This window comes from Silene latifolia, chromosome 11 (assembly GCF_048544455.1).
Source record: "Silene latifolia isolate original U9 population chromosome 11, ASM4854445v1, whole genome shotgun sequence".
In the NCBI taxonomy this organism is placed as follows: domain Eukaryota; kingdom Viridiplantae; phylum Streptophyta; class Magnoliopsida; order Caryophyllales; family Caryophyllaceae; genus Silene; species Silene latifolia.
This window is the reverse complement of record NC_133536.1, coordinates 165,678,660-165,750,748: the sequence shown is the minus strand read 5'-3', so window position 1 is coordinate 165,750,748 and position 72,089 is coordinate 165,678,660. Positions and strand designations below refer to the sequence as shown.

Genomic DNA, 72,089 nt, shown 5'->3' with positions numbered 1-72,089 from the left:
CGGGCTACACGACAGCGATGGAGCACTATGAGCGGCTGTCGGCGGAGGAGCGGGCCATGATCGAGCGTGGAGCGTTCGGTCCTTTGGTGCAGGTCTGGAGAGATATCGCGAAGAGGAAGCTGCGGGCTAACCTTAGCCTGGTCCGCGCTTTCTTGGATAGATTCTGGGATACGACTTCCACGTTTCACATGCCTTTCGGTGAGGTGGGAGTCACTCTGGAGAACTACGGCATGATTTCTGGTCTGCCGTGTGGGACCGAGGAGGTGGAGTGGCCAGAGACTGCCATGAGGGTAGACTCGGCCGAGGCGAGGAGATTGATCGGCTGGAACTTGTCGCCGAAGGCTGTTACAGTGCCGGGTTTGATACCCAGCTCCTACGTTCGAGACTACTTTGCGGGAAACATCCCGGCGCTGGTGACGATTGACGGGAGGGAGATGGCTCCTCCTCCCTGTACAGCTGAGCAGAGGGCTCGTTTGTGGCTCTGGTGGTTTCTGTCTTCGATTTACCTCGGAGACAAGGGCGAGAGGCTGTCGACAAAGCTTCTTCCCTTCCTTTCTGACCTGAGTTCCCTAGGTCGTTGGGACTGGGTCACTGCTGGTTTTGCGGTCCTCATCCGCTTCATGAGGGCCATGGTTCGCCCGGAGTTGATGGAGAAGGGGACTTCTCCTGGCGCTGTCGGGCCTGGACTACTGCTGGAGGTATGAACCTTCCTTTAGACCAAAGTAAATTCCTTTCTTTATCAAATCATGAAAGATCGTTATTGATTATTGAAGAGTCTATTGATCCAAAATACTCAAGAGGGGGGGTGAATTGAGGATTTAAAACTTTTTAAAGCTTTTTCGATTGTGCGTGTGTAATTGATTATTTAAAGTTTATTGATTAAACTTTAACTAATCAACTAACGATGATAAGCGAAATAAACGAAAGAATGAAACAAGAAGAGACACACGGATTTTTGAAGTGGTTCAGTTTCACAAATTGAAACCTACGTCCACTATTCTCGATTAATAAATTTAGTACCTTTCTACGGATTACAAATTTACTAACCCAACTCGTACAACTAACTCTAGTTGTAACTCAATGAGTACCGTTAAATACTCGAGTGACTAACTTACGCTAATAAGAAAGCACTAATGATTCTACTAAAAGTTCACGTTAATGAACGAGTAAGAAATCAAATAAGCACTATTATCTTATAATGATAACAATAAGAACGAATGCACAAGTTTATAATTCACACGACCTTTTTCGAAAATAAACAAAACGGTTTTTCTTGCTTTAAAACACTGTTTTTGTTTTTTCGAAAATATATGAAAGTTATGCTCAAAGGTCTTAACTTTTATGATGTAAAGTATGTAGTATTTATAGTAAAAGAGGAGCAAGGGTTTCGGTTTGCTAAAAACCCTAGATGGCCGAAATATAAGATATGGAAATAGAATCATATCTTATTATTTTTATCCATAAAATCTTAGGAAAAGATATAAGTTGTTAATAGATTATCTTATCAAATATTCACTTAATATTCTTTCCTTAATATCCTAGATATGCCGAATGAATAAGGAAAAATCATAACAACTTTCCTTATTTTATTTAAGCAATCTCTTAGAAAGATATTGGATAAATATAAGATAATCTAATCAAATATATTTTCCTTAAACCCTAGATGCCGTGTGGTGTCTTTAGACTTGCCTTAATAAATAATATTTTCCTATCTTAACAACTCACCAATATCTTGGAGATTAGGAAAGATAATATAAGGAGATAAAGAAATCTCTAACAAATATTATCCTAATACCTTAACCCTTATCCAAGCAAAGACTTATTGTGCAAGAAGGAAACTACTATTCACGTTTTACTATTCACAGCACTATTCACGGCACTGTTCACGCGGCACTATTCACACAGCACTATTCATCCCTAATATTTTTATAAGATTGAAGGGAATAAATCAAATAATAAAGAGATAATAATTCTCTTACCAAATATTATTTTAAAGATTTACTCAATCTTTTCCTTCTATCTTTACAAAAATAATATCTTATAAGTTAGGAAAGAATAAATCAAAATAATATAAAAGAGATATTAAATCTCTAATCAAATATTATAAAGATTTACACAAAACCCTAACTTGTACAAAGAGTCATCGTGTAAGAGAAAGAAACGACTCATAAGCCCATTCCTCTTTCACGAAACCTTAGGTAAGATAAATTAGGTTTAGGGTATTATAGAGTATGTAGAAACTAGAAACCCTAATTAGCAAGATGTCTCAACTCATAAGTTGATTCAATCATAATTACTAATTATAAGCTCATAGTAGAACCATACTCAATATTAAAATAAGCTTCCTTGTAAAATAAATACTTTTACTAAAACATTTAAAAAGGTTTTCCAAAAACAATTTAAAAACTATTTTGTCGTGTGTTTTATAAACTTCACATCTCAATGTTATAGTAGAAGAGCTATAACATTGAGCTCTTTAACAAGTAATGTTATGGCTGTGAAGCTATAACTTTACCAATTTAAGAAGCGCATTCTTATGTTACCATTACGAGACAATCACCTACGCTATTCTAATCTTCGTTAGGAGATCTTCGAGTGTAGGCTACTTCATTATCCAAGCTTGGTCAATCTTTAATTGAGCTTCATCTTCTCATGAATGCTTGAACAATTCTTCCATTATCTTTAATATCTTGATCCTTGATTGAGGGCATGTTCATGATATGTTCTTGTATACTTCCGTCACAATTCTTTAATACTTGCGATTAGTAAGTCCAATCTAAAAGACTAAACAAACAATTACGCGCAACGAGTATATAAAGTATAAAGCACTCTTGACATCATCAAAACATAAACATATATTCTATATGGTTCAACAAATTCCCCCTTTTTGATGATGGCAAGTCTCCTAAAATTGTGACTAAGTATGTAGTTCCCCCTCAATATAATACCGTTATCTTTATAGATAAAGATCAACGCAAGATCAAGACAATTTTTCAAAAACCGAAACTTAAGGACTTTAAGAGACAATTGGTCTTGACAAGGAGCAAGCTTAGGCAAATACTAAATCATGGTTATTTCTTCCCCCTCTTGACATCATCGAAAAGACGAGAACAGACATAAAACGACTAGAATGATATCAACCGAGGCAAGAAATATATATTAATCAAAGCACATATTATAGTATAAGAACGATTTCAACATAAGCAAGCTCTAAATATAGAGTGTGTAATACAAACCGAGATGAATAGAGATTTTGTAGGAGAGAAGAGAATTAGTCACTCACCTAACTACGACCTACAAAAGCATGCATGCAATCTAACATGATAGATATCTCTAGTAACCGTACATATACACTCCAACCAATCGAGGTCCAAAACACATGCCGATGACTTACATATGAATGTGAGGTGAGGTAATTGGGTAAAAAAGGGGCAAAATAATTTGGATATGTGGAGGTAAAAGCCAAGCTAGCACCGATCACAACCAAAAGTAACCATATTCCACTTTCCAACCCAACATAAAGGATGATACACCATGCCAAGTATGGCACACACTCACTCACATCAACAAGTACTTCTCCTCAAGTAATATGGAAATAAATAAGAATAGGAGTAATAAGAGATTTCTTCTTTTCCATCTTTTATAATAACATTTTTCTCCGTCCTTTTTTTTTCGTATATTTTTTCATTTCATATATATATTTTTTTTTCTTCCTTCCTTCCAATATGCATCACAACACCAACCAAATTGACCACAACAAGACTTCCAAATATATCAACAAGACTAGCTTGATAAGGGTAGGCTATATGGAATGTAGTTGAATAAATAGGTCAAAACAAGGCAAATTTGGCTAATGTGAGGTTAGTAGGTAAAACGTAAAGGAAGGGTCGCCTCTCCACATGTGTCACCACCACAAACCCGAGTGTATACAGGTAATAAGAGACAAATTTCATGCTTATGCAATTTGATGTTACATGCCATGTAAGGAGTACTACTCACATCCTAAATGAAACCAATCATGAATGTCATTGGTTTATGAATCTCTAAACCTTAGAATGTATATGTGATGAACAAGAGTTATGGTTTGTATACAACACAAAATATAACAGACTAGCAAATGGAATATTCTCATAAGATAATAAAATACTATATAAGAATGTACTTGCAACGGAAAATACGAACACAATCATATAATCTCATCTTAACTAGCCAGTCATATGGTTAGGAAATAATTATGATAATTTAGGTGCCACTGATTAAACCAATTTCCAACCGTAATGTCTCAAAACGTCCTCTAGCTAACGATTTTGTCAAAATGTCTGCCCATTGTTTTTCAGTACTACAAAACTCAAGTTTTATATTCCCCTTCTCAACATGGTCTCGTATAAAATGGTGTCTTATTTCAATATGTTTGGTACGTGAATGTTGTGCGGGATTTTTAGAAATTATTATCGCACTAGTATTATCACATAAAATAGGAATACATCCTACATCAACACCATAATCACGTAATTGTTGCTTAAGCCATAAAAGTTGAGTACATACCAGTCCTGCAGCAATATATTCGGCTTCAGCAGTTGAGAGAGCAACCGAATTTTGTTTCTTCGAACCCCATGTGATGATACACGGTCCGACAAATGTGGCAACGCCCGACGTGCTTTTCCTGTCTAGAGAACATCCTGCGTAGTCGGCATCAGAATAACCGACTAGATTAAAATTGCACTCCATTGGATACCATAGGTATAAGTTGGCCGTTCCAATTAAATAACGTAAAATTCGTTTTACGGCCGTCATATGCGATTCTTTGGGAGATGATTGATATCTCGCACAAACGCATACGCTAAACATAATATCGGGTCTACTTGCGGTCAAATATAATAGTGACCCAATCATCCCACGGTAAGTAGTTTCATCAACTGATTTACCGTTTTCATCCAATGTCAATTTCTTGTTCTCGACCATTGGAGTAGGCATAGCATGTGAATTTTCCATTCCAAATTTCCGAATCAACTCTTTAATGTATTTTTGTTGATGGATCTTAATGCCTTCATCTGTTTGTTGTATTTGCAGACCTAGGAAGAATTTCAATTCTCCCATCATACTCATCTCGAACTCGGAAGTCATCAATTCAGAAAAGTATTTGCATAGGCTTCGGTTGGTTGATCCAAAGATGATATCATCGACATATATTTGAACAACCAAAGGTCAGAATCCTCAGTTTTTAGAAATAGGGTTTTGTCGACGGATCCTCTACTGAATCCACTATCAAGTAGAAACTTGGATAATCTGTCGTACCAAGCCCTATGTGCTTGCTTCAATCCGTATAGGGCTTTATCTAATTTGAACACGTGATCCTCAAATTTGATATTCTTAAAACCAGGAGGTTGTTCAACGAAGACTTCTTCTTGTAGATAACCGTTCAAGAATGCCGTCTTGACATCCATCTGGAAGAGCTTCATTCCTTTGTGTGCGGCGAATGCTATCAGAAGTCTAATAGCTTCAAGACGAGCAACAGGTGCGAAAGTCTCGTCATAATCTATTCCTTCTTGTTGATTATATCCTTGGACCACCAATCTAGCCTTATTTCTGACAATGACTCCGACATCATCTAATTTATTCCTAAAGACCCACCGAGTTCCAATGACTGTTCGATTTTTTGGTCTAGGAACTAGATGCCAAACCTTGTTTCTTTCGAACTGTTGTAACTCTTCTTGCATAGCTACAATCCAATCCGATTCAGCAAGAGCTTCATTGATGTTCTTTGGTTCGATCATAGATAGGAAAGAGTAGAAAGAGCAGAAATTGTTCAAGGAACGTCTTGTCTGAACACCCTTCTTAATATTCCCAAGAATATTGTCCATGGGGTGTGAGTTCTTGTATTTCCACTTCGTCGAAGTACTTGGTTCATCCTCGTTATTTGAGCTTGACCCGACTTCACTTGGTTCGGAATTTGAGGAAGTTCCCCCTGAATCCAATTCGGGTGTTGTGTTTGAGTCGATTATAACCTCGGACTCTACACCTTGATTTGGATTCAATGTTACAGTAACATCATCTATAACATTGGTTTGGGAGTTCTTATTTTGAGTGGATGTTATAGTATCATCAACTATAACTTTGTCCTTCTCCTTTTTGTCTTTGGAGGAACGATCAAGTTCATCGTTTATTCCCTCAATATCATTATCCTCTAATTCCAAATCCGGGGGATCGTCTCTAGAGAGACGAAAGTCGGGCTCATCCAAATCTTCTTCCTCATCCTGTAATGGCTTATCGAACACGTTATCCTCATCAAAAATAATGTGTACACTTTCTTCAATACAAAGAGTCCTTTTATTGAAGACCTTATAAACCTTGCTATGATCTGAGTATCCTATGAAAATCGCCTCATCACTCCTAGGGTCAAATTTACTTAAACGGTTTTTACCGTTATTATGTACAAAACATTTACTCCCGAAGCAACGAAGATGGGAGATATTAGGCTTTCGACCTCTAAGGAGTTCGTAGGGGGTTTTCTTAAGGATAGGTCGGATCATAGCACGATTGTGGATGTAGCAAGAAGTGCTAATGGCTTCAGCCCAAAAGTTACGAGGTAAACCACTACACAAGAGCATTGTACGTGCCATATCTTCTAAGGTTCTATTCATACGTTCAACGACACCGTTTTGTTGAGGAGTTCTTGGTGCAGAAAAGTTATGTCCTACACCATTAACTCGACAATATTCTATAAAGGTTTGATTGTCAAATTCGGTGCCATGATCCGTACGAATAGATACTAGATTAGTCTTATATTTATTTTGAACACGTTTTATAAGACAATCAAATTCATCAAAAGTTTCATCTTTTGAATGAAGAAAGATAGGCCATACATACCTTGAGTAGTCGTCTACAAGAACAAAGACGTACCTGGATCCTCCTCTACTTCTTACCTTCATAGGTCCACAAATATCCATATGTACCAGTTCCAAGGCTTCATTTGTGCTCACTACTCGTTTAGGTTTGAACGATGATCTTACTTGTTTACACCTAGCACACGTGTCACACATCTTTTCTTGGTCGAACTTGATCTTAGGCAGTCCTTCAACCAAGTCCCACTTCTTGAGTTTATTCAAGGTTAGTGAGCTAATGTGACCGAACCGTTTATGCCATAGACAAGGATCATCAAGTGTAACTTTCATACATGAAAACGAGTTAGTAGGCACAGCATTTAAATCTACCATATAAACGTTCCTTTTACGGTGGCCTTCAAGAATAACGTTATTTGGTTCCTTCAATAATAATGCGACAACTATCGTATGAAAGACTACTTTGTTACCTTTGTCGCATAGTTGAGATATCTTGAGCAAGTTATGCTTTAGACCATCCACAAGATAAACATCACTGATTGCGTGATCCTTAGAAATTCCAATTTTGCCAACGCCAACCACTTTTCCCTTTTTGTTATCCCCGAACGTCACTTTTCCTCCATTGAAGGGCTTGAGTGAAAGAAATAGATTTTTGTTTCCTGTCATGTGTCTTGAACATCCACTGTCAAGATACCATTGGTTGTTTTCTTTCACTACTTCCTGCATAAAGGATTAGATACAGTTTTTAGGTACCCAAGCTAAGTTGGGTCCCTTATTATTAGTTACTCTAAATACCAAATCCTTTCGAACCCAAACACGTCTAATGACCGTTTTTCTAACTTTAGGTTTGTTTGGCTTGGGAGGAGTTCTAGGGTTAGGGTTTTCTCTAGGTCTCGGAATTTCTCTAGGTCTCGGAATTTCTCTAGGTCTCGGAACTTCTCTAGGTCTCGGAACTTCTCTAGGTCTCTCTTGACTATTTGCCTTGTGAATAGGTTTTTGGATTGAGATTTACAAGGGCTTTGTGAGGTGCTAGGTTTCTTAGAATAGTCAAAGGCCATGTCATAGAACCAACGAAATTTGTTGTTCCTTTCTTCGTTAGGTTCATTAATGGGGGTTTCCTCATCCTCGACAACCTGTGTTAACAGATTTTAGCATGTTCGGCATTTTTCGTAAATCGTGAGCCTTTTTGACACAATTGATTTGGATATGACCCGTATGACCACAGTAATTGCAAATCAAGTATTCCGGAAGATCAAGATACTTCCTCTTTCTAAAGTCAAAATCAAGGTGTTGATTTGCATTTAGAGTGATCTCTACGGCTATAGCACTCATGTCCCAACCCCATCTTCATATTATTGTCAGATTGTTCGGTTAGGAAGTTCAGGACTTTCATGCTACCTTCCCATTTGTCATGTACCTTTCTAGCGTGTAGAAGAAGGTCTTTTAGGGTTTTAATTTCCTCTTGACATTTCGTGTGATCTACATCATTGTCCTTTTTAAAGTTGTCACGAAAGTCTTGGAATCGTTTGTTAAGAATGAACACAACATCGGTGTGGTGTTTCTTAACATTGATCATATCGGTCTTAGATTCTTTTAATTGCTTTGAAAGGGAATCTATCTCTTCCTTTTGATCCAAGATCACTTCTTCATTAGAATTGACCTTAGCTTCCAAAAGTTCTCTGACTTTTCTAAGTTCTAAAGTTATAGCTTCATTAGCTGTAACTTTGGCTTGAAGGTGCTTAATATTAAGCTTTAGGTCGGAAGTTATAGCTTCATTAGCTATAACTTTGGACTCTAATTCCTTCTTTTCAGCCATAGTAGAATCTAATGTTGTAGCATTTTTTCGCTATAATTTTAGACTTCAACTTCTTAGCTTTAGTCTTGAGAATATGATTCTCTTCCGCAATTTCGAGAATCTGTTCCTTTAGATCCTTTAACTCCAAATCCTGTTCGTGACACTTATCAAGAGATTGTTCAAAGAATTGAATTAAAGAACTTTTAGACAATTTCCTAACGCGTTTCTTAAGCTCAAGATAACTTACCTCTTCATCGTCATCCTCGTCTGATTCTCCAAGAAATCAATAGTTTGAATGAGAATTTGTGCTTTCATCGTCATCTTTGTCGGAGATTAGGTCAAGATCGACACTTCTTTGAGACAAAGATTTGCTACTTCGTCGTCTTCAGATTCCTCGTCATCTTCTGAGTCAAGGTCTCCCCAACACGAAGCCATCATAACTTGCTTGAATTCTCTCTTTGTCTTCTCACGTTTCGTCTTGTCCTTTATTTTCTCCCATGTTGGACAATCTTTGATCATATGACCAGATTCTCCGCACTTAAAGCAACCTCTATTTGCGAAGGACGACTTTGAGTCATTAACCTTCTTGTTGAATGACTTGTTGTTGTTCTTGTAGGATGATTTTGTTTGTTTATTTCGAAATATTTTATTTTTGAAACGCCGTGCAAACAAAACGGTTTCATCCTCTAATTTAGAGTCAACCTCTTCACTATTTAAGGCCATACTCTTATTACGACTTGGTTCAGCGTCATCTTTGTTAAGAGTAATTTCATGGGCCATGAGAGCACCGATGAGTTCTTGATAAGATAGGTTTTCAAGATCTCGTGATTCCTCCATTGCAGTGACTTTAGCACGCCACTTTTTAGTAAGGCTCCTAAGAACCTTTCTAGCAATGTCCTCAGTACAGAATTTCCTACCTAGGTTTTTTAACTCATTTATGATACTTGAAAACCTTGCGGACATACTATCTAGAGACTCATTAGGCTCCATGATGAATAGCTCATATTTTTGCATAAGCAAGTCAATTCGGTGCTTCCTAACAATGGAAGTACCTTCATAAGCTAATTCGAGCCCGTCCCATATCTCCTTGGCCGTGGAACATGAAGAGAACCGATCAAACTCAGTGGAAGTCATTCCGTTTTGCAGAAGACTTATTGCTTTGGAGTTTTTCTCGGCTTTCTTGTAGTCGGCCTCGACATAGTCCTCTTCTTTCTTTTCATAGGTAGTGCCTTCCTCGGATGCCACAAGAATTTTATGCGGTCCGTTTTGAATAATCCTCCAGCACTCCCAATCGTGTCCTTTCACATAGTGAGTCATCATGTTTTTCCACAATCCGTAATTCTTCCCATCAAAGACGGGACACTTGAGATATTTGGAATCCATTTATCACGTGATAGGCAGCGGAAAATAAAACGATAAGATAAATGAAAAACAAGATAGATCAGCCTCTTTGCGGTTAGGCAATCAAGAGCACGAGGCTCTGATACCAATTGAAGAGTCTATTGATCCAAAATACTCAAGAGGGGGGGTGAATTGAGGATTTAAAACTTTTTAAAGCTTTTTCGATTGTGCGTGTGTAATTGATTATTTAAAGTTTATTGATTAAACTTTAACTAATCAACTAACGATGATAAGCGAAATAAACGAAAGAATGAAACAAGAAGAGACACACGGATTTTTGAAGTGGTTCAGTTTCACAAATTGAAACCTACGTCCACTATTCTCGATTAATAAATTTAGTACCTTTCTACGGATTACAAATTTACTAACCCAACTCGTACAACTAACTCTAGTTGTAACTCAATGAGTACCGTTAAATACTCGAGTGACTAACTTACGCTAATAAGAAAGCACTAATGATTCTACTAAAAGTTCACGTTAATGAACGAGTAAGAAATCAAATAAGCACTATTATCTTATAATGATAACAATAAGAACGAATGCACAAGTTTATAATTCACACGACCTTTTTCGAAAATAAACAAAACGGTTTTTCTTGCTTTAAAACACTGTTTTTGTTTTCTGAAAATATATGAAAGTTATGCTCAAAGGTCTTAACTTTTATGATGTAAAGTATGTAGTATTTATAGTAAAAGAGGAGCAAGGGTTTCGGTTTGCTAAAAACCCTAGATGGCCGAAATATAAGATATGGAAATAGAATCATATCTTATTATTTTTATCCATAAAATCTTAGGAAAAGATATAAGTTGTTAATAGATTATCTTATCAAATATTCACTTAATATTCTTTCCTTAATATCCTAGATATGCCGAATGAATAAGGAAAAATCATAACAACTTTCCTTATTTTATTTAAGCAATCTCTTAGAAAGATATAGGATAAATATAAGATAATCTAATCAAATATATTTTCCTTAAACCCTAGATGCCGTGTGGTGTCTTTAGACTTGCCTTAATAAATAATATTTTCCTATCTTAACAACTCACCAATATCTTGGAGATTAGGAAAGATAATATAAGGAGATAAAGAAATCTCTAACAAATATTATCCTAATACCTTAACCCTTATCCAAGCAAAGACTTATTGTGCAAGAAGGAAACTACTATTCACGTTTTACTATTCACAGCACTATTCACGGCACTGTTCACGCGGCACTATTCACACAGCACTATTCATCCCTAATATTTTTATAAGATTGAAGGGAATAAATCAAATAATAAAGAGATAATAATTCTCTTACCAAATATTATTTTAAAGATTTACTCAATCTTTTCCTTCTATCTTTACAAAAATAATATCTTATAAGTTAGGAAAGAATAAATCAAAATAATAAAAAAGAGATATTAAATCTCTAATCAAATATTATAAAGATTTACACAAAACCCTAACTTGTACAAAGAGTCATCGTGTAAGAGAAAGAAACGACTCATAAGCCCATTCCTCTTTCACGAAACCTTAGGTAAGATAAATTAGGTTTAGGGTATTATAGAGTATGTAGAAACTAGAAACCCTAATTAGCAAGATGTCTCAACTCATAAGTTGATTCAATCATAATTACTAATTATAAGCTCATAGTAGAACCATACTCAATATTAAAATAAGCTCCCTTGTAAAATAAATACTTTTACTAAAACATTTAAAAAGGTTTTCCAAAAACAATTTAAAAACTATTTTGTCGTGTGTTTTATAAACTTCACATCTCAATGTTATAGTAGAAGAGCTATAACATTGAGCTCTTTAACAAGTAATGTTATGGCTGTGAAGGTATAACTTTACCAATTTAAGAAGCGCATTCTTATGTTACCATTACGAGACAATCACCTACGCTATTCTAATCTTCGTTAGGAGATCTTCGAGTGTAGGCTACTTCATTATCCAAGCTTGGTCAATCTTTAATTGAGCTTCATCTTCTCATGAATGCTTGAACAATTCTTCCATTATCTTTAATATCTTGATCCTTGATTGAGGGCATGTTCATGATATGTTCTTGTATACTTCCGTCACAATTCTTTAATACTTGCGATTAGTAAGTCCAATCTAAAAGACTAAACAAACAATTACGCGCAACGAATATATAAAGTATAAAGCACTCTTGACATCATCAAAACATAAACATATATTCTATATGGTTCAACAATTATCTTGCTTTACAGGCGTGGGTGTACTCCTACTTCCCGGGCCTCGCGCCCAAGAGGACGGAGTCGCTGGAGAAGGCCTATCCCGTGGTGAGGGATTGGGTGATGTGCAGGACGAAGAGCAAGCATTCTTCTCACAGTGTCTACCGGCGGGACGTGAACGCTCTTCAGCTGGACAGCGTAAGTATCTTACTTATATTCATGTGCTTCTTATATTGTCTTTTAATTAATCATAGGAATGATCCTTGTTTGTCTTATCACAGTGGGTGCCCAGACCTTGGGCGGAGTACGCTGGAGCGCCTCCTTTCGTGGCTGAGGTTCTTCGACCCAGGAGCTCGAGTCGACTGCTGTTGAGGACGTCGATGGGTCTTGTGTGGTACTTGGGCGAGCGCCTGGCTCGTCAGTGCTCTCGGGACGTGTTGACGGTTCCCGTCGATCCTCCCAGGACGATGTTCGGGAGCCTTCGAGGCCGAGAGGGAGGCGGACTTGGCTGGTGCCAGTGGTGACGCCCTCCTTCTTCCTGGCGAGGACTACTCGGCGTTCCTTTACGGGAGGTTGGCGTACTGGCCGGTAGTGGTGAGCATCTTTTACTCTTCCTCTTGACTTGATTTTGAGAATTATGATGAAAGATCATCGATTAATGAGAACCATTTGTCTTTGCAGGAGGTTGAGGCGGCGGGCATCGAGCCCCCAGAGTACCTCGAGACCCTCGAGTACACTGACTCGACCGAGAGGACGACGATCTCCGAGCTGCGTGACTTTGACGTAGCTGTGATGGATGCTGGCCTGGACGACTGGCAGCATCTGATTCGGAGGGTAAACCCTCTAAATTTGCGTAATTTTTGTGTAGGAACACATTTGATTGAGCTTGTTCAATTGTTGAGAATTTCTTTTTGAAAATGCAGGTCGCGCCGTCTCGGTTTGTGGCGTTGTGGAGGGTGGCCAACCGGCTGCGAGCTACTGCCGTCGAGACACTTGTCGGCGCTCGAGGTCGTCAGGTATGAACCTTATGCCTATTCCATTTTTTACTTTTGATTTTCCGATTTTGCTTGAAACGATTGACATGAGCCAATTTTGTTGTTTACAGGGTGACCGCGAGCTGGAGCGAGAGTTGACCCAGTCTCGAGAGGAGACAGCTCGCTTGTTGAGGGAGCTCGAGGTTCGGGACGCCGAGATCGTCGTTCTTGCGGCAAGAGTTGCAGAGTTGGAGGGCGACCAGCAGTAGTTTTGTGTAGCTTTTGTAGACTTGCACATTTGGACATCGATTTGGACATTTTTGGACTTTGTTTGGGGCGAGAGCCCCCAGTTTGTTGTACATTTCCTTTGCTTGGTGTATATGAGATGGCTTGAGAGCCTTTGCTGCTGGGTTACATTGCTTGTATCTGCAGGTTAGCTCTGAACAGGTTTGGTAGATGACGGTTTACGCCGTCATGCTGGCGAAATTTACATAGAAAACACGCAAAACATACATTTATATATACATATGGCCTTAATTAGCGCAAAATGAGAGACTCAAACGAATGCAAAAAATGCAAAAAAATTTGCCGGAAATGATCGGACGGTAGGGAGGGTTACCCCCTAAAAAAAGAAAAAAATAGAAATCTATAAGTTAGAAATGTAGAAATGAAATTAAGAAACTGAAATTAATATATACATGTTGAAATTCGGTAAATTGCGAATTATTTTCTAAAATAAATGAATCAAATGAGAAATGTAAAACTAAAATGAATTAAAACGAAAATTATTCCCTAAAATGATGAATTAAAATGAAAATTACTTCCTAAAATGAAAATATACAAGTGTGATAAAATGGCGAAAATGTCGATGTCACCTCGAAATGCGTGCCCGCGAAATTAGGAAACCTGAAACATGGTAATCTTCTCGTATTTACCAAAATAATAACCCGTAGGAATAGGAAATTATTCGTCATGGAATTAGGAAAGATCCAACGCGGAAAATCACAGAAGTGAAGCTGAGGAAGAGGCGCAGCATGAGCTGCGTCCCTTTGAAAAGGCGCAGCAGGTGTTGCGCCTGTTCCCAAGGTGTTCTACTCTGAGTGATTTTTGGAAACAGAAATTAGTATAAATAGAAACATCGATGGAGCTTTTATTCACACAAATCTTCCGTCTCTTCTTCGTCTAATTTCATAAAATTCTCAAAATAATTTTCTCATCATGAATACTTTGGAGATCCGCTTGAAGGAATGGACCAACGAATTTTCGAATATGGAGAAACATGATATGGGCTCTTATAATTTTGGGTCTTTGTTGATTTTAAAACTCATCAAGGTTGTTAAACCGTTCCTAGATGCTTGTCTTGACTATTGGGACCCGAATTACCATGTTTTTGCGTTCCCTGGAGGTGATATTTGCCCATTTCCTGAAGAAATTGCCGCTATTGGTGGGTGGGATCTCGAACACTTGCCTGCCATTCCTTCTACTTCGCAAGGGTACAAGAGCAAATTTAGAGACTTGCTTGGATTGACTAGACTTGAGGTGGACCGTCTAGTGACCTCGAAGGGCGTGAGGATGCTGGACTTCGTAGATCGATTCATCAACAGGGCCGACCCCACCGTTTCTCATGTTGCTAGGCGGAGGGCATTTGGCTTTTGCTTGTTGCATGTGTATGTCTTCCAAGGGCATGTTGATGAAGACTTGAGAGGTGATCCCCGTCTTGGGCCTTGTTGAGCAAATGGAGTCGCGCAGAGCCCACTTGCTTATGCTTAGGAGAGATGCTTTTGGGCTTGGATAAAAGGAAATCCAACTGTGATCTACCGTATTTGGGAAGTCCCGTCATTCTGCAGGTAAAAGACATGTTTTTTTTTTTTTCGTTTTTTTTTTTTTTTTTTTTTTTTTTTTTTTTTTCGTTTTTTTTTTTTTTTTGTTGTCTAATACCTGCTTTTGGTAGGTTTGGCTTATGGAACGGCTCCGATTGATCGAGCCCCCAGTTCATGTGCTTTCCTATCATGCCCGCTCGATTGCGATGAGGACGAGGTTGTACATGGTGGACTTCACTCAGTGTCCGTGATTACCGGAAGAACAAGCTGAAGAGCGACGATGGTCCCTTGATTAGGTGGGTTGTACCGTGGTGGCACCTCAAATCTGTCACTGGAGTGTCTTCTTTGGATCCTACAAGGTCCGTGCGCATTCCTGGATTGGAGTTTATGGTGTGCATCTTCCCGGAAAGGCTGATGAGACAAGTTGGGCTGAAACAGATGATCCCGAAGCTTGATACCGTCCCGCGGACTGCTATGGCGCTTACTACGGAGAGCCGAAGAGAGTGGGCCATTAAATGGGCCCAAAGAAACATGTGGTTCTTGAATTTCTCCGCTAATGCCTTGTGGGTGTCGGATTCTTATCTGCGATGGAGAAAGGCTACTACTCCGGAAGAGCGCGAGAGATTGAGGAAGCGCGAGCCCGTTGACTACAAGGTACGCGAGGTAGAGAAAGAGAAAGAGAAGCATCTGACAGAGGGAGAAGAAGAAGCCGGGTTTCAAGTTGTTCATCCTTCGAAGAAACCAAAGACTACTCCTGTCGCGGAAATAGTGATTGGCAAGAATGGAAAGTCTAGGCCTTGAGAAAGACTGTTGGTGATTAGGTCTGAAGTGGCGCAAGAGCATCCGGCTCGAGGTCGTGACAAGAAATATGACAAGAATGACAAGAGCAAGGGGAAGATGGAGGAATAGCCCAAGTCTTTATTTATTATTTGATTATTATTATTATTTATTGTTGTAATAAAAAGGTGGGGTTTTTAGAATCCTAGCCTGTTCTATTTTTATTATGTAGCGTGCTATTATTATTAGAAATGGATAAAATAAAAAAGGTTAAATGGTTATGAAACCGTTGTGATTTTCTATTTATTATTCTTGTCGAATTCCAAATGCAATGCAAACGTCGTTCTATTTACATTTTAGATATAATGGGTTGAATCCTGTGAAGGATTGCCTACGTATTCACTTAAAAAAAATGAAATCAAACCCTTGCGCGTAGTTCGAGTAAATGTAAAAGAATAATTGTTCTAAGCAAGAGCTTGTAATGAACTTAGAAAATAAGCATGAGCTTTTTTGCTTACTCCGAAGGTGCAAATTTAGTTATTTGATGATACGAGGATGACAAATTTGTCAAAATGCAAGAGCGCAGTGATATTAGCTTATTTCAGCTTGGCCAGGGGCCATTTATTTAGTGCCACAGGAGCGACACTTGGGGTTACGCGAGGCGCGTTTTTGTTCCTATTCTAGGCATAGTACCGTTTTAGTTGGTCAAGGTTTGTTGGGTTCGAAAACTCATTCCCATCTAGGTCTGTGATTCTAACCGCACCCCCTGGGAGTATGGATTTGACTAGAAATGGTCCGGCCCAATTAGGTTTGAATTTTCCCCGTGGGTTAACAGGTAGAAGAGCTCTAACCGATTTGAGCACTAAGTCTCCTTCTTTGATGTTTCTTGGCCTAACCCTTTTGTTGAAAGCTCGTTTGATACGTGCTTGATATGTTTGGACATTATGTAAGGCGCGTAGCCTACGTTCATCCAGGAGGATGAGTTCTTCATATCTATCCCTCTTCCAATCGGCTTACGGGATTTGACTTTCGAGTAAAATACGCAAGGATGGTATTTCTACCTCGACTGGTTGTACAGCTTCCATACCGTAGGTCAAATAGAAAGGAGTAGCCCCAGTGGGCGTTCTAACAGATGTACGATACCCGCACAAAGCAAAGGGTATCTTGCTTGGTCAATCTCTATAGTTGTCAATCATTTTCTTGAGAATCGTGACAACATTCTTGTTTGCCGCCTCTACCGCGCCGTTAGTCTGTGGTCTATAGGGCGAAGAGTGGTGATGCTTAATCTTGTATTTGGCTAGCAATTGCTCGGTCTCAGCTTGGAAATGTGATCCGTTATCGCTAATGATCTCATGTGGGCAACCATATCGACAGATGATGTTGTTTTGTATAAACTTTGCCACATTTTTAGCTGTAAGACTAGTGTAGGAAGCCGCTTCTACCCATTTGGTGAAATAGTCAATTGCTACTAGAATGAAACAGTGACCTCCTGTTCCGTTCGGGGTTATCTTCCCGATTATGTCAATTCCCCATGCAGAAAATGGCCAGGGAGAGGTCATTGTATAGAGCAACGAAGGAGGGACGTGTTGTACATTCCCGAAGATTTGGCAATTGTGGCAATGTCTTACATATTTGATGCAATCGGATTCCATTGTGGTCCAATAATACCCCAAACGTGTGATCTTCTTCGCCATCATGGGCCCACTCATGTGAGGACCGCATTCTCCATCGTGGACTTCTTCCATCACCTTTCGTGCCTGTGAATGATCAAGGCAACGTAGGACTACACCAAGAAGTGTTCTTTTGTATAACTCTCCTTGCATGAGAACGTATTGGGAAGCTAGTAGGCGTATGGCACGTTGTCCCCTCTTGTCCATATCCGGTGGATAGGTACCATTAAGCTTAAAATTCAGGATTGCTTGGAACTAGGGTTCCTGCGCGATTTCCTCTTCATCGGTGATTTGGTGGACATAAGCCGCTCGGCTCGATCGTCGTTCGATGCACAAAGGCATTTCCACCATGTGATCTGGCATATTAATCAAAGATGCAAGTTTCGCAAGAGCGTCTGCAAATTGATTTTCTTCCCGAGGTAGGTGTAGGTAGGTTACGTGATCAAAGAATTGGGCAACTTGGTCTATTCTAGCCTGATAAGGTGCGAGGCTTTCACTTCGAATTTTCCAAGATCATGTAACTTGGTTGATGATCAGTGATGAATCCCCATGTACTCAGAGGTTTTTAATGCCTAAGCTCACTGCCGCTTGTAGTCCAATGAGATAAGCTTCGTATTCTGCAGCGTTGTTTGTCACCTCGAAGTCGAGTTTGACAGCAATTGGTGTATGCTCGCCTTCAGGAAAAATGAGCAACACTCCTATTCCAAATCCTCATAAGTTTGATGCTCCATCAAAGTAAAGGTCCCAGGAGTCTACATCAGTTTGGAGTATATCCTCGTCTGGAAATGACCAAGTATCTATTAATTGTGCGTCATTGATGGGATTTTCTGCGAAAAACTCGGCGACGGCGCGACCTTTTATAACTTTCAGTGGCACGTATTTGAGGTCGAATTCTGAGAGCATTAGGGTCCATCTTGCTAGGCGTCCGTTGAGGACGGGTTTCTCAAGAGATATTTGTTGGATCCATTTTGGAGTATATTTTGACGGAGTAGCTAAGCATGTAATGGCGTAGCTTCTTCGTTGCCCACACAAGAGCGAGGCATGTCTTTTCGAGTTGTGAGTATTTGCACTCGTACTCCAAGAACTTCTTACTAAGGTAGTAGATAGCCCTTTCTTCACTTCCTCTTTGTTTGAGCCAACATGGCACCCATGGCCGTTTGCCATTCTTGTGAGATATAAACCAAGAGGTTGATCTCGTTGTGGTGGCATGAGCACTGGTGGTTTAGCCAATATCTCTTTGATTCGGTCAAACGCCTTCTGACAATCATCATCCCACATGGTGTGGTCTGTTTTCTTGAGTTTCTTGAAGATAGGCTCACAAATCATCGTGAGTTTCGATATGAATCGACTTATATACTGCACTTTTCCCAAGAATCCTCTGACTTCTTTTTCTGTTTGAGGTTGTGGCATTTCGATCAGAGCTTTGATTTTGGAAGGATCTATTTCTATACCTCTTTGGCTAACAACGTATCCCAGGAGTTTGCCAGATGTTACCCCGAATGTGAATTTCTGAGGATTGAGCCTCATGTTGTACTTTCGTAGCCTTGCGAAGAACTTGCGAAGGTTCGCAATATGCCCCTCTCTTTCCTTGGACTTGACAATCATGTCATCTACGTATACCTCAACTTCTTTGTGCATCATGTCATGCAAGAGTGTAGTTGCGGTGCGTTGATATGTAGCTCCGGCGTTGATCAATCCAAACGGCATGACCGTATAACAATAGGTTCCCCATTGAGTGACGAAGGCGGTCTTATGCATATCTTCCATGGCCATTTTGATCTGATTATAACCCGCATACCCATCCATGAAGGATAGTAACGCATGGTCAGCAGTATTGTCCACCAATATGTCGATGTGAGGTAGAGGGAAGTCATCTTTTGGACTTGCTTTGTTTAAGTCCCTAAAATCAACACAAACACGAATTCTCCCATCCTTTTTGGGTACAAGTACTATGTTGGCTACCCAGTCAGAATACTCGGAAACTTTGATGAACCCGGCTTTGAATTGTTTGTCAACTTCTTCTTTAATCTTGAGGGCCCATTCTGTTCTCATTCGTCGAAGCTTCATTTCTGAGTTTGAAACCTGGCTTAATCGGAATTCTATGTTCAGCGATATCCCTGTCGATCCCTGGCATGTCTTTGTAGGACCAAGCGAAAACGTCTTTGAATTAATTTAGGAGGTCTATGAAGTCGGCCCTTTCGGTAGAGCTCAAGGTGGTCCCTATCCTAAGTTCTTGGGGTTCTAGTTCGGTTCCTACATTGATGGGTTCGGTGTCTTCTATTACTGGTCCCCCTTCCCCTTCCTGTAATATTTCTTTGGCTACGTAGGGAGGTATTTCGATCGAGTCTGGGTCTTGGTCATCCTCAGTATCATCGTACACAGAATTGCACTCAAGATAACACAAAGAGTAAGCAGAACCTGATTTATTCATATTAAAATTTGAGTAGAGTTGAAACAAAGAAGCCAACTGATCCATGGTCAGTGGCGGCAAAGGGACGATGGTTGGGGCATTTCCGAACTATCGTGACTACTTGAGGCTAAGCTAGGAGAAACAAAGGGAGTGGGGATGACGACAGGAGGAGACTCTCTAATGACTTCTCTAGACTCCGACTCTGACTCCGACTCTGACTCGAACTCATCATCTTCTGGTTCTCCTTTGAACATCTCTCCTTCTCCAGTGGTGAGCTTGAAGAGTCTTCCTTGATTGTTGGTCCACTTGATTGATTTTCTCCATCCTTTCTGCTGTCTTGCGTTGGTTTCTGTGATTAACGCGGTGGGGTTGAAGCGATCGTCTTGAAGTATTATGGTAATGATCTCATCCTGCGCGGCCCTAACAAATCGATCTTCTCCAAACAATAGGCTAACGGCTTGTTCGTCTAAGCAAGGTGCTTGACGGGTTTTGACGGTAGGAACCGTTTCTGGAGGGATAAAGTAGCAATCGTGAAAGATCTTGATTCCGGCTAGCTTCCTCTCGAATAATGCCAAGGCTCGGGAAATCCGTGAAAGAGTTCTAGACTTCCTTCTTGAACAAAATACCCATTTAAAGTAGGGAGATAGGGTCTCATTTGGACTCCTACATGCTTACGGTTTTGGACTTGAGCGAGCATTTCGATAACTTCTTCTTTAGTGGGTTTGTACCCTAGTCCAAGTGGTATCCTCTTCGAGTTGCTTTCCTTGTATGGTGCGAAGGTGTTTCTTCGAGTAGGGTTTAAAGGCATTCCAGGGAAGTATCCCTGGGTTTTGAGCATGTGGTTGACCACCAAGTTGGAGTAGGGATCATAGTATAAGGGTGCCAACTCACTTTCTATGACACTTACACTTTGGAAGCCCCCAAGTTCGTATACGGGATCTGCAAGGACTTGATTGTTCGACTGTTTTTCGATTATTACCTTGATGGGTGACGAAGTGATCGTCACTACTTTGCCATTTAGTGGGATTTTGATCTTTTGATAAAGGGTGGATGTTACCGCTTTGGAAGCGTGAATCCACGGCCTTCTCAGAAGTATGTTGAATGAAGCTTCAATGTCCACTATTTGGAAGTTAACCTTTCGTTCAATTGGCCCTGTGGCTATGGTTAGGTTAACAAGTTCTATCACCTTTCATCGTGTACCATCGTATGCACGCACACCTTGATTGGTAGGGGTCCAATCCGACTCTTTCATGCCTAACTTGTATGCCGTTTTGAGGGGTATGACGTTGACCGTGGAGCCATCATCTACCAAGGTCATTGGCACATTCTTCTTTAGACAAATGACAGTGATGTAAAGAGTTAAATTGTGACTGGCGCCAAAAGGTGGCAAATCTTCGTCTGAGAAAGTAATAGGATTACTTAGCTTTGGTGATTCTTGGAAGACCAAGTTGACTACATCTTCGGGTGTCGAGTTATGTGCTACATTTAATTTGGCCAAAGCTTGCATTAAAGCTTGGCGATGTGGGAATGAGCTTGCTACTAATTGCCAGACTGAAAGATCAGCCTTCGTCTTCTATAATTGCTTGAGCAAATGGTCAGTGGAGTCCTCTTTGTTATCATTTGGTGTGACAACGTTGGTTGGACCTTTTTGAGTAGTGCTTTGATATGGACGACCCGAACGAGTTAGGTGGTCCACATCTTGGTCTTCACCATTTTGGACTATTTCTTTGACTAGGGAGTTTTCAATGAGATACTCGTCCTCATCATCGTCGGCCCAAACTCCATTGATTGCAGTTAGCTCTCTCATTCTCATGATTTCATCTTCCAGTCGTATGATTTGGTCAACTAGTTTATCAACCATGGCGACTACTTCTTGCATAGTAGCATTTTGAGAAAAGATTAGTGGCACATGTTCTTTGGGTGTTGCGTTGGGATCGCGTAAAGTTGTCACCATGTTTTCTAATTCCCAAACTTGCCCATCTACACTCCTTGCCCATATGATGAAGTCGGAAATGGTAGGGGAGATAGTAGAGTAGAACCTTTCATTCTCGATTGCGTAGACTTCGTTTTCGATTGGAGAAATAAGGTGTGAGCAATCTAAGGTAGATTCATCACTTGTGATCACTAGAACTCCAAGAGGATTCTGAGTGTTGTTGGGTTTACCTCCTGGTGGTATTGGCAATCGACCATCTTCAATCATGTCTTGAAGCACGTTTTTCAACTTGTAGCACTTTTCTGTGTCATGCCCCTTGCCCTATGGTATTCACAGTACGAGTTCTCATCCCAGAATTTGGACTTTCTTTCGGGTTCGGGAGTAGGTCCAATGGGTTGGAGTTTACCTTGCTTCATTAACCTTTTTAGAGCGTTGGAGTAAGTGTCCCCAAGATTTGTGAATTTCCTTGGTGGGGTACTTTTCCTGGATGGCTCGAGAAGGTTAACTTCGTCGGTCTTGCTAGTAGAGCCGTATGAATGACTTGTTGAACCTTGATATCCTCGACCTACCGTTTTGGACAAGAGTCCTTTACGGATGTCATCTTCAATTCTTGTCCCTAGTACGGTTAAGTCCTTAAAAGTTTTAATGTTTTGGTACCTCAAATGATTGGCGTAGATGGGTTTGAGATTGTCCACAAACTTCTCCACAAGGGTAGCCTCATCCGGGCGTTCAACTAGTTGGGTGCTAGTCTTCCTCCACCTACTTAGGAAGTCGGTTAACCCTTCTTTGTCATTTTGGGTAAGAACCTCTAGAGTACGCATGTTTACTTGGATCTCGGCATTATCCGCATATTGTTTAGAGAACTCGATTGCGGCATCTTCCCAAGTAGCGACCTTCTTGTGATCTAAGGAGTAAAACCATTGCTTCGGGATGGTGTCAAGAGATGAAGGAAAGATCCTTAAGAACATCTCGGGTTTGATGCCTTTGATAGACATGTAATCCTTGAAGGCACGGATGTGGTTCAAAGGGTTCTCGTGCCCCTTGAATTTAGGGAAATCCGTCATATTGAAGTTAGTTGGCAATTTGGAATTGACGGCCTCATACTTGCGATTGTTCTCCCTATAAATGTCATCCCCCTTAAGGTACATCAATTGCTCCTCTAAGTATTAGAGTCTTTTCTCAGCTACAGTCATCCCCATGAGAGGATTTTCATCCTTGGATTCATTATCGGAGTTACCTATTACTTCACTTTCATGAGGGGGCAACCTTCCCTCTACGGCATAGATACGGCCCTCGATGAGCTCAAGGTGGCATAGACTTGGTCGTGGGTAACTTGCATTTGGGCTAGCGCGGCTAGGATTCGATCATTACCATCTTCAAGTTGGTGGAGGTTTGTTTCGCTGGATCCAGGCATCTTGAAAACTGGATAAGAGATCGGCGACGAATCAAAACACGATCGACCATTCTAACACACTTGCTAAAAGAAGAAATGTTTTTACTCGTGAAGTGGGTGTGTGCCACTTGTGTTGAGTGAGCTTTGAAGAGAGACAAGGTTTTTGAAAATGTGTGTCCTAGTCAACTATAGTGTAGTTGTAGGAGTGGACTCAAAGTGAGGTTTTGAAATGGGCTTGTGGCCCGAATTTTGACACGACAAACGGACAGAGTTTTGACTGGATTTTGCGCTAATTGAAGGCCTATTTCGAAATTTTGGTTAAGAAAAGGATTTTGATTTTTGAAAAATCGTCATGGTTTTGTTTAGAAATGGTGATCACGTAAGGTACAAACATTTATACAAGCATTATAACGGGATGCTGAGTGCATTAAGAAGGGTTTTGGTTTAAAGGGTGGGTTGCCATACCGAACCATCAAACCCGAAGTCTGTGGAGAGGCTCGTACCAAACAAGAGTAAGGCCGATTCCTAGTCCATTTCCTCAAGTAGTGAAGGCCCTTGATACAAACAAAAGTAAGCATCATGGTATGGATGACGTCAATCGCTATCTATCCTTAGGCCCAAATAAGAATTAGGACCGTTTAGACGGGACGATTAGTCGAATGGGTTGGGTTGGGCCTAGGAAGGCCGAATAAAACGGTCTACGAAGACCGAGTTATGAAAACCGACAATTGTCTTGTACAAACTATTCCCTAACCTTGTTCAAGTTTCACCCTTTCTACACGTAAGTGTATTATCCCAATGAGTCGCCAAACGTGGACAGGGGGCCCACGGGGGCGCTTGGGAGGAAAGAGAAACAAGCGTTTGCATTTTTGTATGGAGTCGCCACCAATTTTTATGGGAAATTGGAACCGTTCGAATACCTCGTGTCATGTCAAGACACAAAGTAGTTACATGAATACTAAGCAATCGTTACCCTTAGCATTCTATGTCTAGAATGACTCTCGTGGATGCCAATGAACACGGGTGTTCACAGATATCTGGAGTAAGGGGTGAGGGTACGTATTAGGAAGCTCTTTTGATCGAACACCTAATCCCGCCCGCCTCGATAGCGGCCTCTACTAATGATTAGGGAAGTTATTCGTACTTGATATATCGTCGATTATATGCATGCAATGCAACATCCAAGTTTTAATCCTAGCATGTGAAGATTAATACTAAGTCGGTGAACAATTAATTTAGCATACAATTGGGTCAAAGTAAGATTTAATGCTCAATTACATGTGAGAACATTCAAATGATACAAGAAATAATGATAAATACAACAAAAGAAAATTACGATAAAAGAATTACAATAATTACATTGGATTAGGCGATCTATGTCGAAAATACCTTTAAAACGGATAATTTGATAAAAATAATAAAAGAATGAATTACGACAAAACAGAAGGTGATAATACGAATAATAGTTAATTATACGTAAGCTAAATAACTAAGTCAAAGCAACAACGGAGTTCAGGGACAGAAATCAACCAGGAACAGGCGCAGCAGAGCTGCGTCCTTTGGAATAGGCGCAGCGGTTGCTGCGTCTGTTCCTTGGCTCACTTCTGGCTGTGAAGCCGGAATTGCAAGTTGTTAATATTCGTTGGTTAATTTAAAGATTGATTAAAATTATTTACTCGGATGAAAGTGATTTAAAAGGTTATTTAACATATGAATGGGTCATGAAAACAGTAAAACATGGGTGAGACGGAATTAAGATGGATTAATTACAGGAGTGAACGATATTAACAAACTAAACAAATTAATTGGACTAAACTAAACATGATGAATTAATGAATAACATATGATGACAAACAGATACAAATATACCAACGATGAATTCCAGAAACTCAATATGAACAAATCGAATTTCTACAACCCGGATTGAATTTAATGACGAAAACCCGCAAATATGAGATTATAAGGGATTTAAGTCGGATTTATGACGAACTATATGCTAATGAATGATGAATAATATACATATGAGATTATCATGCTATTATAACAAAGAATTAACAAACAAACGAAACAAAGACGAATAAAACAAGACGAATTACAGAGGACGAAGGAAGAAGAAAGGAAGCAGGAACTGCGGCAGCCTCACGAAGAGGCGCAGCAGGAACTGCGCTCCTTCGAAGAGGCGCAGCAGTTGCTGCGTCCTTTCTCGACGTTTGTCTACTGAAAATCCGTAAAAAAGGTTTTGAACGTGGTTTTAGAAATCGGTTTTAATGAGGTATTTTCGACATAAACCTTACAATTGTGATACAATAATTAAAATACAACAAATAAAAGAGAGATTATACACCCTCAGACTTACATGTTGACGAAACGAGAAGGACTAAGATATCGATTAGTGATGCTCGACGCGAATGCGAAGAAAGTGCCCTCGTAAGAGGAAAACGATTAGATTAATTAAGTTGATTGATGTGGAGTTGGTCAAATTGGTCGGTCATGCAAACGAGGTTGGTACTCAGAAGGATCCGAGCTTACGTGGTCGAATGTTCAAGCACGTAGACGCCAAAAAGTAAGAACAAAGTTCTAGAATGCAAAGGTAGAAGAGAAGGGCGGACACTCGCGTGAGAAATATGAGGAGCGAAGGCTTCTATTTATACTAATCACGTGGAGGAATTAGGGTTTCAGAGACTCTTTGGAAGTGAATCTCGGAAAGATATGAAAAATATACGAAAAATACGCAGAAAAGGGCCTGGGAAGAGGCGCAGAGCCCATCGCGTCTCTTGGAAGAGGCGCAAAGACACTGGCCGCCGCGTCTGTTCCCAAGTGGTTTCCTCCTGCGGAAGAAAGATTTCCGTGTTTAAGTTATGGTAGGACGGAATAATTCGGTTTTCCTTAATATCTTATGTGAATATTACGGGAAATTGTTTACCAAAATATAAAGATTGTGAAATATGGAATAGAAATATCCGGAACATTCCAGAACATTCTGACTCGGGATTTAACGGTTATCAGAAAATGAAGACGGTTTTAGGCACGGACTCCAAATGTACTCTAATTACTGTCAAAACGACCGTATCGGCACGTAGATGACAACTAAGAGGTAGATATTAATATTTGAGCAATCACTTGACGATAATCTTACGAATTGTCACAAATCGTTCCGCGTACCAAACATGCGGCCCAATCATCACCGGGTGGTTTGCGGGAGGTGCAGAAATGAGGTATCTACAACTGCGACCACATATCGGGCTAACATTGACCGATTTTATAGTCTAGTGTACGACCAAGATGCGGTTGTGAGATAAAATCTCAAAGCGAGATTTAACATTTAAGTTTAGGTATAGCACATCCTCAAACAAAACGTCAACTTTATTCATTAATAATGCTATATTAGTTACTCAGTTTTACAACTCTAAACATTAGTTGTCAACACCATATAACCAGACAGAAAATACATACAGTAAGATATAGGTAGGAATGTTGAGATGCAAAAGTATAGTACCAGGTGACCAAGAAGACAGGTTGGTATTATGAAAGCAAGGACTGCGGCCTCCAATTTTCCATAGCAGAGGCCTGTTTGGAATAGCTGACAAAAAAAAAAAGTGAGAAAGCAAATAAGGTTGAATTGGCTAAAATGTGAAGACGGAATAATAGTGAAATGAGGAGGAAATTACCTTCTTTTATAACCAGGCCAGTGAGAGAAGCAAAAATAGAGCCAGTGAACCAAATGGCGGAGGGAGTAATAGATTGTTTTCCAGGAAAATTTGGACGTCTAAGTACAAATACTGGTTTCACCGCTACTAGTTATTGATTACTTTTGTTTGCGATTGTTCAATATAAAATGATTTTATTAGTAGGCTGGGTTTGTAATTTTGCTACCATGGTTGTGTAATGCTTAAAGAATCATGTTTAATTAGGTTTAGTTAGTGATACTACCTCTGTTTCGCGTTATGCCACTCAGGCATTTCGAGACGCTTAAATTTCAATTTAATCAATCTCAAAGCTGCAAATATTTTGATTTGTAAAAAATAAAAGTGTTGCCGATTGCAAATAGAATGTTGTAAGAGTCTTAGCATGTGAATATGTGATACTCGTATGGATGGTCAAATTGGTATGATCACTTGATTTTCATATTTTCTTACATAAAAACCGTTCTGCGACATAAGGATGATCACTTGATCTGGGTTGCTGTCCAAGTGATGTAAATCTCAGCTTAAGACTTCACCTCGGTATTGGCCATAGTGGTCTAATTCCAGTCGAGTCTGTACATGTGCGACCAATATTGACGCAATATGCGGTCGCGGTGAACATAACTAAGCCATGTTTTGGTGTTGGAGCTTATATAGATTCAGATATTTATTGACCTTCGTGTTCCCATATGGCTTGAGCTTTTATATGTCCCATTAGCATTTTAAGCAATGCACAACCTCAATGTTTGTTAGTCTGAAGGTTATAATTAGTTTTTGGTATTTGCCATGATTTGATAGGTTCAAGAGCATAATCATCCGCATATTCTTCTTCTACCAAATGGGAACACATTCTGCAAACATCTTGGTGGCCTGGTCATTTGAAGCCTGGTGAAAATGGTACATACCTACCACTGTTACTAGTATAAACTCTTTATCACATTATGATCTCTTTTGATTATTTATGTGCATGAAATAGGGTTCTGTATGCATGAAATAAGATTATGTATGCATGAAATAAGGTTCTATGTGCATGACATAAGTGGTAAATGGGCACGAAATAATTAGATCATATGTGCATGAAATAAGGTTCTATGTGCATTAAATAAGGTTCCATGTGCTTGAAATAAGGTTAAACGTGCATGAAACAAGTGTTAAATGGGCATGAAATAAGATTATATATGCATGAAATAAGGTTCTATGTGCATGAAATAAGTGTTAAATGGGCATGAAATAAAATTATATGTGCATAAAATAAGGTTCTATTGCATGAACTAAGGTTCCATATGCATGAAATAAGGTTCTATGTGAATTAAAAGGTTCTTTAGTTGCATCAGTTGGTTATATTATGATACTGATTAATGTTGGTTAAGGACATTAGTTTAAATTATATGTGTCTGAAATAAGGTTCTGTGTGTATGAAATAAGGGAAATGGCTGTGAAGGAGGTTTAATGTATTTACCGACCTTTCAAGGCATTTTAGTGTATCTATTACATATCTTACTAATATGTGAGAAACATTTCAGTGTATCTATGTTTGACTTCCAAACAATAAATTTTGCCATTGGTCAGGGTTAGAGCGAGTATTACATTAATGTTGTCCTAAGAGCCGTTTGGTAATGAGTAAGTTCCTAAATAAAATAGGTTTTGCATTGTGCTGATGTCCTTCAAGAAGGCTTTTCTAAGTCGGTGTCAGAGCTTCTACTGGAGGTCAAACAAACACTGGATGAAGCCCAAACCTTGAGTATTCTATCTGGGAGCATATCATCAGTCACTGAAGAACTTCCTGGGAGTCATTCCCTCGCGCTTAATCAGTTATCTGTACGTTTTTACTCTTATTTCATTATTCTTGCCAATCTTCTTAAATATGCTGATAGAATAGGACAATAAGTCATTATTCTAACCATTTTCTTGTATTTGCATTATCTTAGTCCTGTTATTTGTAATACCCGGAAAATATATATTTTACTAAATAATTTAGAGTATTATAATAATGATATTTAGTTAAGATATTTATATTTTTACATAAGGCTAATTATTGTCATATTTATCCAATAGTAGGATTTGTGCAAGTTTACATTTCTTCATAATTAAGAAAGAAGAAGCAAAAATGGACTTGAGCACTTAGGGATTAGCCGACATATATTTGGCTATAAAAGCATGGCATTCAAGGTTGAGAATAAACACAAAAGCAAAAACAAAAATGAGAGGAACGACGAGAAACTTGCATAATACATATGTTTTCCTAAGTTCGTCTATCTCTACTAATTTGTATACTGGTATGATTTCGGGACCCTTCGGGACCCTTCGTCGTAGAAATAAGTAATAACGTACTGATTATTGTATAGTATTATCGACCGTATATTGTTATATTATTATTATACTACTCACATGTTATATTATCTGTCTTTGTATGAACATATGACTGTCATATTAATACTTCTGTCATAATGTACTATTGGCTAATTGTAGCATTCGGGATACGATTACGGGAGAGAGATGACATTATAAATTTATCCTGTGTACATGGAAGGGGGCATGGCCTCATGTGAACTACGGTTCTGATTATTACTGGTGAAAGTGCCAGGGGGTTTACACGGGTCTTAGACCTGGGATCCTGTGTACATGGAGGAGGGCTTAGCCTAGGGGAGTTTCTACTCCGTAACGTCTCTCTATTCAGTAATGGTAGACCGGTATAATTGTAAAGTGATTTATTGCATATTGAATTGATAGGTTGTGCATGTTTATTTAATAAATTATTCGACTGTGTTTATGTGACCTATTTTTAGTCCTTGTGAGACCAGAAAGAAGTAAAATATTAAAATGGAGGTAAGTAGGGCCGGTGGAGGTGACCGGAGTCATACTCAGCCTGTGGTTGGCTGATCATGTTACTTTCATTCTTTTTCAGGTACATTAGTATCGGGGAAGGTCAAGAGTGAGGATTTTCAGATGACCTAATAGGATGAATATGTTATAGAATTATTATTTTTTAACTTTAACTTTGTATTTATCTTTACTTTTGTTTAAGCCTTGTATTTTCCGGATGGGAAATACGGCGGTGACGCCCTTGTAATTCCGCTGCCATTATTATTAATAAAAAGAGCTGTTTTGAGCTGCCTGTCTGCTTTTTGGGGGCGTTACAAAATGGTATCAGAGCAACTCTGCAACCGCGTTTTGAGCCTTCAGCCATGCGTCTAGCGGGGGAGTAGATTCTTGGGTCTAGTCTAAAACTTGTATCCAATACATAGAAACCGTTTAAAAGAGAGCGGGGTAGATATAAAGTCTCTCGGATTACTTGTTTAAGTGACTTGTTTATAATTCTTTTATTGCTTTAATAATGTATAGTTTGGATGTTCTAATTGTTTTTATTGTGCGTACATTACATATTTGCATGAAGTTTCTACTTGCCAGTCTCATGATATATGCATATTTATTGGTGTGAGATACTCTAAGAAGATTTCGGGACATTTTACCTTTAAGATTTTACTCTATCCTTCCACTCATTATATCTTAATATTGTTTTGAAATTTTCGAAGTTTTAATACTCAAGCTATTTTTCGTAGAAAATTTCAAATTTGTTCCAGTTAGTCATTGGTATATTTTCAAAATTTTATGTTGTATATTTAAAAAAAATACCTTTACTAAAACTTTGAAATAAAATTTCAATTTTTGTTTTCTTTGCCTTTGTCTGGTTATTGGGATGTTATTACTTGTTATTAAAGATATCTAATAACAGGTTCAGCGCCTACTAATAGATTAATTGAGTTTGTCTTTGAATTGGATTACTCGAATTCTTGTTCGCGGCGGGAATTCTTGTGCTCCATTATATAAGACGTACGCTTTTTACTAGTTTCATAAATGTGATTGAAATACTTTTATTTAAGGAAATTCTTATAACTTTCTTTAGTTTTGAGAAAACGAAATTTTAACTTTTACATTTTCTATTTCCAAGTTTCGGGACGAAACTTATTTTAAGGAGGGTAGAATGTAATACCCGGAAAATATATATTTTACTAAATAATTTAGAGTATTATAATAATGATATTTAGTTAAGGTATTTATATTTTTACATAAGGCTAATTATTGTCATATTTATCCAATAGTAGGATTTGTGCAAGTTTACATTTCTTCATAATTAAGAAAGAAGAAGCAAAAATGGACTTGAGCACTTAGGGATTAGCCGACATATACTTGGCTATAAAAGCATGGCATTCAAGGTTGAGAATAAACACAAAAACAAAAACAAAAATGAGACGAACGACGAGAAACTTGCATAATCCATATGTTTTCCTAAGTTCGTCTATCTCTACTAATCTGTATACTGGTATGATTTCGGGACCCTTAGTCGTAGAAATAAGTAATAACGTACTGATTATTGTATAGTATTATCGACCGTATATTGTTATATTATTATTATACTGCTCACATGTTATATTATTTGTCTTTGTATGAACATATGACTGTCATATTAATACTTCTGTTATAATGTACTATTGGTCAATTGTAGCATTTGGGATACAATTACGGGAGAGAGATGACATTATAAATTTATCCTGTGTACATGGAAGGGGGCATGGCCTCATGTGAACTACGGTTCTGATTATTACTGGTGAAAGTGCCAAGGGGTTTACACGGGTCTTAGACCTGGGATCTTGTGTACATGGAGGAGGGCTTAGCCTAGGGGAGTTTCTACTCCGTAATGTCTCTCTATTCAGTAATGGTAGACCGGTATAATTGTAAAGTGATTTATTGCATGCTGAATTGATAGGTTGTGCATGTCTATTTAATAAATTATTCGACTGTGTTTATGTGACCTATTTTTAGTCCTTGTGAGACCAGAAAGAAGTAAAATATTAAAATGGAGGTAAGTAGGGCCGGTGGAGGTGACCGGGGTCATACTCAGCCTGTGGTTGGCTGATCATGTTATTTTCATTCTTTTTCAGGTACATTAGTATCGGGGAAGGTCAAGAGTGAGGATTTTCAGATGACCTAATAGGATGAATATGTTATAGAATTATTAGTTTTTAACTTTAACTTTGTATTTATCTTTACTTTTGTTTAAGCCTTGTATTTTCCGGATGGGAAATACGGCGGTGACGCCCTTGTAATTCCGCTGCCATTATTATTAATAAAAAGAGTTGTTTTGAGCTGCATGTCTGCTTTTCGGGGGCGTTACATTATTTGCTGCAATTCTGTTTAATGTGCTTCAGTTTGTGCAGAATTTCAAATTATATATGTGTGAGAATGTTGAGTTGCTGAAGTCCATCTTTGATTATCAATTGCTTGAAAAACAGAATATCTGAACTTGAGAGTGAGAAGGTGATATCATAGTATGTCTCTGATGAATATCTAAAGTGTAAACTCTCTTATTTATTGGGATATGCAGCTTCAGTTGCAGAGTAAATTTGAAGATCTTATGGAACAATTGCAAGAAAGCCTTTGCTGTAAGTTGTCACTTGTTAAGTTGATTTGTTTATCTTGTGAGCATGTTATTCTATTCTTATCAAATAATTTATTGTATTTGGCAGAGTAACTCGTATTTATTTAGCATATTTTAAAGGCTATTAGCTCAATGGTAGAGCAATGTGTAAAATTTGCACAAAGGTATGGGTTCGAGTCCCATATAGCATATTAGATGCATGAAAAAGCAACCTATGTGCATTAAACAACTATATGTATGCATGAAATTAGTGTCCAATTTCCTCATCTTTTTTCTTTAGGTCCGTGATAAGAAGTGGAAATAGGATTACCAATTACACTATTTCATTCTTAGAATAAAAGAAAGATTTGGTATTCCATAGCCAATATGGGAGTCGAACCCACATCTTGTGCATTGCACAATGCTCTTCCATTTGAGCTAATTGACTTTCAAAATAAGTAAAACGTAAACATTCATAATATAAAAACGACAATGATGTCATGACGATATTATAAACTGATTAGTGGGTCATTTAATTTACGGTTGGGTTATCCAAATCCGACTTATTGTGTATAAGACCTCTGACTCGAACTCTCAATCACTAGCTATATAGTAAGAATTCATCAGTTAGAGACAGCTAACTATTATTGGCAGAGCAGTTATGGTGTCAAATTGTGCGGTTGGATAACAATGGAAGTAACAGAATCCTAGCATATTACGCAGCTCCAGTAAATTAGGATGTCCAAAATACATAAAAAAAGAGAAGTAAAATGCATCATAAAATTCTGAAATATTTTGTCACCACCACTACCACAACATGTGTCTGAATCCAAAACACTATGTTGTTTCTAGATGACATAACAAAAAAATCAGCTAATGACATACATGACACAAAAAGTCATCAGAACTGAGCAGAAGTTCGTTGCGCTGAGCTGGGGCTGCCTGACAATTTATGTAACACATTTTATGTATCCAGTGTCCAAGAAAAGACTATCGGAAGGATGACTAACAACTTGTTATTGACATGTTAAGCAGAAGAATCCAAGCCATGCTCATTAGGCGCGATCATGTTTCTAAGAGACGGGCATATGATATTTCTAAGAGAGGGGCACTGCCTTCATTCTACAACATTTGGTTAGAAAGTAAAACTTACCCTCAGAAACCAAGTTTAAGACGGGCATATGATATTTCTAGGAGACGGACATATATGATGTTTCTAAGAGACGGGCATCAGAAGTATTTCTAAAGGCAACAAGTTTTTAAAAATACGCCAGAGCGAAGACCCATGAGGCATATACAGTAAACTCTACGTCTTGTACATCATTGCATTCAAACTTTAACTTGATACGAGAATTATACAAATTCCCCCCACAGAATTACAACCGAATACAAACACATAACGAACCAACCAACAATAGAGGATGATAGGAAGCTGAGAAATGTGAAACAAAAAACTCACAGTGTTCCAATGGCCAATAATTGCTTAAGTGGATCAACATCAAGCTAACTCAGAATTTGTATATCAAAACCATCTTGCCTAAGATTCACATGTTGATCTTCCCGCTGCACAATCAATCACGACAACATCAATAATAATAGAGCGTTGACAACAAAAGAAGGTATCATGCTACCATATTCACATCAAGTAAACTGCCCCCGACCATTTACATTTAATTACAGACCCACGGTTATAGAACAACACCGTTTTAAACTCACACCAGAGCTCAGGTTTCTTAATACTCATGTTTCTTAATATTTGCCTTGTACGTGCATAGAAAAGCATTGTATGTGCATAAAACAACCTTCTACATGCAGGAAATATTCATGTATTAAATTTAAAGGATGAACAGAATCGTACCTTGATTAAATTCACGGAACCTAGTCCCCAATTTCATAATTTCAACAAATTTAGGTAATTTCTCAATTTTCCTAATCCTAATTTCTTAGTTTCCCCAATCTAATTCACGAAACCCTAATTTCATAAGCATAATTCAACAATTTCGAAAAGTAATCCTGAATTGAAAAATTAAGCAAACCCTAATTTCACAAACATTCTAACACGATAATCAAACCCTAATTTAACTAATTTAATCGACGATTGAAAAAATTACAAAGAGATCAGAATGTAAATGGTAATTTCACAAAAATAAACAATCAATTTCGGAACTTTACCTCGAATTAACAGGATTCATTGATCGGAAAATCGTCTGAAAGTTGATTGTCGAATAGTTTGATTGTCGAAGAATTTGAAAGAATTTGTTAGTCAAATCATAAGAGGGATGTTGCATGTTTTGACAGCCGAAGAGAAGAAAAAAAGATGAGAGAGAAGCAGTTTTCTGAAAATGATGGGTGAGCGAAGGTTTGAAACAAAGTCACGTTTAATTTGGTTGATGTTATTATTATTATTATTATTATTATTATTATTATTATTATTATTATTATTATTATTATTATTATTATTATTATTATTATTATTATTATTATTATTATTACTGGTTCTAATGGTTCTAATGGTTCTCATTATACTAATGGTTCTCAGGATCTCGACCTATATATATATATATATATATATATATATATATATATATATATATATATATATATATATATATATATATATATATATATATATATATATATAAGAGTTGTTTCGAGCGATTCTAAGTTGTCAACATCATCACAAATTAATTTAGAAAAATATCATAAATAATATTTTTGATGTAAAAATAAAGTGGTAAATCTTTTAGTTACTATAATAATATATATTTCATGTTTCTAATTTTTATATAAAAACTTTTACATTTCATTTGACAAAATAATGTTGGTAAAAAAATTATGAAAATAATATAATTAGATTCGTGGTAAGAAATGCTATCAATAGAGTATAGATTTCATATAATTTGCACATCTTTAAGATGGTGTACTTCTTAGTATGTTATATGTTCTACATTGAACGTATAAATATTAGAATTCTCCCACATCGAAAGATTAACATAAGGTGACCTAATCCTATGATTATAAATAGAAGATATCTTTGGAACTCAGATATCAACCCAAAATATTTTGAGTCTCTCAAATATTGTCTTAGAGAGTAAGAGTTAATAGTTTGTATCATTATCTCCATAATATGATATAAAAAAATATGGAGAATGTTTTAATTATTATAATATATATTTTCTATATTATATTCAAAGATGTATATAATTTTTATATAAAAACTTTTACATTTCATTTGCAAAAGTATCGTTACAAAATTATGAAAATTATATAATTAAATTCGTGATAAAAAAAATGTTATCATTAGAGTATAGATTTCTTATCATTTGCACATATTTTAATTATGATAAAAAATAGAAAAAAAAACATATAAACATAGTATAGTATTAATCGGGTTGGATGTCGAACTAGGTGCGAAAAAATATGGTATACTTCTTACTTCTTAGTATGTTATTTGTCCCCACATTAATAATTTTAGGTGTTGTTAATATATATGTATAAATATTAAAATTATCCCGCATCGAAAAATTACCATAAGATGGGGTGATCCTATGATATGATTAAAAAAATTATGAAAATAATATAATTATATTCATGGTAAAAAAAATGTTATTATTGGAGTATAGATTTTATATTATTTGCAAATATTTAAGATGGTATACTTCATAGGGGTCGTTTGGTTCAAGATAAAGGAATGGAATGGAACGGAGTATGATATCATAGATGTATGAGATTCCAACTCCATTTCATCTCAAAGTTGTTTGGTTCAATCTAAATAAGTAAGAGGAAGGAATGAAGTTTATTGAAGGGGAGAAGATGGGTGTAAGTTTTCAAGGGGTTGAGATGGAGTTATAATCTATTGAGTATCTAACTCCTCCAAAATCATCCAAACAAACACTTGAATAGATTCAATCTATTACATTCCATTCCAAACTAGCCAACCAGACACCCATTAGTATGCTATATATCCCACATTGAACGTATAAATAATAGAATTGTCCCATATCGAAATATTAGTATAAGGTGGGGTGAACCTATGATTATAAATAGAAGGCATTCTTTGAACTTAGATATCAATCCAAAATCTTTTAAGTCTCTCAGATATTATCTTAGAAAGTTCTTAAGAGTTTACATCATTATCTCCATAATATGATATTAAAAATAATGTGGAGAATGTTTTAATTATTACAACACATATTCCCTATATTATACTCAAGTGATAGTTTATAGTTTTTATATAAAAAACTTTTACATTTCATTTGACCAAAAAGTATATTTAAAAAACTATGAAAATTATATAATTAGATTCGTGGTAAAAAAAATCAAATGATAGCATTTCTTACCACAAATCAAATTATATTATTTTCATAAATTTTTTAACGATATTTTTTTACAAATGAAATGTATAAGTTTTTGGCCCTATTCGGCAAACAGCATAATCAAATTAATGATAGCAGATAGCGTTAGCAGAATACGGTTAGCAGATTTTAGTAGCAGGTTTGATCATCATATGAAATTAGCAGAATTTAGAAAGCGTATTTGGTAACTAGCAGATTATATGACAAATCTACCATTTCCATGTTGATAAGTCCATTTTATATATACTTTAACACCCTATTTTTAGCTTGATTATTTGATTATTGCATTGCTATTAATGTGTTTGTGAGCTAATTTCGTGTTTTAGGTGATTTTGCTCGTATTAATTGCATTTTATAGGAAATAAAGCACTCGGTAGCTTTTTCCGTCAAATTATCATTCACCCAAGTTCACAAGGCTAATGAGAGCAAGTCTTGACCATGCAAAGGCGTTCCGGGAAGTATAGGGGCATTTTGGGAAGAAATTGGAAAACCCGAGCAAGAGGAAACCAATTTTGGATATGTAAAGAAATGAAGACCAAGTAAAAACCCAAGCCAAATGTATGCATTGGATGCCAAAGGATGCCTAAGATGCCTTAGACGGACGCATAAAGAAACAAGCATTGGATTCCGCATCAATATTAAGTGCAAAGTTAAGACGGATTTAAGACAAAATGAGAAATGCCACAACCCCGATCGGGATATGGTGTCCCCGATCGGGGTTACCCACTTCTTGGCCATTTACGTTACTACCTTATTCCTATATAAAGGGTGTTGACCGATACACTTCTTACACACCTTCTACACCACTTTCATACTCTTATTTCAGTTCATAGTTTAGGTTAGATAAGATTTCCTTAAGCATTTCCTTATTGTTATTTACATTTCCTTTAGCATTTCAAAGTTGTATTACAATTTCCATTCAAGTATTTGTTCTTCAATTACAAGTTTCATTTCCTTTGTTGAGGTAATTCTATTTCTTGTATTGTTTTGTTATTTCCTTTGTCATATCCATTATCAGCTAGTTATCATGTTTACTTTATCATTTATCATTAGTTTACTTTACATTATGTAAGAGTAGTTTATTTTGTCTAGGGAATAAGGGAAGCCATGCATAAATAGTTTTTGCAATTGTTGAATTGGGATGTTATTATATCGTTTAAAGTTTCTATCATATGTTTGCATTGTTTTGTTAATCTTTGATTGTTGGCCACTATCTTAGATTAAATTTTTTAGTTCACTTTTATAAGCCGAGAGGCACGAAATTGAATTAGACTAAGCATGTTTTAGTAGACGACCTAGCCACAACGAGAGTTCGTTAGGACCCGTTTTATGGTTGACAATAAGGTCGAGAGGTGGTTGTCTTTAAGCCTAAACAATTAACGATATTATCAACTCCTATGTTTAACTTGAGCATTTACATAATTTGCATATGTGACCCGACCTCCCTAGACTCTTTCTTTATCATTGTTTTACAAACCCAACCAAACCAATTGATAACCGACCTTGATAGAATTCACCCCATAACAACTTGTCTAGCAACTCCCGTCTCCTTGTGTTCGACCCCTATTAGTACATTCATTTGTGTCTAGGGTATTTATCTTTGATTAGGTTGCGACATCATATCACATGTATAAACACAATATGTTATTACAATATGCTGCTATTAGCAGCATATTCAAAAATAGTAGATTCCGGCCAATATATTGTCTGAATATGCTATTAACCAAACACGTAAAATTAGTAGATTGACTATTTAAGCTTTGGAACTTAAATATCAACCAAGAATCTTTTGAGTCTCTTAAGTATTGTCTTATTAGAGATCTCTTATTAGAGTTTCTATTATTATCTCTTTAACAGCAAAATTTATTTATTATTTATTTTTCTCGCTTAATAAATAAACGATAGGCGTGTATGTATTTATCATTTATTTTCTTTGAAAGAGTAATATCATAGGTAAACAAATGATTAGATGTAAACATTAAAGTTTTATAATACTTATTTTCATTATAACCAAGTTAATTACCCCGTTGCAACGTACGGGCTTTCAACCTAGTAGTTTTATATAGATAGATAGTTTGGCGAACCCTGCAAAATAACAGAAATGTAAACATTCTAAGGTAGTTGAAAATATGGAATGTTTAAAATTTTTTAACTTGAGAATTTCGCGGAGGCGCGGAGCCCCCATTGAGATAAATAAAGGTCATGCATATTTGAAAATTTAGCAAACCAAAATGTAGACCCAAAAACGAGTCCAAAAACGAGCTTGGAATCGAGTATAAAACCGTCGTAAAAATTGAGTTTTTATAACAATTTATAAAACGATTTAAATGATTTTTCAAATCAAATGCTTAAGAAAACAAAATATTTATTTAATTTTCAATAAAATAACTTTGAGGAAATAAATTCAAATTAAAACGATAAAATAAATTTTAAATATTGATTTAAATATCATTTAAATTAATAAAATGAAATGTCATCGACAACCGCCATTCTACATCGTAAAACGAGCTTCCAAATAATGACAAATATCAACTAAATAATTCATGTTGTCCTATCATCACCGGGTGTTTGTCGGAAGTCTATAAATTTTCCAGTATCGACATACACGGGTATCTACACTACCAATTCTTCAGGGGAGGTACCTCACCCGAATAACATCTTCGGTTAACATGGAGTATTACAATGGACATATGGATGTGTACATATTTGCCATATTATATGCCATTAATTTCTTTCTAGACAGTAGATTTTACTTGTCAAAATAATATTGTTGCAGGCTCATATTTAAATTGTTCAAAGTTTAATAAATTGTCAATGATGTCAAATAAGTACAATTAAGATCTAAGGGAGTATCTATGTATCTACTATGAAGTACAAAATTTGGAAGATGGGAAACAGTCACAGCCTGGAGATATCGTCGTTTGCTAACACCATGGAGACACAAATATTAACTTAGGACCAAATGGATTAAATTAAATTAACATCATGCTAACATCATGGAGACAAAACAAAATGATTTTTTATTGTATATTTCTCTATAAAATTATCAGCTTTCTCACACCCAATTATTAGTATGTTTCTTTGCCAAATCACAATAATCAATAAGTCTTGCTTGTGACGGGTTATCCGTCACAAGCAAGAGACGGGGCGAATAGTAGTGTTTTAGTGGAAACGGGTTGTGAGGTGATGTGGGGCTGTGTCAGCGTTTTGCATGGGGAAGGAAAAGAGAGATTGAGAGAAATTATTAATTAATGCATCCTTCCCAATGCAAAAAAACCCGTCCACTTTTCATTTTGAAAACCAACCATATTCATTATTATTTCCACATTTACTCCTCTTCATTCATCGTCCCAACTTTCTTTCTTCTCTCTTAATCCTCTCTCTTCATATTCTCATAACATAACCACAAAAAATACCCACAAATCAACCAAAATCATTATCATGACAACGAAACAATCAGCAAGAAGGGGGCCAAATAAGAAAACTACTAGAGGTCCAAAGGTGGATGATGCAGGAGAAGGTAATGATATGTTTTTTTATTTATTAAAATAGTATGGGTTTAATAATCGACACATGCAAATTTTGTGGAGTTTATTTGTTCATTTTTTTACAATATTTTTATTTGTATATGGTTATTCTCATTTTTTTAAAATTATGTTATATTTTTTTATTTATTTCTTGATTTTTAGTAAAAATTTAAACAATGTTTGCTTAATGTTTTAGTTTGATTGAATGTTTACTTAATATGTTACCAGTTTTGTTGAGTATGTTATCATTTAGTAATCTCGCTTATTGATATATATATATATATATATATATATATATATATATATATATTGATAGGTGTTTCATATGTATTTGGGCATGTATTATTTGTAACCATTTCAGTTTTGAATGTTGTATTACTTTTCATAATTTAATATGTTCAGGGTTTTGTTTAAAATGTAGATTGGTAAAATTGTTTGCTAAAATAGTGTTTCTTATGTATTTGGGCATGAATTATTTGTAGATTTCAATGTGTATATTTGTAATGGTCACAATCTGACTTAAAGTAGTATCAGTTTCTGTATGTCTCATAACTTAATATGTCGTGAATTTTTGTTAAAAATGTAGGTATAGTATGGGTTTAATAATCGACACATGCAAATTTTGTGGAGTTTATTTGTTCATTTTTTTACAATATTTTTATTTGTGTATGGTTATTCTCATTTTTTAAAATTATGTTATATTTTATTTATTTATTTTTTGATTTTTAGTAAAAATTTAAACAATGTTTGCTTAATGTTTTAGTTTGATTGAATGTTTACTTAATATGTTACCAGTTTTGTTGAGTATGTTATCATTTAGTAACCTCGCTTATTGATATATATATATATATATATTGATAGGTGTTTCATATGTATTTGGGCATGTATTATTTGTAACCATTTCAGTTTTGAATGTTGTATTACTTTTCATAATTTAATATGTTCAGGGTTTTGTTTAAAATGTAGATTGGTAAAATTGTTTGCTAAAATAGTGTTTCTTATGTATTTGGGCATGAATTATTTGTAGATTTCAATGTGTATATTTGTAATGGTCACAATCTGACTTAAAGTAGTATCAGTTTTTGTATGTCTCATAACTTAATATGTCGTGAATTTTTTGTTAAAAATGTAGGTAGGTAACATTGCTCGTTAAAACAGGTACTTGTTATGTATTTGAACATGTGTTATTTGTAACTATTTTCAAATTAATACATATATAATTGTAATGGTCACAAACTAATCTAAATTGTTTACAGTTTTGGTGTTAAATTTGTTTATCATTTTGGTATTGTTAGATGATGAGAAGGAGGTTAAAGAATCCAAAGTTCGTAGCAGCTTGGAATGCTCTCGGGGAGAAGTGTGTTAGTCGAAGTTGAAATGGTGCGGCCACCGTCGTTTTCCCCTGGGCTTGAAGATATTGGCGTTCCAAGTCAAAAGGTGAGCCAGACTTCCACTAGCAGCAGGGCGAAAAAAGCCACTGGAAAGAAGCAATAGACCCGTGTTGGGGAGGGGTTTTATTTTGGACATGTTGTATGGCGTTGATTTGGATGTTGTTTATAGCCTTATTTGGACATTATTTGTCGTTCCGCTAAGTTGTTTGTAAAACTTATGACTCGCTTTGGCCATCGTTTATGGCCTTATTTAAGACATGCTATGTGGAATTTATGTTACGCATGTTTTGTATGGGCCATGAATGGATCACCGTATTTTGGGCATATTGGGCATATTAAACTTAAATGTTCACATAATGACACACCATTGTTTATAGTTTGTTCAATTATGTTACCAATATGAATATGGTCGCATATTTTTCAATAATGGCAACATGACTTATTGATCTATCATGATATTGGCGTTCCAAGCAAGAATGTTAATTGTTTACTGTTTTTACAATTATGTTACCAACTTGTATATGGTAACATAATTTTCAATAGTGGCAACATGACTCGTAAAGTTCAATGCCATAAGAAATACAAATTGATTTAATTACATATTGGGCATATTAAACTTAAATATTCACATATTGACAAACAATTGTTTATAATTTGTTCAATTATGTTATTAATCTGAATATGGTCACATATTTTTCAATATTGGCAACATGACTTATTGATCTAATCATGTTAACAACATATTAAGCTAGAATGTCAATTGTTTCCATATTGCTTTTTAATGTGAACAATTAGATATGACTATTAAGAAAACATGAAGACATGTTTATCTGTTATGTTACCATTTAGAATATGCTAACAAATTGCGTAATAATAGTCACATTAATTCGCTATATAACTTCCCATTTTTCAAATTGTTTCCATCTTGCTCTTTAATGTTTGCACTTTTCTTCAATATGCTAACAAATTGCTTGTGAGTGTTTCTTACAATAAGCGAGATTACTAAATGATAACATACTCAACAAAACTGGTAACATATTAAGTAAACATTCAATCAAACTAAAACATTAAGCAAACATTGTTTAAATTTTTACTAAAAATCAACCATTTCATGCAATATGGTATATATTTGGCCCGTCTCTTATTTGTGACGGATATCTCCGTCACAAATAAGAATTTGTGAAGCCGCAAAGGGAGGTGGTAACGTCAAGAAGCGCTGAAGAAATGTGGGCGGGGAAATGGGATGATAGTTGTTTGTATCGAACAATGTAGAATCTCATGATCATGCCATATATGAATCAAAATGGTGTAACATGATTACCTAAATTTTATAACATGATTACCTAAATTTTATTATGTAACCATTTGAGAGTATAAGTCATCATTTTCAGTCAACTAATACGTGATAGGGTAAATAGAGTACACCCAACTAAATATGGTCACACATATTTAGGAAATTGGAATATATTTCAGTCTGTTATATGTTTACTTAATTGATCAATATGTTACCATCTCCTAAGGTCTGTAAGATCTCTAAAGTTGATTACAAAGTACTTTAATATATAAACAAGTGGACTCGATATGATGACATTGTCTTCGGTTATTTAATCAAAATTTCATAACAACTAAAAATGGGAACAATCTTGGACTTTGATAAAAATAAATAAATAAGAAATTGGAACGTATCATGTTTACTTAATTGATCAATATGTTACCATCTCCCAAGGTCTATAATAATCAGTACTTGCGCAGGTTGACAAGGTGACAAAATGAAGAAAACTATAAACATTTTTAAAATATACGACTACATATTCATATATAGTACTAATATGCATTTCCTGAAATGATAGAATTATATAAAGACTCTCCTATATACGTGAAACTATTCTCCAACAATACTTCATCTTTGAGTGTCCTTGATTGACATATCTGTAGACAATAGTAGACATTGTCACCACAAAATATTTGAATACATTAGCATAAAAATATTTAAATACATTAGCATAGAATGCAATCTCACATACAACTTGTAAATAAGTTCCTATGTTTCTGATTCCATTTTCAATAGTGACTTCGAATAATCAAGACCTACATAAATTAACAGGGTGACATTAGCCCTAGAAGTATAAACATTTATGAGATATACAACAACATGTGCATTTACATTATCTGACGTACTCTAGTTGACAGGGTGACATTAAGACGAAAAGTGTAAACATAATTTAGATATACAACATGTGCCTTTTAATAATCCGTGCTACTGTATTGGACAGGGTCACATTAGCACCAAAAATAGACACATTAATTAGATATACAACAACACGTGTCTTTTAATTATATGTTGTACTGCACTTAACAGGGTGACATTAGGACGAAAAGTGTAAACATCAATTAGATATACAACAACATGTGTCTTTTAATGATATGTTGTGTTGTAGTTGACATGGTGACATTAGCACTAAAAGTAGGGACATTAATATTTTTGCAAAATCTCTAACTAACATAGTTGACAGGGTGACATTGTCACCAAAAATATAAACATTAACACACGCAGACTTATATTCAAGCATGTATACTATACTGAAAAACATATACACCAATATTGAAGAAAATATGATCAAACTTCATACTCCATTAACAACCTTGAAGATAACAATGAGATGACAATAAAATATCACAAATTCACTCATTAACAAGATAAATTTTATTATTTGATTTGTGTTAAGATGGTAATAGTAATAATAATAATGATACCCTAAAAATACATACCTTTACTCATTGTGTTTTCCATCAAAACTTGATGAATTATGACATCATTGACATTTTGATCAGTTAGGGCACCATCAACTTCCTCCATCATTTGATCAGTTAGGGCATCATCAACTATGCCACCATCCGCCATTTTTGTTTGAAATAAATTTTTAGAATGTTAAAATTGCAGTTTTTATGAGATTTTAACGTGATAATGGTAGAAAATAGAGAGGAATTGAATGGAAATTGGTTAAGCATGCTTATGCAGATGGAAGGAAGTAGTAATGATGATGAGATAGAATAATAGAATTGCAGAAGAAATATGGAGTATTAAATGCTAGAGAGAGTGTATGCTAAATAATTGACAATAAATTAATGGTGAAGTACAAGTTAGCCATTATAATATAGCAAAGGTACCGTCACATTAAACAATGCTGCAGCATACATGTTCCCCACTAGTCTGGTGGACCCGGCTACCATTTCATGCAATATGGTATATATTTGGCCCGTCTCTTATTTGTGACGGATATCTCCGTCACAAATAAGAATTTGTGATAAAAATATGGCATTGTTTAAATGCTGGCTTTTAGTATTTGGCACTGCATATAAATTATAAAGAAAAAAATAAAGTTGTCTCCATTTTTTAACTTTTCACTTTACAGTTGTAGTCATGATTTGCTATTTGACTAAATATTCATAATTTTGTTAGTATCGTGCAAATTATAAGATTCTCACTATAATTTTACATTCGTATAACTGTCGTCCAAATTGGTACACGACACTGCAGTATAAACCAGGGTCTGGATTCAGAAAAATTCACCTCCTTACCCCTACACCAAATGGAATATTGTAAGAGCTTAGGTGTGAGGATTACCGTTGACAAGAATTTTTCATTTAATTCATTGTTTCATTAATCCTTCCATCTGTTTACGTGTGAGGTTTCACTTATATTATATAGTACTAATCATGTTTTAGACATTTTGTTTATGGGAGAATCGCGACCAATATGTGGGTAAAAAGGGAAATTGCATACTTAAAAAATAAATCAATACCCTTATTTTTCCGTTGGTTGGGGTTTGCTGGATGTATAGAACAATTTCAAAATATTACTCACACACAATTCCCTTGCAATTATTTGTTACTTTTTGAAGGAGCAACAAAAATACGGTTTTTATTGTATTTTCAAATGAATATTACAACAAATTTGTACAACCACGCTTACCTCTTTACCATCTACTGAAGCCTTGCCAAACAAGGCCAACTCCCACTGAGAAATATTCAAACACAATATTACAACCGTTTTAAGAGAGACAATCTTATTGTGCATATTCCGAGAAAAGGAAGAGCATTTTACAGAAGCTCATTCATTAATAAAAGCCCAATCAAATTACAAGGGGTCATCCTCTAAAAACCACTAGGACAACACACATGAACACAAGATAAAGATCAGACAATGTGCTCCATGAAACACACAAATACATAAATCAGCATGGAGATCGGCTGCAGAAGATCCGTTTTAAGTTCGGATGTATGACTCGTAATCTACTCATGTTTCCTGAGGATATCTGGCATTAAAAAAAAGAGAAATACAGATGACAAATCACAAACCATTATAGCCAAGTTGCAGGTGGTAAAAACTCAATTGATAAAGATCATCTCACATAAACCATGATTAAGCATTTAATTACCAGAGGGAGATGCATTTGTTTCACAACAATGACTCATAGTGAGCTAACTGAACTCATAAACTTTTTTTTTGGGGGAGGGGGGGGGGGGGGAGGGTCTTGCTTTGTGCCAAGATAGATATATGATAACAAAAAGAATATATATACCATTCGCCCGCTATTAACTTCGTGACATTGTCGCTTTTATTAGTGGCATTATTCCCGTACTAATCGGCTAAAACATATTGGGCCCAATATTGGCCTCATCCATGATAACCCTAGACAGCCGACCTGAAATGACCCACTCTGAATTGACCTAAATGAGTATTTTGAAATTAACAGAAACCTATGTACATAAAACTGATAAAGCCTTAATAGACGTAACTAGCCTTAGACACAATAACCTGATCCAAATCGTCACGTGACCGTAATGACTGCATGAATCTCAAATTCCCTTACAAAAGCCAACCTGAATGACCTCCATTTCTCAGGTCTGCCAATCCCATTGCCTTAAAAGTTCCTGCCTATAGCGAGGTAACGGAGGTTGGATCTATGAAGCCTTGACCTTACCCTTGTGTTGGAAGACAAAGAGGCTAAATCCCAATGACCACAGTGAAATTTTGTACAAACGAATTTTACATTGATTGACTACCACTTACAATAAAAGAAGCGCTGTAGTTTAGTGCTTACCTTGGGGCAGAAGCGGACATCTAGTGTTTCCAACATGCTGCATCCCGATATTGCTGATTCCACGGTCTCCTCATCAATATTGCAAGACTAAATACCACAAAAGCAACAGACATTAAGAAAAAAGTGTCAACAGCCAACAAATTACTAAACAAAGTAACAATGTCACGTAAACAGTAAACCAAAAGCTTCGATGATCTCTACACAACCCAAAAAGCAGGCACATACAAAGAGCAGAACAGATATATGCGTGTTGTGGATAAACTTGCTTTGGAACAACAGGAACCCTAGAACTCTAGAAGTAATCCGAACAAACAAAATGTTCAAAATTTACCTGGAGGAATACACTGGTTAGCTTTGGACACTCTAACCTCAAAGAATCAAGTGAGGAACAATTACTGCAAAAAAAAGGGCACATGAGTACAGCAGAAGATGCACAAGTACATATGATTATGAAATAATAACAGATCTCACCTTAAATTAAGGAAGCACAGATTAGAACAAGCAATGTCGACCTCCTTCAGATGTACCGACAGAGAGAGGTTCAGTGACGACAGATACATACATTGGGCTGTAGAGGGTATGAAAACCCTTTTTATATTAGGACAACCGACACAATTTAAATTTTGAAGCAAGCGATGAGGTAGCTCAACAGGCTTTGACGCAACATCACAAGCCTGAAAGCTTGACGGAGCCATCAAACCCCAATCAAGGTCATGCATATTGATGCAACCATTCAGACTTATATGAGTCAAATGCGTGCAATACGCTAACAGCTCTTCAATGGCAGTTTGACATAATGTCCCGTAAGACAGGTCCAACTCGCGAAGTGCAGGAAGAGCACCCTCTTTATGGAGTGCCTCCAACGAGGAATCATGAAGATACTTGCACGCTTGAAGCTTCAATACCTAGGCCACACGATAAACAGGGAAATCAATAACTAAGTAAGAGTAAAGAAAAAGTCACTTATATTGAAGCGTCATAACATGGATTAAACGTAAGCATGTCACAAACAAGACAAAGGTACCAAAAGCGTGAAAGTTCAAGCGAATTAAGACTGCTCCACAAAGATGAATCCCCAACCCAAATCCTAAAAAATAACTTCGTGCAAAATGAGGACACATAAAATACAAGTCTTAAATTATTTATCCTTACACATACGACAAACAACAATCTATATAGACTCTAAGAGGGGAAAAAGCCAAAAGGCTCTTCAGGGTTCGGCAGACCCATTGTTACCTGACAAGTTCTCTTTATGTAAGGATCTTACTAAATGGATATGCCAAGGGACAGAGGGAGTCTACTAGAATACTAGGATAACATTCAGCTCAACATGTCAGTCACATGTTGGACAGCAGTAATTCAGGTACGCTCAACCTTTCAGAGTCTTCACCTGCTTAGAAATTGAAGGCGCTGCCGATTAGCTCTAACGACCTCGAGGGATTGCTCCACTGTCTTTAACATGAAGGTTTCTACCATATAAAACGTTGCTCTAAATGACATAGAGCTTAAAACTCAACTGTAATTTAAAGCACCAAAGTGCTTAGTTTCCCACGGCATCAAGAAAAGGGGACATTAATTATGCATTGACAATGATCTAATGGACATTGGGGCAATGTGCATGTCAGTTAACTAAAGAACGGGTAGACAGGTCTACTAGATCGGTTAGTTTCGCAACAGGTTTTGATCGGGTAGTTTCTGAACAGGTTCGATAGAGTATAACTGTTCACATTTCGCTGAGGATATTTTGGGAAAGGTATTCGGGTACATACTATATTTGCCCATTTCTTTTGCGTTTAATTCCATTTAGGTATTTCCAAGTCGAGCTACATCATGTCTGGTAAGTATTTGATTTGATTGGTCGAATTTGGGTTCAGGTTAATCTTGGTCCAAGCATAAGTTAAAGTTATATTAGAAGTTAGACATTAACGCCAACAATTTAGTTGAGGGAACATTTCTACCAATTATCTATACATCATGTATTTCTCTATTACTACTTTTATTCAAGATATTGGAATTTAAAGTCATTTTTTTATTCACGTGAATTCAAGTCGTTTAAGGTTGCCAGTCACTTTTATAATGAAAATTTTTTTGGTCAATTCGGGTATCAGGTTATATTCTATATATATCATTTACGGACTTAGAATTGGATATCAGTCTGGGTATTTTCACAAGGTTTATTCCGGTTCAGGTCTCTTTCGTCATGTAACAGACATTACCAACACGATACAAGCAACAGAAGGCAACTTCATACGTAAATTGACTATCTTCATAAAAGGGCAGCAGAACGATAAAGTTTAAGCATGGAAAAGTTACCGTAAGCGACAAACAGGACTTGAAAACAGCTTCCAAATCCATCAGGAAAGTGTAGGACAAATCAAGATATGTGAGATTTTTAAGCAAACACAAAGTAGACAACCCATCTGAACCAATTGAGGGACAAGACATCAAAATCAACTTCTCAATGAGAAGACATGAAGTAGCAGTCGCAGACAAGCAACCATCTTCTAGTTGGCTGCATAAACAAAATATGTGTTAAAGTGAGATGAGCTCCTTTGACAGATAACAGATTATTGAAGAAACACGCTTTTATTATAAAAGTATGTATACTCGCTTGCATTACCTGCAAAAGGAGGCATCTAGGGATGTTAATAAGGGGCAATCAATAGAGACTTCAGATAATACTCCACACCCTTTCAACTCAAGGCCCACCATACACGGTGCTTCTATGTGGAGAGAAATCAGCTTTGGGCATATGCCAAGGTTAAGTGATAGAAGACCAACCTGCAATAGCTTTTGTTAATTAATAAACCCTAGGAATACAAAGCTAAAGACAGGGAAATTTAAATGTAATTTCAAGCTACGAAACCTCGGACTTCTAAGAAATAAATTTCCAATTTAAAACATTTTTTTGCAATTGACACCAATTCATATGTTTATACCAGACATAAATAAAGCAATAAAGTAAAAGCCAAATATATAGAAAAAAGTAGGAGCTAGGCAACTAGCTGCCTAACCGAATACAAGCATAACTTCTTAATCATGAAGTTCTTGTTCAAATCCTCAAGGGTAGACAATTCATTTGAAAACATACAAGAGTCAACGCAGATCATGAAAATATAATGGTAAGGCAATAACAGCTTACTGGGAGAAATGACGCTCTTTCGAGATGATCACAACCATCTAGACGAACTTGCTCAAGATATGGACATGTCAGATCCAGGGATGTGATAGCTCGACACCCTGCCAGTGAAAGGCAGGCAAGCGAAGTACTATGTAGTCCCACAGTTGTTAGACTCTGGGAAAAATGAAGGTTAAGGATGGCAATTAGTTGGAGACACAGTCATTAACATAGAACTCTTGAAATAGTAGTTCTGTTGATTACATCAGGAATCAGACAATTTCAGAGACGTTGAACAATTTTATGACCACGAATAATTCCAGATGCCCATTTACTTCAGTAGGATTATTGTCAATGAAAATCACATAAACAGCACAAAGTGATTGCATATTAAAGAGAAATGAATGAACCTTAAACCCTTAAAACACAACCTTAACATCATTACATGGTCTTCTGTTTCCCTTTTTTATCCTAATGATTATATGTTACTACGTAATGGGTTAAGTTCAACAACTACCAGTCATAAGGTCTGTGAATGACTTATAATAATTAAACAAGAAGTCAACAGAATCAACTTTAGAGATCTTCGTATACACATGTCTTGCGCTCTTTTCCTCATTATACAATGGTTTTCCCAGTAATTTCAATGCAAGTGAAAATTATATTGAAAACACTACATTTTATAAATTTAATCTATTATACGCAAACTTTAGAATCTCAAAGATATATTCTACACAGTGAAGTAGATATATATAAATTTTAGTCGAGAGAGAATCCATAGCACAAACCTCACAATTATCAAGAACAAGCGATTTCAGCATTGGACATCCACCTCCATCACTGAAGACACCACATACAGTATCTGTCAAAGCCTCGCAGTCTGCAAGATCCACTTCTTCAAGATATTGGCATTGCAGTGACAGAGAGTTCAAGCTTTCTTGCTTATGCAGTGCTAGTTTCTGAAAGAAACAAACAGTGACCCATTTAAGCTCCAAATTATTGGATCTAAAATCGAAAAATATTTTTTGGGATTTGGACGACTACTTTCAAGGCATTAGAAGTTATGCTGATGCTGTGAAGCGCAGGACAGTTGGAAACAGTCAAAGATGACAACATGGGACACCGTAGATCTAAGTCCACAAATCTGCAACAATGGAAGGCAAGTCGTGTTATTCTACGTGGATCAGTGGCAATGAATCATGTGATAAATTGAGCAAATTTAAATTAGTTCAAACAGGATGTACTTGCGACAATGCACCAGCCTTAGATTCCTCAGGTGAGGAAGCTCTAGAGAAACTGACATCAGTAGGTTGCAATTATCAAGCTCTAACACCTGTAGAGAAAGTATGTTAAAAAAAAATTTGAATTAAAAATTAAATACAGATGCCACTTTACTCAAAATTAAAAAAAAATTAAAAAAAAAATACGACCTCCAGCATATTACTGAAAGCTATAGCGGTCATTGACGCAGAAGTTATGCCCTCGCAGCTCTCAAGCCTCAGAACAGCAAGCAATGGCATTCTTACAGACTACATTTACAACAATTATAAATCAGAAGAAGAAATGCGTCAGAGACACGTAAGTTAATGTACTTAATTATCAACACAGGTAGATCAGCAGGCTTCAGGAACTTAACCTCAAGAGAAATGTTAGGACAATAAGAAGCATTGAGTTTACGAAGATTTCCGCAAGCTGAAGATATCTCACGAAGTGTTTCATCACTAACGCATGAACAGTTTGACATGTCCAGATACTCCAGAAGGGGGCAAGATATCACTGCAGAGCGGATTGCGGTATCAGGAAGCTTGTGGCAGGAGCCGATATTCAGTTTATGCAACAAAGGGCAGTTAAGCACCACGTGTGCCATGTTACTACGTTTCAAAGACAAAGTATCAAGCTGCGGGCACCTGCATCATATCCAGTTTTCAGCCAGCAAATAAGCTAGAGAATCCATTTAATTGAATGGGGAAAAAAAACAATTTTCAGTCATGAATTTTACAAAATATGCACACCTTACAGACACCCGCAGTACTCTACATTTTGTAACTTGAAGATGCCGAAGCCTATCATGGTTAATCGATATCTCTTGTACACCATTTCCAAGAGCAGCATCACGTACAACCAGCTTCCTCAACAAGGGGCAATCAGACAAAGCATGAAAAAATGCTTCACCAAGTTGTCCTTTACCTATTGCCAAAGCCTCGAGATTTCTACAGATATAAACTAGTCAGCAGCATGAAAAGGAACTACTGAACCGGCCTGAATAAGAGTTACTTATAATTATATACCTCAACAAAGATATTGCTCCCATTGCAAGCATGTTCATATCAGGATTACCACAAAGATTCACTTCCGTAGCCCTTGGATATCGATGACAGATATCTTCCACTGTAAATGCACAAACCAAACCCAAACATGAATGCATGTGCCAAGACTCAAGAGTAGACCAAACAAGGGCACGTCAACTTTGGAGACAATGAGTTGATGAAAAAAGCAGAGTTCAAGACAGACAGCCTAATTGTGCCTTATTCACAATGCGTAATAAAAACTCCTTCAAGGTTTTTGGTTAGTGTCTGACTCGACCTTTAAGGCATACTCTGTAAACTAAATCCATTGACACAAAAATGCAACCAAAGTGCCGCATGTTCTATAACTCTACAACAACAACAACATCAGAGCCTTAATCCCAAAATGATTTGGGGTATCATCCTTTCGAACCGTCCATGGCGAACGCACGCCTCAAAATGCGAATAAAAAAGGGAAGATGAAAAACAAAAAGGAAGAACGAAAATGTAATGGAAAGTCAAGGTAAACTTAGGGGTTTTAAAATCGAATTCCGTGTTTCTTTTATAAAAACTTAAAATTTAAATCGAGAGAAAAGATTAAAACGATTTTTAAAAACCGAAATAGAATTAAGGATCCGGAATGAACCAGGTAAAATCTATAAGAAAGTAGTTGGTGAAAGTGTAATAAAGGAGAGAAAAATAAATAATTTAATTTCTTTAAATTAAATAAAAAAACACTAAATCTGTCAAAAAACATCAAACACTAAAAATCCACGTGTATCAAACACTAAAAACCTCATTCCTTAACCGATCTTTCCTTGTATGTCCGCACATCCACCTCAACATGCGCATCTCCGCCACACTCATCTTTTGAATGTGACAATGCTTCACAGCCACTCGGAGCCGTAAAGTAGGGCAGGCCTAATTGCCGTGCGATAAAATTTTCCCTTTAATCTTTGGGGCATATCTTAATCGCACAGAAACCCCTGAAGCACTCTTCCATTTCAACCATCCCGCTTTAATTCTGTGAGCCACATCTCCGTCTAACTCCACACGCATGTTCTATAACTCTACATGCTTTTTAATAAAATCAGTAAAAATTGCACAGAATCAACGTTGATTGGTTTAACTCTATGGACCACTTGCTAGTATGAGCTATACAACAACAACATAAGAGCCTTAGTACCAAAATAAGAAACTCTATTGCCCTTGAAGGCTCTCATGTCGAACCTTATGCACCGCAATCATAATAAGAAACTCTATTGCCCTCCGAACATTGGTTTTACACTAGTTGAAGCTCCTTCATACATGTCTTTTATTAAATCACTGTAGTTTTGTGATAATCCTTTCTTCGCTAAAGTCCACCAAATTACTTCTCTCGGTACCCAATTATGTCTTCTCTAAATCAATAAAAACTATATGCAAAGTCTTTTTTCGATTTTTCCTACCTCGATAAAGCTCCATCATTTGTCTCATAATAAGATGAATTGCTTCCATAGTTGATCTCCGCGGCATAAATCCAAATTGGTTATCCGATATGTCTACACATTTCCTTAACCTTTGCTCAATCACTCGTTCCCATAATTTCATCCTATGACCCATTAGCATAATTCCTCTACAATTGGGGAGCAATCTGAGCAATCTTGAACATCACCTTTGATCTTATACAAAGGAATAAAGGTACTTTTCCTCCACGCTGACGGCATCTTATTGTTTCTCCAAATCTTGTCAAATAGCATGGTTACCCATTTAACTCCTCGTTCCCTCAGACACCTCCAAACTTCAATAGGCATACCATCCACAGACAACATTCTCGAACTTCCGAACCAAAAAAAAAAGACATGGATGAGGAGCTTTTACGTTACACTACAATAGAATTTTACTTTAAAGGGTAGAATACGCTATACGCCCCATGGTCAATCGAAGGTCCTATACTACTTCAACCAAATGAATCTATCTCACTTTCAATCCATCTTTGTCCAACCAACTCATAATAAATTCACGGCCTAATTGGTTGAAGAAAAGGAAACCTTCACTCTTTTGAATCATATGAATAAATTCTCGATTAACCATTAACCATAGTCTAAGGGATGTATACATTGCCAATCTCTTGTCCTTATTGGCCATTGATTAAAGTATCAAAGTATGACCTTCATCCAGAACTTTTTTATCACTATCCTTCACACATTTAACTCTCCCGATTTCTCTCGTCTTTCTTTCCTTATACGCGCAAGTTTATATATATCTCTTTCCCTTTCTTTCGTATCAAATCTTGCGTATATTGTTGAATGATTTTTGACATTGCATCACGCACTCCCTTCTTAGTTGCTCTTATAGCCTCTTTGCACTTCTAATAGTTCTTCGTGCTCATGCACTTCCCTAAACCTTTATAGCAATCACGTTTTTTCTTTATCGCTTGCCTCACATCATCATTCCACCAAGATGTGTCCTTAGTCCATGTCATATTCCCTTTAGACTCTCCTAGAAACGTCTTTTGTCACTTCCCTTATGATATTTTCCACTTTATCCCAAGTCGAATCTATATCCGTCTGGGTGCAATCGGACCGCATCGCTATTGGTAATCTTAGCCAAAAATGATTGTCGATTCTCCCCATGGAGTTACATGAAAAGGAGTTCTTTAGAAAGCTACGCCATAAGAGGAAGGTAACAATAACAGTATCACCTGAATCAGGCTACTGAATATGGACACCAGATTTTACAATTCTACTTCAGTGAAAAAAATGATTTGCCGAAAAAAAATAGTCCAAGTGTCATGTCATGCCAAGTTGCAGAAAAGAATTTTCTCCTTAGACCCCATCGTCATAATGTTATCATTTGACATCAAAAATAACTAGCAGCCCACAACAGTATTTCTTACTTTGGTCAGATCCCTCAGGTCTACCTCACAAGAGTCACAACAATGTCTAAAGCCGACAAGCTTATTGTTAGCATACTTGGCTAAATCATCCAACCGAGAGGATGAGCAGCAAGAAGCACAACCCTCTTCATGCACCCTTTACATTCATGACAACATAGGCAAAATAACAATCAAACCAAGGAACCCATGTTTCTATGTTATTGTCAAGGTACGACATCTTCACAATGTATTGAACAACGAGTATCTTGTAATGTCTAGAAGACCAAGCGATCATCTAACATGCTTCACGTCGAATCTTATCTATGAAACAATCCATGAAAACCTTTATCAACAACCATTGGACCCGCCGCACAAAAATCACCCTAAATAGATGTTCTTCAAACATGACCCACCTGTTAGCTTTCATGGAGGAAAGTTATGGAGTGATTTCTCATTTTTAATTCAACGAATGAGTTGTAATAGTTCAAATTGACCTTAGCAACAGACCTTTACATCCTCAAACTCTCAAAGTTGTACCCCAATGACCAAACGAAGAACGGATGAGCTGACAGTTATTCGACAAAGGATTGCTAACACTACTATCCATCAGCTCCGACACCAATCTTTTTCACAAAACCTAAAAGGCTAAAAATACACATCTTACATGTTCTCACAGGACAGTACAAAATTAATCCCTTCAATCTAAACAAAAGAGGAGAAAGGATAAACATTAAGCATGCAATCCACAAAATTTGAAGGCCATCCAAAATCCCCTTTGAAACTTTTCATTCGCAAGCACAGAGTCAAATAGATATACACGGCAGAGTTACCAAGGAGGCTCAACAGGCTGTGAACCGTGAATCAATCTGTATGTATTAGTTCGCAATTCATTTGTGTATTGATTTGCTTGAATTCGCGAATCGACTCGCTTGAATTCGGAAATCGATTCGCTTGAATTTGTGTATAACTAAGATCATGTTTTGTGCATCTTCTACCATAAAATCGCATCGAATTCAACATTGTGAGGAAAGAGTGGTCTTTTAATGTCTTTTCAGCAACCATTTACAAGCACACAAAAATTTAGACATGTACGGAGGCCAGGGCAAAGTACTACGACTACTTATCACACATTAATAGCAGGCTGTATTAAGTCAACACAAAGACAAATAAACCTATAGTACAAATTACATGCATAAACAAATACGAAGTATATTCTACATTATATCAATCTAGGAAGATATGTTTATGCCGCTGGAAAAATAACTCACATTGTTCTACAGATATGTTTCGATTTTCAAAATCCAAAGATCGCCAAAATTCTTCACGAGCACTTGCAACTCGCCATTGCTTGCAGACCATTGCAGCTCGGCAAAGGTCTCCATGGCCTAGGAAAGAGAATACCTGACAAGGAAAAAAAAAAAGAGAAGTATAGTTACTAACCGATCTGAAAGCATGGTAAGAACATACATAAGTTATACTGTTACCAGCCCCTCTCAAGAGGCTGGCAAAAACTTTCTACCAGATCTTCGACTAGAGACTAGAAGCCATAATATAACTTTAAGGCCAAGGGCTTCAATAATAGCTAACAGGTGAGTAAAATTATTTCAGATACCAAGTTTAAATTATATAATTCTTCTTTTATATACCAAATATTACTAGCAAAAATGGGGTCACGCAGATGAATGATGTTACCATATGCAACAAATCATCTGAAAGATCCATCTGAATCTCCGTGCCATCTATGCTTGAAGAATCAACGTCGCCTTGAATAGTATCCTGAACATTGATAGGGCTACAAGTATTTACGTCTTCCTCTACTGAAGAGGAAAGGTGCCAAATCTTATTACTTTGATGAACGGACAAATTATTATTGGAGCTACGGTAGCTCCTTATTACATCAAATCTGTTATCAGCAGATGGTAGTCCTGCTGTTGAAAAATGACATTCTCTGCAGAGACAACGACCACCGTCAGGACAATCTTTGGAATTACAATGTTGACATGGCAAGGAGATTTCGAGATTAATGCTAAGTTGCGAACAATCAGCCAGTCGAGATTCAGGAGATAAATAAACAATACCGCCACAAACGCAAAAATATACTCATTCTCCCTATCAATGACTAGCATAATGTAAAATCACTGCTATTGGAGATCCATAATATTTGAAAAGGCTTCTCAAATCTTTAAGCTGGCATCTCTAGTCTCCACCTACGTTAGAGACTACGAACACCAAGACTCTCTATCCTGCACTCAGTGGTGGTGTCAATGACATTGTAATTCCTTTTGGTTCAATGCAACACCAGAAATAGACTTGGCAAACACATCATCGTGTGTTAGGCTTTGTTATTGTTAAACAGGTCATCAACCTCCTACTCATGCCCGACCCTATTACGTAAAAATAGGTCATGTGTAATGACTCGAACTCCACCCATTAATTTGCTCCAGTACCCAAACCAGCCTATCTACCCATTTTATTTGAAACCAACTTAGTTTTAGCTCACCCAAGTCCTATTATGTTAAACCTATTAAACCAACTAATCTGTTTGCCCTTTTAACACTTTTCAAAGCTCAAAATAGCACCAAAAAAATCAAAACGAACATTTATTATAAACAGCGGATGATAAATTAATAATGTTTTACTAATCAAATGGGTAATTTCTTCTGATTAACCAAATTATCTAGGTTAGGTTGGTTATCCGATCAACCCAACCCAAAGTAAAACATAATTAAATAAATGGGCTGTTCCTGTTATGATACCTCAATCCTCTACCTAACCCAACCCTTATAAATTTCTTGTCAAGTTCATTGTTGACCCTATCACTTAAATAGGCTATAAAGTTTTAATCACTTTCTGTCCTATTCGTATCTGATTTCATTCGTGTCAATGTTTGTCGGCTCTAGCGAAAAGATAACCAACGTTAAAAAGTCCTAAATATGAATCGTTCAAAAACACCAGCACAAACAATTGGACTCTAACGAAACCTAGACGCACAAGAGATAGTGACAACATGATCAAACATACAAATTTCCTGTCACTAGAAGAAATGCACTATATTACAAAAATATGAAGGAATATCAACTTTTGCATTCTTTAGTCTTTCATGTTTTGTGTTCATAAAACATTGACATCATCTAAATATTTTCAAGCCCGTGGAAAACAATCTGATAAGTTCGAATAACTATTAACTGCCATCACTATATCTCATAAAGTTCGCCACCTCACAAACAGTCGACCATTTACTCACAACAGAAACTTGGCAATGAGATTGAATCACATCGAATATAAGTGGAAGGGTACTTTCGTAATTTTCTTTATTCTTGTTTTCTCTTCATTTCCTATATAAGTCAGGCTCCCTCGAACTACTGCATTACCCAGAATTTATTGAATGAAGACACTGAGACCATCACTCCATTTATCCTTCTCCTTCATCATCTATTTTATTTTGTTTTTTTAGCTAGAATCCTAGGTAAATTTCTCCACCCCATTCCCCACAGGTTTTAATCTTTTACGGTCTATCGATCCCCTGATTGAACAGTCGTATCGGAGATCAAATTCAAAAGAGAAATGCTCTAACAGCAACCACATAAGACACTGTAAATTTTCAAAGAGATTATCAATTGAACCTTGTACAGTTTCAACTCCCTCTGTGTATCAATTTATGAACGATTTAAGCTTAATTTCAAATTAAAGAAAAAGATTTTGTTTTCCAAATTTCAGGCTTAAAAGTAATTTTTCCGACCCTTGAAAGTGTACAGCAAGCTCACTAAAAACAAAAACAAAAACAAAAACAAAAGAAAAAATAGGAAAGAGATCATACTGCAAACTCGATTCGAGTTTGGCACGCTTAGGTTGGGAATCCGAATGAAGAACATCCTCCTCAAAGGACGCTGCTTCCCCAACAAAAGACTCAACTAAATTGCTACCTAACACGGGCCCCACATTGCGACCGATTTCGGCGTCGCAACTGGGCAAAATGCGGCTGCTACTCCCACCCATGGACAGCTCCAACATCTCATCAACACTCGTCTCTCTCCCCACCACCACACCCTTAAGATCTCGCTTCGAACTTCCATTATTATTATTGCTTAAACTACTACCATTTAATCCCAATGAAAACCCTAATTTATCCTCTTCGTCATCATTACGCCCTCCAATTTCATCCCCAAATTCCTGATCTTGACGATTATTGTCACAATTATCGACATTTTCGGCATCTTTATCACCTTCCATGTTGTTGTTGTTGTTGTTGTTGTTGTTGTCAGTTCCGCTGTCGAATTCGCCGAAGCATGGAAGACAACACCAAATCCTCATACAAACCCCCCCCACAAATTTGGTTTAATTGGACCGTCAAAACCCTAGATTGTAAATTTAATCAAAAAGGGGGAAATTGAATAGAGGGGAAACCCTAGATAAGAGGGATCGAGTGAAAATAAGAGGAAGCAGGAAGGACAATTTGGGGATTTGGAATTTGTGGATGCAAAATGTTGAGGAATTCTGAGGAATAAATGTAAAGAGAGATGAAAGACAGAGAGATCTGATCGCAAAAGTTGCAAAACAGAAATTAACTTCAGTTTAATGTTCCCTTGCTCAGTGCTCTTATATTATCCATTCCTAATTTTTCAAGTTTAATCATTTTTAAATTAAAAATTATTACCAATTTTTTTTTTTTTGACAACAATAAAGCGATTTATATATAAATGTATAAGAAAACTACAAGAGTATCATGTTATTAGAACTACACATTGCATAAGTAGTAGCAACTCAAGAGCAATCCTAACTTCGCTACTATTGCAAAATTGAAAACGGCACTTAGTAAACCTATAACTATATTTCTTAATTTTATCTATGGTATTGCAAATGTGAACCGGAATTTTGGCGTTAACACTAAGAGCTCGGACAAGTTCTTGAGAGGGAGTGAGAAAGATGGCTTCTGCAAAGTTGTGTGTTAAAGCCCATTGCAAAGCTAGAAGTAATGCTGTCGATTGTGCATGAACAAGGGAAGACGATCGAATTGTTGTCCCATGTAACTCCTTAGTGTCCTCTGAAAACAAAGCAATTCTTGAAATTCCATATTGCTGCCATTTTCTAACTTACGGAATACTTGGTAATTTAAAATCCTTATTTATTGACATTTCTCACTCATACTTAAAAATTAAAAATAATCATATTTGTACATCCCTATTTACTAAATGAATAGACGAAACTCCAACTTTTCCCGCCTAAAACATATTTCCTAAAATAGTGCTTGGTATTTTTAGCATATACTATATCCTATAGGTATTAACATGATAGGTTATAAATTGACATAATCTTTTGTAATTAAATATTTATAACATTCAATATTTCACATTATGCACAAATTTATCCCCAATCTTTCTATGATAAAAAAAATTCTGGGCTTGTTTGGTTGCCCATTAAAATCATGGGATCTTAAACTTCTTAGGAAGTGTAAAGCCATGATGTTGTTTGGTTGTCAAAATCATGGGAAGTAGAACTTCCCACATGAATCTACTTCCTCCATTATGTGGGAAGTCACTCACCAAGCCCCCCCTTGGTCATTGGAACTTCCGACATGAATTAACTTCCCATATGCAAACCAAACACTTTTTGGGAATTCACATGAATTGGAAATTCATGGGAACTTGAAGTTCCCGGGAACTTTAATTCCCTTATGTCAACCAAACAAGTCCTCTGTTTTTTTAAAGAAGTTTATGATAAAAATTCATTGATTTTCTGCTAAAAAATATGTTATTAGTAATTACTTGTTAAAAATTCATTGACTTTTTAGGATAAAAAGTAGCCGCTAAAATATATGTTATTAGTAAATATTTGTAAATTAACATCATTAATTTCTAGGTAAAAAAAATAAAAAAAAAGCTTTCAGAAAAATACTCATTTCATTACTTCTTACGATTTAAACTTTTATTTCTCCAATCAAAATACAATGAGTAGCTAGAAACAAGAAAAATAAATGAAACTTTATAGATACCGATTTAGGCCGAATGCCGTAACCCATTTTTACTAAGAAACTGAAAGAAACCTCATAAACGAAAGAAAGTGAGGACGAAACAGATGTAGAAATAGAAAAAAAAAAGTCTGAAACGAAGGAGACTAAATAGGAAGAAGAGGGATTCACCGAAGAAGATCCTTCTCCTTCCCTTTTTTCGAAAGGAAAGGAGGATCCGGATCCGGACAAAATTGATGAAACGGAAAAGATCCGAGTGAATGGAAAGGACAAAACAAATGATGAATTCCACTTGAATAACATATTTCTAAAATTTTCCCCCTGCCTAAAATAAATTATTTTACAATTGAATTTCATTATATCCTATCTATAGCTGGTCAAGCTGATTAATTATTCGATACGATAAATAATTCTAACCATTTATATATCTACAACTGGCCATACAGATTAATTTCATACAATAACTAATTCTATTCCATTTTTTTTATAAGGTAAGAAAACTAGGTTGATCTTCTAATTTTATAAGGGTAGGACTAACCTATCTCATCCTTTCGAATAAGAGAGGTAAGTTGAAGCCACCGGCTTTCAAACCACCTCGAAATAGTTGGAAATGAATGTCCAATAGAAGCCATGAAGTCAACAATCTTATTGGTTTCACGAAAACAATGTTTAATTATCACTTCATTGAAGAAATGAAGGTCTAATTTCACATCCTTGATAATACTAGACATTTCCCAAGGAATTTGACAAGTACTACGAAGTGAGTTAATAACACATAAATTATCACCCTCCACAATTAACTTTGAGATTCCTGTTTAGCGGCTAAAATACCTTCTTTTAAAGTGAGAGCTTCCGCAACAAGAATACTATTAGATCCGTACTTTTTTGCTCCTAACAAAACGACCTTACCATTATGATCTCTTATAAAATATCCTAAAGCAGCTTTATTGTCTTTTATTCTCGAATCGTCAAAATTTAGTTTTAGGAAACTGTTTCTAGGTTTCTCCCACCAGATTTCTTTCTTACTAAAACTGATTTTAGTTGACTTGTATTTTTCGGGATTGTTGAGGTCCTTATATCTAGTCTCATTCCAGATCTTAATGCTATTATTACATAAAATAATAATTTTGCTGCTATTGATATGAACATTGTTAAAGATAATGTCATTTCTATAAAACCATGCATTTCACCAAATAAATATAATTTTAATGAAATCATCTTTTGGAATTAAGTCTTTGAGATAATTGAGTTTCATAAGAAAGCATTGACTTGTAATATTGTCATAATTTGACAAAAAATTGTTAAAGCTAATAATATTCATGTCTTGGATAACCGAACCAATCAAGGGGCATTCATAAAAGAAATTATCTTTGTTTTCAATATGATGGTTGCACAAAACACAAATAGGTGGGACATTAATATGACTTTTAAGAAGTCTGCTCTTCGTTGGGAGGCTATCAACACAGATTTTCCAAAGAAAAATTTTTAACTTTGGAGGAATATTCAATTTCCAAATCCAGTGAAATTCACATTTTTCAAAACTTTGATCGAACAAACCTTGTGCTAACCATGTTGCTATTTTGGTAGAAAAATTTTCATCTACGGACAATCCTCCAAAGAAGGGTATCCGGAATATCATTATGTGGTAGTGGAATGTTAGTAATCCTATTAACAACATCGTTATTCACTAAATTGGATAACTTACAAACATCCCATTGTTTATCAAAGGTAATTAATGAAATCTTTAACCAAAAGATTAAGATCACGGGTACTATCATCACCAATATTGCTGGTAATTGGGTCTGAAAAGACCCAATTATTAGTCCAAAATTTAATATTGCTACCATTTCCTACATGTCTTCTCAACCCTTTTCTAAATAGAGCCCGAAGACTCATAAGTTTACGTCATTGCCACGAAGAGACTGAATTAAGCTTATGATCAAAGAGTGAACATTTTCTCAGGTATTTTTTAGTAATCACTTTGACCCATATGCTTTTCTTATCTATAAGAATTTTCCATAAAAGTTTCATTTGAAGAGCTTTATTAGCTGCTTCAGAAGATTTTATCCCCAGTCCACCAACCGATTTCGGTAAAAAAACTTTATGCCAATCAATCAAATTAGGAGAACGCTGCGAAGGATTCTTATTCCAGAGAAAGTCTCGATTAGTTTTATCTAATCTATTATGGATTGATGAAGGAAAAAGGAAGTTTTGCATTTGAAAAGTTCCCTTCGCGGCTAAATTAGCATTTACCAGAACTAGTCTACTAATTCTATTCCATTTTAAAATGTAATAATCCCCCTTATACTAAAAGAATAAGATATCTCTAAAATTTTCCCGTCCAAAATGATTTTATTCAATAATTGGCTTCATTATATCTTATCTACAGTTGGGCCAAGCTGATTAATTCCATACGATAAATAATTATATACCATTTATATATCTACAACTGGCTGTGTAGATTAATTCCATACAATAACTAATTATATACCTTTAAAAAGGTAATAATCCCCTTATACTAAAAGAATAAGATATTTCTTTTCCGCCTGTGGACGTGGGCCCACCTACGCGTCAGGCCATTCTGTGGACGTGCAACAGTCGGAAAGTCACGCTCGACGGCGTATTAAATAATGCTTTCAACCGTATCGTTTTAGATCGGCCGGGTTCGTCTCGGCAAGGGTCTCGAAACGATGTTAGAGATGTTCAGAGTCGCCACCAAGCAATTGTGGGATGCTTGGAAACCGTTCGAATCCACTTTATCCCTAGGTCAATCAAGGCAAAAGAGGTGTTTGACATAGTTACTAAAGATAAGGAATCGTCCCTCTTTAGCATCCTATCTCTAGAATGACTCTCGTTTACCCTGGATCAGGTCGTCCACTATTCAAAGTTTTCGAGTAAGAGGTGAAGGTACGTATTGGGAAGCCCTTTAATAGGACGCCCAATATCGCCCGCGGTAGCGGCCTCTACTGATCGATCTTGATTGGTTGAATGCAAAAATTGATAAAACGGGAAAATGCATGAATGCGCATGTGACACCCCCATACTCCAAGTGCCTTACAAGGACCACTAAAGGTATGAAAACGTCACCATCTCGGTTACCCGAGGCAATGATACTCAAATAGACAATAACGAAACGTATTTAAATGATAAATAAGTTTAGGTGATACAACAAGTTTCCAAAAACTGTCAAAAGGAAATACAACTGTTCTCCGAAAACCAAAGTACTCAAACAACAACTAAATAAAACACAGCGGAAGACTCTAAGACCGGTGGTGACTCCATCCAAGCTATCCCTGGCATAAGCCATCATACATGCTCAACAATTGCTCACCATCCCCGAATAGATCACCACAGTTTTTAAAACAATTAACGGGGTCAGTACTGATTACTTAAAACAAATACCATAAAGAAACAATATCACAAACAGCTCAAACAAATCTCCAGTCTCCATCTCCAATCTCCACACAACTGACTACACACTAAAGTGTGTAGCCCTGCCAGAGTACCCATCGCAACAAGTACCCCTCGCCGCCAGTGGGGGACCGCAGCCGTTCCCACCTAATCCCCGCTCATCTCCATCGAGCGATAAACCCAAGTTCATTAATGTGCACATCCCCTTTGTGACGGGAATCACAAGGGGCGAATTAAGGGCGTGAAGCCACTCCCGCAAGTGACTCCACTCAGCCAGGGACGCACCTCGAAGATCACAGACAGATACACAACCAATCAACAACATACTATCAACAATCACCAAAACCAATCCAACATTATAATTATTTAACAATCACAACAACAATCACCAACACATTATGTAGCCAATACTGAGTAGATAAACCCTATCTGGAAAGCAAACACCAACAGACGATCAAGCAGCTAAATCAGAATGTTACCTCAACAAAACCTCCTCCTTAACATACATACATGCAATTATTACCACATTCATATAAATCACCCAAAACCCCCCAACAATACCCAATTAGGGTTTTAAAGAAACTCAACGAAACCCAACATAAATTATACAAGGAAATTACCCTCGACACGACAATCGTAACGATGTAAAGAACAAGATGATCCGACGAACGCAACTTAGGGATTTGCCAATGATGCGAGAGAAGCAAGATACGTAACTGGTAATCGTCACTTGAAAAGTTTAAGATGTTGAAAAGTGTTTAAGAAATAACAATAAACCCTTTTATATTAATCTCACATCATTAATAAAACCCGTCAAACTCAGCCCGTAAAACACACTTACTCGATCGAGTAAGTGACTTACTCGATCGAGTACCCTACATGCAGTCTACTGTTTTGCGTCAAAAACTACTTACTCGACAGAGTAAGCCCCACTCGATAGAGTACCCTTAGACACATAAAACCGTAGTATTACAGTCTTCCCTTCTTAAAAAGCACTTCGTCCTCGAAGTTCAAACCACAAACAAAAACAAAACACACTAACACCACTCCGACATAACAACATAACCAAAACTCGAAACAAAACTCCCAACCAACACCCCAAACCGACTCAAAGCAACTACTAATTGTACTAAAACCAACATAAAACATACAAAAACTCTATGCGACCATCTCCTACCCCCCTAAAAGAAACATGGTTACGTCCCCGTAACCACACATACCTGATAAAAAAGAGACGGATACCGCTCCCTCATAGACTCTTCCGCCTCCCAAGTAGCCTCCTCAACCTCATGGTTAGACCAAAGAACCTTAAGCAACATTGTCTCCCCATGTCCAGTTTTCCTAACTTTATGATCAAGAATCTATTTGGGCACCTCAAGATAAGACAAGGACTCATCCAGCTCGATGTTCTCAACCTCTAACACATGTGATGGATCACTAACATACTTCCACAGCTGAGACATATGAAACACATTATGCACTCTATCCAAAGCACCTGGTAAAGCTAACCGATAAGCAACCTCACCCACACGATCCAAAATCTCATAAGGTCCGATAAACTTCTGGCTCAGCTTCCCTTTCTTACCAAATCTCATGACCCCACGCATAGGAGACACTTTCAAAAGAACCTTGTCCCCAACCTGAAACTCTATGTCACGACGATGTAGATTTGCATAACTCTTTTGTCGATCCTGGGCCGCTTTCATCCTTTGCCTAATCAGCTTAACCTGTTCAACCATCTCCTGTACCATCTGTGGTCCCAAAACACCTGACTCAGCACTATCATCCCAGCAAATCGGACTCCTACATCTCCTCCCATACAATGCCTCAAACGGTGCCATACCTATACTCGTGTGATAGCTGTTGTTGTAAGAAAACTCAATCAAATCTAAACTCTGCTCCCAGCTACCACCAAAATCCATAACACAAGCTCGCAACATGTCCTCTAAAGTCTTGATGGTCCTCTTTGTCTGGTCATCTGTCGCAGGATGAAATGCAGTACTCATCTTCAAAGTAGTTCCCACCATTTTCTGCAACTCTTTCCAAAATCGTGATATGAACCTCGCATCTCTATCGGACACTATATCCTTAGGCACCCCATGAAAATGAACCACATGCTTCCTATAAGACAAAGCCAACTGTATCTTGGTCCAATTATCGTTCATCGGCACAAAGTGAGCTGACTTAGTCAGTCGGTCAACTATAACCCATATCATGTTATTACCATGTTGACTCCTCGGCAAACCCACTATAAAATCCATAGAAATGGACTCCCATTACACTCAGGTACCTCAAGAGACTGAATCTTACCTTGTGGTCGTCGTTGCTCCTCTTTCACTCTCTAACATGTCAAACAACGAGTCACAAACTCTGCTGTTTCCTTCTTCATCCCAGGCCACCAGAAAGTCTGCTTCAAATCTTTGTATAACTTGTCACCGCCTGGATGTACCGAATATCGTGTGCAATGAGCCTCTGTCATGATTATCCTCTTCAACTCCTCATCACAAGGAACACACCATCTCCCATCAAATCTCACACTACCATCTGTATGAATAGAGAATCTAGACACTGTCCCTTTCTCTACTCCAGCTCTCCACTCCTCAATCTTGGGATCCAAAGCCTGTTTCCTGCGAATGTCATCATAAAGGTCTGGCTCCACTGTCAAATCCCCTCTAGCATCCCCTTTCTGGATCATATGTATTCCCATCTTCCCCACCTCATCTCTTAACCTCATCAAAGACATAGCTGTGCATAGAGAATGCACACTCTTCCTGCTTAAGGCATCTGCAACCACATTAGCTTTCCCTTCATGATATATAATATCCATGTCATAATCCCCAATCAGCTCCATCCACTTCCTCTGTCTCATGTTCAACTCCTTTTGAGTGAAGATGTACTTGAGACTCTTGTGATCTGAAAACACCTTAAAGGTCGCCCCATAAAGGTAGTGCCTCCAAATCTTGAGAGCAAACACAACCGCACCTAACTCTAGATCATTTGTCAGATATTTCTCCTCATAAGGCTTTAATTGCCTAGAAGCATAGGCAATCACTTTCCCATTCTGCATCAACACACAACCCAACCCATTCTTTGAAGTATCGGTATACACCTCAAAGTTCTCACTCCCTTCAGGTAATGCTAAGATTGGAGCTGTGGTCAAATGCTCCTTTAGTGTCTGGAACGCCCTCTCACAACTTTCGTCCCGACGAAACCTGTTCTCTTTCCTCATCAGAGTTGTCATAGGTCTGGCTATCTTGGAGAAATCTTTCACGAACCATCTATAGTACCCTGCCATACCCAAGAAACTCCTGATCTCTACCACATTCTTTGGTGCTTCCCGCTTAGTAACCGCCTCAATCTTTGCAGGATCCACAACTACACCCTTCTTTGAAATCACATGCCCCAGAAAAGCAACTTCCTCTAACCAGAACTCACACTTAGACAACTTTGCATACAACTGATTTTCTCGAAAAGTCTGCAACACTATCCTCAAATTCTCCTCATGCTCCTCCTTAGTCTTAGAAAAGACTAAGATATCATCGATAAAGACAACAACAAACCAATCCAAGAACTGACGGAAGACCCGATTCATCAAATCCATAAACACTGCAGGTGCATTAGACAACCCAAACGGCATCACAACATACTCATAGTGACCATACCTCGATGTAAAACCTGTCTTCGGTATGTCCTCTTCCCGAATCTTCACCTGATGGTAACCCGACCTTAAATAAATCTTAGAAAAGACCGTTGTACCGTTCAACTGATCAAACAAATCATCTATCCTTGGTAAAGGATACTTGTTCTTCACTTTAACTCTATTCAGCTCTCTATAATCGATGCATAACCTCAAGCTCCCATCTTTCTTCTTCACAAACAAGACTGGTGCTCCCCACGATGATACATTAGGTGTAATGCATCCCTTCTAAATCAGATCATCCAGCTGCTTCTTCAGCTCCTCCAACTCCTTAGGACCCATACGGTACGGTGCCTTAGAGATTGTTGTAACACCCCCATACTCCAAGTGCCTTACCAGGACCACTCAGGTATGAAGACATCACCATCTCGGTCGCCCGAGGTATGATAATCAAATAGACAAAACGGAAACAACATTTATTATAAATAGTTAATGATGAATACAATCCTCGAAACCAAACTGAAAGTACAATACATTATTCCAAACTATCTGTTCTCAACTGAAATGTAAATAAAGCTAAACTACAGCGGAAGACTCTATCGTCATGTCGTGGCCATCCCAGCTATCCCCGTACTCATCTCTATACTGCTCAAATATCTGCTCACCATCCCCGAATGGATCACCGCAGATTTTACAAGACAACACCGGGTCGTACTAATCACACAATCAATATAGATAACAATAATAAGACAAACAGACAATTTGAATCACACACACACACACACCACCAACCCCCATCATCTCAATATCGACCGTCCCATTGGACCAGCCCACGCCGATGGGGGGACCGCACCGTTCCCACCTAAGCCCCGCTCATCGTACGAGCGATAACCCCGTCCATTAATGTGCACATCCCCTTTCGTGGCGGGTTCCACGAAGGGCGAAACTAGGGCGTGAGATCACTCCCGCAAGTGACCCCACTCAGCCGAGAACGCATCTCGAGAGCCAAAGAAACCAAACACAATCACAATCACAAACACAATCATCATATCAAATAACTAACTACAAAGACATCACCAATATCCCATTATGGGACTAATACCGAGTAGGAAATCCTACCTGGAAAGCACAACACGCAGACGGTATCTACAATTTGTATCAAAACGGCTCCTCTACGAATTCTCCTCCTATCATACATAACACATAAAGACTACCAATTACTTACTACTCATAAAACCCCCAAACCCTAAATTAGGGTTTGACCAAACCTAGCAAAACATAATAAAAATTATGCTAGAAGCTTACCCTCGACGCAAGGAATCCAACGACGCGAACTACGATACAAACTGACCGTCTGAACTCCGGGAATTGTCAAGAACGCGATTAGGAAGAAGAACCAGTTGCTTTCTCTCTTAAACAGGTTTTAGGTTTTGTAAAAAGTGATTTAGAATAAAGACGAATTGGTTTAAATACCTTAATCGCGTAATTAACAAAACCCGAGAAAACTTCCCCGTAAAACCGGACACTCGATCGAGTACCCAAGGTACTCGATCGAGTACCCCCCTACTCGATCGAGTGCCCCAGCTACTCGATCGAGTGCCCAACAGATTAGAAACTATTTATCTTCGCAACTTGCCCTTACTCGACAGAGTAAGGGCTACTCGATAGAGTACCCCCCAAGACATAAATACGGAGTATTACAGTCTTCCCTCCTTAAAAAGAACTTCGTCCCCGAAGTTCAACCCACTACTAAAACAAAGGTACTCCAAAACATTACCGACTCAACAACCAAAACACAAACTCAACATAAAACACGTTACTTACCCAACTCATCCCGACAACCTACCGACGCAACATACAAAAAGGTGCATAAAACTCTTAAAAACTGCTCGCGATCATCTCCTACCCCCCTAAAAGAAACAAGGTTACGTCCCCGTAACCACACATACCTGATCAAAAAGAAAGGGGTAACGCTCCTTCATGATATCCTCTGCCTCCCATGTAGCTTCCTCGGTCTCGTGGTTAGACCAAAGGATCTTAAGCAAAACTGTCTCACCACTCCTGGTCTTTCTAACCTTTCGGTCTAGGATCTGCTTAGGTACCTCAAGATATGATAAAGACTCATCCAGCTCTAAGCTCTCTGCCTCCAACACATGTGACGGGTCACTCACATACTTCCGCAGCTGCGATACATGAAACACATTATGTACTCTCTCCAACGCAGCCGGTAAAGCCAAACGATAAGCAACTTCCCCAACTCGCTCTAAGATCTCATAAGGCCCTATAAACTTCTGACTTAGCTTGCCTTTCTTCCCAAATCTCATAACTCCGCGCATAGGAGACACTTTCAGAAGAACCTTGTCCCCAACCCGAAACTCTATATCCCGACGATGTAGATCGCATAACTCTTTTGTCGATCCCGGGCTGCTCTCATCCGTTCCCCGATCATCTTAATCTGTTCCACCATCTCATGCACCATCTCTGGTCCTAAAACCACTTTGTCTCAAAGACTATCGTCCCAACAGATCGGACTCCTACATCTCCTCCCATACAAAGCCTCAAACGGTGCCATACCTATCTTGGTGTGATAGTTTGTTGTTGTAAGAAAATTCTATCAAGTCCAACCTCTGCTCCCGGCTACCACCAAAATCCATCACACAAGCTCGCAACATATCCTCAAGAGTCTTGATTGTTCTCTCGTCGCCCATCGTCGCAGGATGAAATCGTACTCATCTTCAAAGTGTTCCCAACGATTCCTGCAACTCCTTCCAAAACCTCGATATAAACCTCGCATCTCTGTCGGACACTATGTCCTTAGGGACTCCATGCAACTTCAAAGACGTTCTTTCGATAGGCCATAGCCAATTGTGCCTTAGTCCATGTATCTTTCATTGGAACAAAGTGAGCGACTTGGTCGACGATCTACTATCACCCAAATCATATTGTTACCTTGTTGACTCTTCAGCAAACCCACAATGAAATCCATGGAAATGGATTCCCACTTCCACTCGGGCACCTCCAAAGACTGAACCTTACCTTGTGGTCTTCTCTGTTCCCCTTTAACTCTCTCGCATGTCAAACAACGGGACACAAACTCAGTCTCTTTCTTCATCCCAGGCCACCAAAACGTTTTCTTCAAATCTTTGTAAAGCTTGTCTCCACCCGGATGAACTGAATATGGTGTGCAATGCGCTTCTGTCATGATTGTCTTTTTCAACTCCTCGTCATTAGGAACACACCACCTACCATCAAACCTCAAACTACCATCTCGTATGAATGGAAAAGCGGGACACTTTGTCCCTTTCTCTACCCCAACTCTCCACTCCACTATCTTAGGATCCAAAGCCACGCTTATCCCGAATGTCATCATAAAACTCCATATGTTTGTCATATCACCCATGGCATCTCCTTTCGCATCATATGTATCCCAAAGCTCGCTACCTCATCTCTTAGCCTCATCAAAGATAGAGCGTACACACAAGGAATGTACACTCTTCCTACTCAAAGCATCGCTACAACATTGACCTTCCCTTCATGGTAGATTATTTCCATGTCATAGTCGCCAATCAACTCCATCCACCTCCTCTGTCTCATGTTCAACTCCTTCTGCGTGAAGATGTACTTGAGACTCTTGTGATCAGAAAATACCTTAAAGATTGCTCCATAAAGGTAATGTCTCCAAATCTTGAGAGCAAACACCACTGCACCCAACTCCAGATCATGAGTAGGGTAGTTCTCCTCATAAGGCTTCAACTGCCTAGAAGCATAGGTAATCACTTTACCATTCTGCATCAACACACACCCCAACCCATTCTTCGAGGCATCCGTATAAACCTCGAAATTCTCGCTCCCCTCAGGTAATGCGAGGACAGGAGCTGTGGTCAAACGCTCCTTTAATGTTTGGAACGCCGTCTCACAACTCTCATCCCAACGAAAACTGTTCTCTTTCCTCATCATCGCTTTGTCATCGGTCTAGCTATCTTGGAGAAATCTTTCACGAACCGTCACGTAGTATCCGGCTAAACCCAAGAAACTTCTCACTTCAGCAACATTCTTTGGTGCTTCCCACTTTGTCACTGCCTCTATCTTCGCCGGATCCACAGCTACTCCATCTTTAGAGATTACATGCCCCAGAAAACAACTTTCTCCA

The 72,089-nt window shown here is 37.3% G+C and overlaps 1 protein-coding gene and 2 long non-coding RNA genes across 4 annotated transcripts; 1 reads left to right on the top strand and 2 right to left on the bottom strand.

Annotated features, from left to right (window-relative positions):
* The first annotated feature begins 40,057 nt into the window (after positions 1-40,057).
* Positions 40,058-42,075, top strand: LOC141615190 (uncharacterized). The gene is made up of 2 exons (XR_012529698.1): positions 40,058-40,163; positions 41,466-42,075. It is a non-coding gene; the product is annotated as an uncharacterized LOC141615190 (long non-coding RNA).
* A 1,180-nt stretch (positions 42,076-43,255) lies between these two features.
* Positions 43,256-44,670, bottom strand: LOC141615189 (uncharacterized). Of its 2 annotated transcripts, none has more exons than XR_012529697.1 (3): positions 44,331-44,670; positions 43,582-43,649; positions 43,256-43,490 (listed from the first exon to the last, which is right to left on the bottom strand). It is a non-coding gene; the product is annotated as an uncharacterized LOC141615189 (long non-coding RNA). The 2 variants fall into 2 exon arrangements; XR_012529696.1 differs by having other exon boundaries at positions 43,586-43,649.
* A 793-nt stretch (positions 44,671-45,463) lies between these two features.
* LOC141612049 (F-box/LRR-repeat protein 15-like) lies at positions 45,464-59,599 on the bottom strand. The gene is made up of 17 exons (XM_074430750.1): positions 58,744-59,599; positions 56,619-56,874; positions 56,195-56,327; positions 52,073-52,172; positions 51,797-51,994; positions 51,421-51,691; positions 51,215-51,313; positions 51,029-51,117; positions 50,829-50,928; positions 50,573-50,743; positions 49,809-49,961; positions 49,287-49,447; positions 48,980-49,178; positions 47,138-47,571; positions 46,998-47,061; positions 46,667-46,753; positions 45,464-45,877 (listed from the first exon to the last, which is right to left on the bottom strand). Exons 1-17 carry the CDS (start codon positions 59,235-59,237, stop codon positions 45,797-45,799), a joined length of 3,090 nt encoding a protein of 1,029 aa, XP_074286851.1. The 5' UTR covers positions 59,238-59,599; the 3' UTR covers positions 45,464-45,796.
* Positions 59,600-72,089: the final 12,490 nt, after the last annotated feature.

Bases quoted from the DNA above. Each gene is read 5' to 3' on its own strand.
- LOC141612049 (XM_074430750.1), bottom strand. From the start codon at position 59,237: ATGAGGATTTGGTGTTGTCTTCCATGCTTCGGCGAATTCGACAGCGGA. The intron at 47,062-47,137 runs GTGAGATCTGTT...TTTTTTTTGCAG, and splicing joins CTGTGCTTCCTTAATTTAAG to TAATTGTTCCTCACTTGATT. The intron at 46,754-46,997 runs GTAAATTTTGAA...TGTGGTATTTAG, and splicing joins TAACCAGTGTATTCCTCCAG to TCTTGCAATATTGATGAGGA.